We start from the raw sequence: 72,089 nt of genomic DNA, 5'->3' as shown, positions 1-72,089 counted from the left end.
AATCAAAGCTTCACGAGTTGTTTCTCTTCTCATAGACTACTTGTCAATTATCCCCTGGTCTCACTGTAAAAGAGACCAGGACAGAACACACACCTTAAAGCCACTGTATCGTCACATCCACAAGCTCCAAATAGAATGCCCACCTCATAATTGACAAAACCCAATTTTGTGCAGCAAGATCTGGACAACAGGTTTCGGCTAATAAGTGGCAAGTGACGTACAAGCCACACAAATGACACAAAAGAGAATCTCATTAACACTCATTGACATTCAATGGGATAATCATCACTGAATCACCCCATATCAACATCCTAGGGGTTACCGCTGACCAGGAATTTAACTGGACCAAACAAATAAATACTCAGGCAGCAAAGAGGGTCAGAAGTTATAAATTGTGTGGAGAACAGCTTAACCCATAACTCTACAAGGCAGATCTGCCATCTACAAAGATAGTTGGGAGTGGGTTTGAATACTTGCCTTGAACGAGTCTAGCTCTAACAACATTCAACAAGATTGACAGTGACCTAAGAAAGATTTTGCACTTGGTCAGCATTCTATCCACCAATTAAAGAATTCCCTCATTGACCATACTCTGTGGCAGCAATGTACCATGTACAAGATTCAGGGTATAAGTTTACCAAGGTTCCTTGAGCAACAGCTTCCAAACTCATGACTTCTACCATCCCGAAAACCAAAAGCAGCAGATACATGCAAACACCATGGACTGCAGGTTAGCCTTTGAGCCATTCATCATCCTGACCTGGAAATATTTTATTATCCCCTGTCTACATTCTGAAAGCTCTTCCAAACTGCACATGGACTCCACAGGTGGAGGAACAGGTAGTGTTGAGGCTGCAGAAGGACTTGAACTGACTAGGAGAGTAGGCAATGAGGTGGTAGTTGGAAGACATATGGAAAAGTATTCAAATCTCATCAGTGTGAAAGCAGGTTGCTTGGCCCATTGAATCCGCACTGACTCTCTGAAGAACATCCCACCCAGACCCAGACCCTTTCCCTATAAACCTGCATTTCCTATGGCTAACCCACCTAACCTGCACATCCTTGGACACTATGGGGCAATTTAACATGGCTAATCCACCTAACCGGCACACCTTTGGACAATGAGAGCACTCAGAGCATGCAGACACAAAAGAATGTGCAAATTCCACACAGTTGCCCAAAGGTGGAATTGAATGTTGGTCCCTGATGCTGTGAGGTAGCAGTGCTGATCACTGTGCCACCATGCCACCCCTGGCTATATGCTTTGGTCGGAAGCTACTGGTGTAGACTATTTACTATACAGGAAAAGCTTCAGAAACCTGAAGCAGAAAGGCAATTAGGAGTCCTAAGTCATGATTCTGTTAAGGTTAACATGTAGGTTCATTTAGCAGTTAGGAAGCCAAACACACTGTTAGCATTCATTTCAAGAGGGACAGAATACAAGTGCAGAGATGTACTGCTGAGGTTATCTAAGACTCTGGTCAGACCGCATTTGGGATGTTGTGGGCCCTGTATCTAAGGAATGATATATTGGTGTTGGACGGGGCCCATTAGAGGTTTACAAGAATGATGCCATGGATGAAGGACTTGTCCTATGAGGAACAGTTGAATATTCTGGGACTATACATGATGGACTTTAAATGAATGGGGGTGAGGGGATCTGATTAAAATTTACAGAATACAGAGAGGCCTGAGTAAAGTGGGCATGGAGAAGATATTTCCAGTAGTAGGAGAGACTAGAGCCCAAGGGAATAGTCTCAGAGTGAAGAGAAAACCCTTTAGAACTGAGATGAAGAGGAATTTCTTCAGCCAGAGGGTGGTGACTCTGTAGAACTCATTGCTGCAGAGGGCTGTGGAGGCCAAGTCATTGAGTGTATTTAAGACAGAGATGGATAGGTTCTTGATTGGTAAGGGGATCAAAGGTTTTCAAGAGAAGGCAGGAGAATGATGGAGCAGACATAAAAGGTGAATGGCCTAATCCTGTTCCTATATCTTATGGTCTTACAGACTGCAACAGTTTAAAAAATCAACTCACTACCACCACATTCCCAAGAGCAATTAGCAATGGGTAATAAATGCTGGCCTATCCGGTAATGCTTAAATTCTTTGAAAAGCATTAGAAAACTGATAAATCATTGACAACTTCATCCAGTTTAGTACCAACTCTGTGTTGAGGACAAAGGTTTGATATGCAATGTATGTTCAGTTGGCTCTTCTTAGTCACAATTCTCAGTCTACAAATGGAGAAATGGGGGGTAAAATCAGATAGGTATTTCAGTGAGTGATTAACATTTGGGCTGGAATGTACACATATAACACCCCACTTTCCTGAATGGGTGCAGCTCCAGCAACATTCAAGAAGCTTGACATCACCCAGGACAAAGCAACCCACTGAACTGGCATCAGCTCTGCCCACCTCAGTAGCAGCAGTATGTACTTTCTACAAGATGCACTGCAGAAATTCACCAAAGATCCTGAGACAGGACCTTCCAAAACCACACCCACTTCCATCTAGAAGGATGAGGGCAGCAGATACATTGGAACATTATCTCCTGCAAGTTTCGCTTCAAGCCACTCAATATTCTGACGGTTCCTTCACTGTCACTGGGTCAAAATCCTGGAATTCCCTCCTGAAGGGTATTGTGGATCTACCTACAGCAGGTCAACTGCAGCAGTTCAGGAAGGCAGCTCACCAACACCTTCTTGAGGGCTACAAGGGACAGGCAATAAACCAACGACACCCATTTCCTATGGATGACGAAACATTTGTTGAGAAAATCCATTTGAGATAGCCTTCCCCATGAAATGATCTGCCAGAATCTATTGTCTGCATGATACATCATTCTGTGGCTCAGGAAGAGAGGGGCTGGCAATTCTGGCAGAGTCTGGAAGCTACCAGACAAGACAGCACTGAAGAGGAAGAAGGGATCTCATCTTTGGCAATAAGACCACTTACATTTCTCCTCCTTGAAAGCTATAAATTGAATAAATGAATTGGTAATATAGAATGAGCCAGCACTTGCATGAATACATTAAAGCTTCTATTTGTATAAAAATATTAAGACGCAGTTATCAAAAATTCTGATCTGGAACATTCTGGTAAACGATTCCTTTTGCTACTTGATTTAATGTACAAAAGAAGTGTCAGCATAAATAAGCTGCCATGAGCAGATGTTTCTGTATGTGAAAAGAAGGTCAAGGATTTTATTGGGATTATAATCACATGGATTTAAGTGTGAGTGACAGCAGGCAGAACCACACAATGTGTACACTTCTAGCAATGCCTGCTTTACAGCAACCTTGCACAGTGATCTTAGCTGTCATGGTACAGTAGAGTTATGACATGGTACATTTGTGGATATGCCAAAGGCTTGCCCCAGGAATTAATTTGCATGCTGCATTATCCGTTTAACCAGCAAGGACTCAGGAAGAACAGTATGAGTTTATACAGTCCTCCAAGATTGAATTGTCAGGATTGAAAGAGAGACAGTTTATCTGATCGTTCACCTATTTATGTTAATATCAAGCGTATTGAATTTGCTCAATACAACAAATAATCAAGCACAAAGCAATATAAACAGACACTGGAAATCTCGAGCAAAAGAGAAAATACTGGAATTACCCAGCACAGCAGGCAAAATGTGGAGAGAGAAATGGAATCTAGAAAAATCTCCATCCAGCTAAAACTCTATTTAACTCAATTTCTTTACACTTTCTGCTAACTAAATACAGTAGATGCAAAAAGGTTGTTTCGACTTGTGTGAGTACCAGAAGGCACAATCTTAGAATAAGGGATTATATATTTAAAACAGACATAAGGAGAAACTCCTTCTCTCAGTGGGTAGTGAATCTGTGGAATTCTTTACCACAGAGAGGAGGAGAGAGATTTAAAAAAGACATGAGGGGCAATTTGTTTACACGGAGGGTGGTTCGCGTGTGGAATGAATTTCCAGAGGAATTGGTGGATTACAATGTTTAAAAGACATTTGGATAAGTACATAATAGGGAAGGTTTGGAGGGATATGTGCCAGGAGCAGGCAGGTGGGACTAGTTTAGTTTGGAGTTATGATCGGCATGGACTGGTTGGGCCGAAGAGTCTGTTTCTGTGCTGTATGACTCTATGACTGACAAAGATGGGTCATCGATTATATTCAAGGCTGGCAGAGATCAATATTTAATCAATAAGGGAATCAAGGGTGATGGAAATTAGAGTTGAGGGTCAACAGATTAGCCATGACCTTATTGAATGGCGAAGCAGACTTGATGGACTGAATGGCCTCCTTCTACAGCTATTTCTTATGGTCTTGTGGACTATTTTCATCAACTGATTTCTTTCTTTCAAATAACTGAACACCTTATGTTGAATGATGTTGAAGCTAAGCTTGTCGTTGATGTTTCTTTTCACAGAACAAACAAGAACAGAAAAAGCCTGACAGCTCTCCCTTTCACAAGCCATCTCAAACTTTACTAAAGCCATGAAGGAAATGTTGAACTGAATACCTGCTGATTCACAAAAGAAAATGCTCAAATGTTTCTCCATCCTTGGGTCTCTACTGTAAAATTATGTTTTGTTCCTTTTCTGCCCCATTCTATCTGCACAAGCACTATTACAAGCCAAGAAATATCTTGCCAAGTTGTTTGTTGCTAACAATTATTGCCTCATTTTGTGACCCTCATCTCCTTACATTCCCCCACAAAAAAGCACACTTTCCATTTAAGTTGTCGCAAAAGCTTCTTAAGAGCCACAGTGTCCAACATCCTTTCTTTAATTATTTCACAGAATCGCTGCAATGTCGAAACAGGCCATTCAGCCCATCAAATACACAATGACCCTCCAAACAGCATCCCACCCTAACTCATCCCCCTCCCTAGCCCTGTTACACTGCATATCCTATAGCTAATCCACCGAGCCTGGACACTATGGGCAATTTAACATGGCCAATTCAGCTAACCTGCACATCTTTGAACTCATGTCTGCATGAGTTTTCTCCGGGTGTTCCATTTTCCTCCCACAGTCAAAAATGTGCAAGTTAGGTGGATTTGCCATACTAAATTGCCATAGTGTGCAGGTTATTTGGGTTAGCCATGGAAATTGCAGGGTTACAGATAGGTGGAATGGGTCTGGGTGGGATGCTCTTCAGATGGTTGGTGTGGACTTGATGGGCTGAATGGCCTGCTTCCACACTAAAGGGATTCTATGATTTTACTCCAAAGCATGAGATGTTGCCCTGATTAAATTAAAATGATAGGAAAACTAGGGATTGGATAAAAAAGACAGAATTTATATCCCATCAAAGTGAATCTGTTTCATGTCCAAATGGGATGGAAAAATATTCTTCTCAACTAATGATTTTTGAGAAAATTTGTAGCTCAGGTTGATAAGTATGTAAGTTAGCTCACTGAGCTGGAAGGTTTGTTTTTGGACGTTTCATCACCATATTAGGTAACATCATCAGTGAGAGTCTCCGATGAAGTACTGGTGATATGTCTCACCTCTCGATTTATATGTCCTGGTTTCTTAAGGTGGGGGTGATGTCATTCCCAGTTCTTTTTTTCAAGGCAAGGTAGATTGGGTCTAAATCAATGTGTTTATTGAGGGAGTTCTGGTTAGATTAGATTCCCTACAGTATGGAAACAGGCCCTTCGGCCCAACAAATCCACACCGACCTGCCGAAGAGCAAACCACCCAGATCCATTCCCCTACATTCACCCCTGACTAATGCACCTAACACTATGGGCAATTTAGCATGGCCAATTCACCTGCACATCTTTGGATTATGGGAGGAAACCGGAGCACCCAGAGGAAACCCAAACAGACATGGGGAGAACGTGCAAACTCCACACAGATAGCTACCCAAGGCTGGAATTGAACCCGGGTCCCTGGTGCTGTGAGGCAGCAGTGCTAACCACTGAGCCACCATGCCACCCTGGTTAGAATGCCAAGAAATGAGTGATAGTGTATAGAAATGTAAAAAAAAACTACATTGTGCAAACTAGCAGGAAACTTGCCACCAGGATACATGAACACCAACTGGCCACAAAAGACATGACCCACTATCGCTCATTTCTATACATTTCTATACATTTCTATACAAACAGATAAAGGAGGACACCACTTTGACTGGGACATCACACACATCCTAGGACAGGCGAAACAAAGACACGCATGAGAATTCTTAGAAGCATGGCACTCTAACCAGAACTCCATCAATAAGCACATCAATTTAGACCCTATCTACCTTCCCTTGAAAAAAAGAACCGGAAATGACATCAACCACCTTAAGAAAGACCTAAAATAGAGAGGTGAAACTTATCACTAGTGCTTCACCAGAGACTCTCGCTGATGATGTTACCTAACATGGTGACAAAATGTCTGAAATCAAACCTTCAAGCTCAGCAAGATAACCTATATACTTATTCTTCTCAACTCTAAACTTGCATGAGGCTTGCTAATTTAATTCCATAACTTTTAGTCTTGCATTGGAATAGACTTGTCACATCCACATCACATACAGTTCTCACCATTTGGAGTGACCAATCATCCTTGGAACTGATGTTTTCATGTGGAAACAGGCCATTTGGCCCAACAAATCCACACCAACCCTCTGAGGAGTAACCCACCCAGACCCATTCCCCTAACCAATGCGCTTAATATCCCTGGACACTATGAGGTAATTTAACATGGTCAATTCATCCAACCTGCACAGCTTTGGATTGTGGGAGGAAGCCAGAGCATCTGGAGGAAACCCACACGGACACAGGGAGAAGGTGTAAACTCTACACAGACAGTCACCCTGGGCTGGAATTGAACTCAGGTTCCGGTGCGTAAGTCAGCAGTGCTAACCACTTAGTCACTGTGCCACCCTTGAATATGAATTCTAATGAGCTCAACATTATGAATATCTGAATCCTCCCAGAAACACAAAATCCCTGTCAGTCAATGCATCAATCTCCCTTGGAAGAATGGTATCCACATCACATTCTATTATTTCGCCAATTGTTTGTGTGGGATCAGAATAAGCTGCATCAGTTTACTGTTAGTTGTCCTTGAGATATATTGAAGGCTGCACCAAATTGGCTGAGAAAATATTAAGTGATGATCAAAGTCACACCTAAATCCTGTGCTGTCTTCAACTCAATGACTACCATTCATTCTGTGCACGTCAGAGTTTTCTTATTAAATATATAATACCTTACATTTATCTGCACTTCAGCAGTGGTGGAATGAATAAACATGTAAGTTGTGACATCTGTATGAATCTGCAAGCAGCTGGACTTGATTACTAAAATATGTAGAATTGATGATTTACTCCAGAGGGTCAGGTGGTGAAGGATAAAATTGGAGTTTAGCCTTTTCCTTTATAAGATTTTATTTACAGCCTTACAAATCCCAAATATGCACCTCCAAAACCCAGCCATCAGAGTTTCAATCTGTTCCTATTTCTCTCTCATTTGTAAACACATTAGCAATTAATTGCCCCATTTGAAAGGGGCAATATTGGCCCATTGTAACAAAACAGAGCAACCATATCATACACACAATGCTGAGTGAATTTTTAAAGGGTATTTAATAACCTCGATTTAGTTGACCTTCCAAGGGCTGGTGATGGATTTTATATTCCCTCCTGCCCATGGACATGGAGCTGAAGAAGAGAGGTGTGGCAGTGAAGCGAAAACATCTTCTGTACCAGTGTTGCCTCGGCCCATTACAGGATACCTTTAGAGAGAGCTGAGCAACACTGGGATAGAGTGGTTTATCACTCCTTCCAACTCTCTTTTGATTTAGCCCTTCCCTCTCTCCTCACCTCTCCCTCACCTTTGATTGTCTGCATCTTTACAAAGAGCTTTACATATTAAAAAAATCAATCGGAGCAACAGGATTATTTACTGGTGGTGGTTAACGGATGATGTGGTAATGGGGTAAAAAAGACACAAACAGTTGTGTGTAAAAGCAGTTTTTAATATTCAAAAATCAAATAGCAATGCAGAGGGCCAGGGGAGCGGGGTGTGCAGTGTGGTAGTAATGGGGTTCTTGTTCAAGCCTCACCTGCTCCAGAAGGGTGTCAAGATGGATGCAGAGAGGTGTGGCAGTGAAGCGAAACCATCTCCTGTACTAGTGTCACTAACAAGTTGGTTATAAAATATACTTCCTCAGGAGGCGAGGGAAATTCAGCATGCTCGTAAAGACTCTTACAAATTTTTACAGGTGCACCATAGAAAGCATCCTATCTGGATGCATCACAGCATGGTATGCCAACTGCTCAGCTCAAGACCAAAAGAAGCTAGACAGAGATGTGAACACAGCCCAGTCCATCACCAGCTTTCCTTCCATTGACTTCATCTACACTTCCCACTGCCTCGAGAAAGCAACCAACATGATCAAAGACCCCTCCCAGCCTGGTTACCCTCCCTTCCACCCACTTGCATAAGGCACAAGTTTGTGTACACATATGAACAGAATATGAGAAAACAGAATATGTGTACACAAGGAATACATGTATACAGATTAAGTGTATACAAGGAATACTTGTATACAGAATACATGTATAAAAGAAATACGTGTACACAAGCAATACATGTGTACAGAATACGTGTATACAAGGAAAACGTGTACACAAGGAATACGTGTATACAGAATATGTGTATACAGAATACACATACACAAGGAATATGTGTACACAGAATATGTGTATACAAGGAATATGTGCATAAAGAATACATGCATAAAAGGAATATGTGTATACAGAAGACATATATATAAGGAATACGTACACACAAGGAATATGTGTATACAGAATACATGTATACAAGGAATACATGTATACAGAATACGTGTATACAAAGTTTGTATAAGTGCATGAACAGATTCAAGAACAGTTTCTTCCCCACGGCTATCAGAGTTTTGAATAGAACTCTTTAATATTAATATTGATCTCTCTCTGCACCATCCCAGCAGTTGTAACACTATTTGCACTCTGTTTTGTTATCCTGATGCACTTTGTATGGTATGATTTGCCATTAAAGCACATAAGACCATACTTTTCACTGTATCTCAGTACACATGACAGTAATGAATCAAACCAAATCAAATCAAGACATCATAATGGAAATGGAAATCCTAGACTCTGACAAAGCCTTTGGGTTTGGGTTTCAGTAGTATTAATGGATTTCCACTTGTAAATTAACCAGTCACTGTTCAACTGAAGTCTAGGGCATTTAGTGAAAGTGACATTAGTCAGAGGCCTTAGTCAAATTAGATAAAGTCACAAAGGCAGATTAGAGACAAGTGATTCATGTCTCCAGCTTGTTTAAATGTTTTGCCTACATTGCTTGGGTAATATGTTTCATCACAGCACGAGTGCCACAACAAAGTTTGCAGGTTCATAGGGAGGGTGCCCAATTTGTACGAGGCTAGCAAATGTGTGCACAGTGATGGTTACATCCCTAGTACTCAATCCACTCCATGCCACCAGAATATATGATGAGAAGCCACCAGCTGGAGTGGGTTACCAGGACTGGTAAATGAAGTCAGAACAGTGGACTAATTTAAGAAGCAAATGTGGAATAATTGGAAGATGACAGAAATAGGAGATTAAATGAGCAGGAGCACCACTCACATCCTGATCAATCTTATGAATTTCCCCTTCGAATTCTAGCATTGTTTTCACTTTTTCTTAGCCTACTCCATTTGGCTTGTGCTAAATCTAACTAATTCATATCATGGAGTCAACCAGGGAGCAGGCTATCTTGAATCTGGTACTGGGTAATGAGGCAGGTCATAAATGACCTCAGAGTAAATGATCCCCTAAGATGCAGTGATCATAACGTATAATTTATTATTCAGTTGTGAGTGAGAAACTTGATTCAGACGCAACTGTGTTTAACTTAAATAAAGGGAATTATAATGAAATAAGGTCAGAGTTAGTTAAAATGAACTGGGTAAATAGATTAGCAGTAATGATAGTAAGTAAGGAGTGGCAGACATTTAGAGAGGTAATTCATGACTCTCAGCAAAAATACAGTTCAGTAAGAGGGCAAGATTCTAAGAGAGGGATAAACCAAGCACAGATAACCAAGAAAGTTAAGGAGAGTGTTCAGTTGAAAAAAAAGCATAAAAGGAGGTCAAAGTCAGTAATAGCCTTGAAGACTGGAATGAATTCAGAATCCAGCAAAGAAGGACAAAAAAGATAATAACGTAAGAAAATAAATTATGTAGGTTAACTGTAAAAACTGACAGCAAGAGATTTTTTAAATATATAAAAATGAGGAGAGAAATGAACAGAAAATGCACGTGCACAATATGTCAGAAAGTATCTGAGATGAGGAGTGTTGGGTCAAGATTTGAAGTCAATAGCAAAATGTCAATGATCCCCAAATGCTAATTTTGTCAGGGATCAATGCTGGGACCACAACTGTTTACAATATATGTTAATGACTTGAAGGAAGGAAGCAAATGCACTGTAGTTAAATGACATAAAAGTAGGTGGAAAAGTAGGATGTGAGAGGGATACAAACAGATTACGGAGAGATATTGACAGGATAAGTAGGTCGGCAAATAGTTGACAAAAGGATTTTGTTAATTTTCGAAGGAGAGCAAAAGAAAAGCATTGTTTACATGCAGAAAACTGCAAAATGATACAACACAAAGGGAGCTGAAAATGTGTTGCTGGAAAAGCGCAGCAGGTCAGGCAGCATCCAAGGAACAGGAGAATCGACGTTTCGGGCATAAGCCCTTTTTCAGGAATGAGGAAAGTGTGTCCAGCAGACTAAGATAAAAGGTAGGGAGGAGGGACTTGGGGGAGGGGCGGTGGAAATGCGATAGGTGGAAGGAGGTCAAGGTGAGGGTGATAGGCAGGAGTGGGATGGGGGCGGAGAGGTCAGGAAGAAGATTGCAAGTTAGGAAGGCGGTGCTGAGTTCGAGGGATTTGACTGAGACAAGGTGGGGGGGAGGGCAAATGAGGAAACTGGAGAAATCTGAGTTCATCCCTTGTGGTTGGAGGGTTCCTAGGCGGAAGATGAGGCGCTCTTCCTCCAACCGTCATGTTGCTATGGTCTGGCGATGGAGGAGTCCAAGGACCTGCATGTCCTTGGTGGAATGGGAGGGGGAGTTGAAGTGTTGAGCTACGGGGTGGTTGGGTTGGTTGGTCCGGGTGTCCCAGAGGCGCTCTCTGAAACGTTCCGCAAGTAGGCGGCCTGTCTCCCCAATATAGAGGAGGCCACATCGGGTGCAGCGGATGCAATAGATGATGTGTGTGGAGGTGCAGGTGAATTTGTGGCAGATATGGAAGTATCCCTTGGGGCCTTGGAGGGAAGTAAGGGGGGAGGTGTGGGCACAAGTTTTGCATTTCTTGTGGTTGCAGGGGAAGGTGCCGGGAGTGGAGGTTGGGTTGGTGGGGGTGTGGACTGACGAGGGAGTCACAGAGGGAGTGGTCTTTTCGGAATGCTGATAGGGGAGGGGAGGGAAATATATCCCTGGTGGTGGGGTCCGTTTGGAGGTGGCGGAAATGAGGGCGGATGATACGCTGTACATGGAGGTTGGTGGGGTGGTAGGTGAGGACCACTGGGGTTCTGTCCTGGTGGCGGTTGGAGGGGCGGGGCTCAAGGGCGGAGGAGCGGGAAGTGGAGGAGATGCGGTGTAGAGCCTCGTCGACCACGTCAGAGGGTGAAATTTGCGGTCCTTGAAGAAGGAGGTCATCTGGGTTGTATGGATTTGGAACTGGTCCTCCTGGGAGCAGATGCGGCGGAGACGAAGGAATTGGGAATATGGGATGGCGTTTTTACAGGGGGCAGGGTGAAAGGAGGTGTAGTCTAGGTAGCTGTGGTTTATAGTAAATGTCCGTGTTGATTCGGTTGCCCGAGATAGAAATGGAAAGGTGTAGGAAGGAGAGGGAGGAGTCTGAGATGGTCCAGGTGAATTTGAGGTTGGGGTGGAAGGTGTTGGTAAAGTGGATGAACTGTTCAACCTCCTCGTGGGAGCACGAGGACTTGGGGGTACTTGTACACAAAAGACAGAAAGCTCACACACAGGTGCAGTGGGCTATCAAAGAGGCTTTATTTCAGGGTTGTTGGTGTATAAGAGTAGGGAAGTCTTACTGCAACTGTTCAAGGTGCTGGTGAGACTAGGTCAAGAATATCGTGAGCGGTTTTGGCCCCTTTGTCAAAGGAATGATATTATTTCAATGAAGGAAGTTCAGACAATGCTTGGTATGGAGGAGCAATGGGCATAGTTTGAATTAAGAGTTGCCCAATTAAAAATAAGATGAGCAGGAATTGCTTCTCTCAGAGGGTTATGAACCTTTGGAAATCATTGACACTGAGAGTGATAGATGTAGAGTCATTGTATATATTTAGCGCTCGGATAGATAGATTGTTAAGCAGGAGGGGAATCAAGAGTTACAAGGAAAGGGCAGGAAAATGGATGTTGGGAAATGTCAAATCAGCCATGATCTTATTGAATGGTGGGCCAGGCTGGAGGAGCCAAATGACCTAATCTCGTTCTAGGTCTTATAATCTTATAGTCTATCTGGGGTGTCCCAATGAAGCTCATTCTGTACAGCTAGATTTGTTTCGAATTAACATGTTCAGAGATATTATAGCAGGTCTCTGGAGCAAGTAAAACTTGAAACCAGACCTCCTGGGTCAGGGGTAGGGAAGCTACCATTGTGCCACAAAAGTTCTCTCTGTTAAATTGGAAATTTTGTAATCAACCTATTCAGAGATGCTGTTACACACCTCTGCTCACCTGGTCCAATAGAAGGGGCAGTACCACTGCTCCACAACAACCCTCCTCTCTGTTAGGTACGAAAAAGGCTAGGGATGTCCAGAACCCCTGACCCATATCAAATCTGTCCTGCTTAATGCAGTGTAAAGGGTTAAATATAACTTCACTCCAGGAATATCGACTGAGCTCATACCTAAGGTGCCTCAATGATATCAACCCACATGGAAATGGGCCCTTCTGGGTAGGATTCCATAGATTGCTCCTCTTGCCATCTCCTGGACAGAAAAACAAACAAATGGACAGTAGACTCAATATAAGGGCAGGTTCAGTAAAGGCCCAGTTCCTGTGTTGCATCACACAAGGAGGAGGGCAGAAAACAGAGTAAGACACCATAGTTCCTATATCTAATTTGTGACTTTGAAGTGCTGTCTATAGAATATAGACAAAGATCTTGTACTCCTGTTGAATGTGGCAGTGTGAAATGGATCTAACTTTGTTGAATTTACCTTAATCCCTATGACTCTGCCAAAAGCTTGATCTGAGAGAAAGTGAGGACTGCAGATGCTGTAGAGTCAGAGTTGAAAAGTGTGGCACTGGAAAAGCGCTGCAGGTCAGGCGGCATCCGAGGAGCAGGAGAGTCGATGTTTTGGACTTATGCTCAAAGCTTCAACTCTCCTGCTCCTCAGATGCTGCCTGACCTGCTGTGTTTTTCCAGCACCACACTTTTCCACAAAAGCTTGATCTCCAAATCCAAATGGTTGTGTTTTCAGAGGAGATTGTTCCTGCCGAGACAACAAATTGAGCTTTCCAAATCTTCCCCATTCATGTTTGACTCAGGTGACTTATACAGCATAGAGTCAGGCTGATGACATCTCTGGACTAGTCATCCAAGATTGTAGGGTAACATCCTGTCAAATTTCGCCATGGCAGATGGTGAAATTTGAATTCAATAAAAATCTAGAATTAGACAGTTTCTCTAATGGTGACCATGCAACCCACAGTCATTGTCATAAAGCCCATCTGCTTCACTAGTGTCCTTTAGGGATGGAAATCTGCAGTCCTTACCTGATCTGGCCTATGTGAGACTCCAGCAATGTGGTTGGTTGTGGGTAATCAGAGATAGGCAATAAATGCTGTCCTAGCCAGCCATGCTCATGTGCCATGAACAAATAATAGCTATTTATAACTATTAATATAAATATTCAGCTCTTTATAACAGAGAATTTAGCTGCTAAATAAATAATATGCAGGTTTTGAAAATGTGTCTGTGAAAAATTATGAAGAATCTGCCGCAAAGCATAACTGTTGTAGCTTGAAGGGAAACAGACAAAAAGATCAAAGAAATTAGATTAAATCACTTGGCCTTTGAATCAAGTCTAGACTCTTCTTTCACTCATCCTCAATGATACTATACAGGGCCAGATAATTTTGCAACATTATTATTACAATTTCTTTAATTTCTTTACAATTTCTTCTATCACATTGAGCAGATATGAACAAAAAAAATCAAAAGGGTACGTGAACTGGTTATAAATCTTGAGCGTCAAAAATCTTTAACTCTTTAAAGACTATTTTGGTTTTATAAAATAAAATAGAGCACAAATAAAAGATAAAAATAAAATGTTTTGCCAAACTGAGCAGAAATCTGTGTGAAAATTAATTCTATTTTGTTACAATTGACTTTCTGCTTGTGAGATTCTGCTTGAATGTCATAGGATCAGAATAGCAATAAGTTAAATAATGTACAATGCTTTTTCCAAAGATGTGTATTGTCGAGAATGTGAGACTACATACTTTATGGCTGGAATGAGTGAAGCACACAGTGTGTGCTGGCCATCAAAGAATCTTTAAAGGTCAGTCAGAGACTTCACAGGGCATGTTGACTTTGGATCTCCAAGACCTAGTTTCATGTGTATGAAAACTTTAAAAGCATTACTCATGAAGTTTAATCAATAATGCCCACAGCACTTTATTTTATCTATTTTGCTACCATATCACGTGTGAGGGAAGAGGTTCTGATCTTGTGGGAAGCTGAATGTTGTAGCAGAATTCACCTACTCTCCATTTTCCACTTTCCCAACAATTTCTAATCAAGTAGAACGAAGGGCCTGTAATTATAATTAGGCTGAGGAACATGGAAATTCCAACTTGCAATCTATGACACTGGGTTTGCCCTGTGCCATAGTCACACTCATATAAAACACACCTCAGAGTCACTAGTTTACAAGATAAGAAAACTGAAGTTTTTGAGCTTCTTAGATATTTTTCATTGCCCAGCATTTGAGCTATAGGATGTAAAGCAAATAACTTGTATTTAAGTAGAGTTTCCATGAGATTCGCTGTCACAAGAGACTTTACAGACAGTATTTTGTTTTCATACCATAATTACCCTTGAGAAGGTGGTGGTGAGCTGGCTTCTTGCACCGCTGCAGTCCATGTGCTGTAGGTTGATCCACAATGTCCCTTAGGGAGGAAATTCCTGGATATTGACCCAGCAACACTGAAACAATGGCAATATACTTCCATGTCAGGATGGCGAGTGGCTTGGAGGGGAACTTGCAGGAGGTTGGTGTTACCGTATATTCATTGCCCTTGTCTTTCGAGATGCTAGTGTCTGTTGGTTTGGAAGATGCTATATAAGGAACCTTGGTTAATGATTATGGCATTGAGATAGTGATGTAATTTATAATCTAACAGGGACATTAGCATCATTTGCAAAAGTTTGAGAAGGGAGATGGAATATACTGTGTGAGAGAGAGGTGTACTTGTCTAGGAGCGTAGAAAGTACTATAGAATCCTTATAGCGCAGACAAATACCACTAAGTCTGCACTGACTCTTTGAAGAGTATCCCACTCTCCCATTCCCATAACTAACCCACCTAGCCTGCATAACACTGAACAGTATGAAACATTTCAACATGGCCAATCTGTTTAACCTGCACAGTTTTGGATTGTGGGAGGAAACCTGCGCACCCAGAGCAAACCCACGCAAACACAGGGAGAATATACAAACTCCACAGATAGCTACCCAAGGCTGGAATTGAACCCAGGTCCCTGGAGTTGTTAGGCAGCAGTGCTAACCACTGAGCCACCTTGAGTAACTAAAGGAATTTTAGACAAACATACCAGAGTTAAACATAAGTTGTTTCTAAGTAGAGGGTGGCATTTCCAATCCAGAACAGACCTCACTTACCTGAAGAGAAATCCAAGTAATATTTAATGTGGAACCAAACCACAAATAAACAGTTGCCATCTTAATTGTCACGGTTTAAGACACTATTCAAAGTGAATACCCGCAACATAATGTATATGAACAACCATACAAACAAATACAGTATAATGGCATATGTAGCATGCGATTCTTCAGAGGAAAACTTTAAGGTAATCTAATGAGTCTTCTGATATCAGTGTAGTTGGTTTCCATGTTTATTAAATTGGTTGCAATGGCCAACTTCAATGCAACAAACATTTATGGTAAATTTTATTAAAGACAATAGATAATAGACAATAGGTGCAATTCTGCCCTTCAAGCCTGCACCACCATTCATCATGACCATGGCTGATCATCCTCAATCAGTATCCTGTTCCTGCCTTATCCCCATAACCCTTGATTCAACGATCCTTAAGAGCTCTATCCAAATCTTTCTTGAAAGTATCCAGAGACTTGGCCTCCACACCTTCTGGGCAGAGCATTCCATTCACCCACCACTCTCTGGGTCAAGTAGCTTCTCCTCAACTCTGTTCTAAGTGACCTACAATGTGTTGCTGGAACAGCGCAGCAGGAATGAAGAAGGGCTTATGTCCGAAACGTCGATTCTCCTGTTCCCTGGATGCTGCCTGACCTGCTGCGCTGTTCCAGCAACACATTTTCAGCTCTGATCTCCAGCATCTGCAGACCTCACTTTCTCCTCTAAGTGACCTACCCCTTATTTTTAAACTATGTCCTCTGGTTCGGGATTCATCCATCAGCGAAACATGCTTCCTGCCTCCAGAATGTCCAATCCTTTAGTAATCTAATACATCTCAATCAGATCCCCTCTCAGTCTTCTAAACTCAAGCATATACAAGCCCAGTCACTCCAATCTTTTAGCATAGGATAGTCCCACCATTCCAGGGTGTTTTTCAGTCACATTGAACCGTCTAAAAAATGACTACCACTTTTTGTTAATCAACGCCATTATTTTCTTTTATTAAAGAAGGTTACAGCCCTTTCATGTGAAATAACAGCACAGAGACTGGTATCCTCTCACTGAGTCACCCTTGTATTTGCACGTGAATGGTACATGGACTCTGAGCAGCCAACTCAGGCTCAGTCCCTGGAGGGAGGAGAATCCCTGAGACTCCTGTTTCTATCTGTCAGCCAGGACTCACTGATTGACCTAGGTTAACAGCCCCATTCAGGGATGTCACACTCAACATGATCCACCTGACCAATTGCATTTCAATCACTACAAATGACGACTCTGTTATCTAAGTTTACCTTCTTCAGCCAAAAGGAAAGGTTTCTCTGAGAAAACTTTAGATAAAAGCAAATTACTGCGGATGCTGGAATCTAAAACTAAAAGAAAAAATGCTGGAAAATCTCAGCAGGTCTGGCAGCATCTGTAAGGAGAGAAAAGAGCTGACGTTTCAAGTCTAACTGACCCTTTGTCAAAGCTGTTTTGACAAAGGGTCAGTTAGACTCGAAATGTCAGCTCTTTTCTCTCCTTACAGATGCTGCCAGACCTGCTGAGATTTTCCAGCATTTTCTCTTTTGGTCTGAGAAAACTTTCTCTGTCTATATTCAAAATAGGGAACATTAAAGTCCAAGAGTCACACATGTCCACTTCTGCCATGTTGCTTCATTTTTGCATTTGAGTCCATACCTTGAAACGGTGAGGAGAAAGTGAGGTCTGCAGATGCTGGAGATCAGAGCTGAAAATGTGTTGCTGGAAAAGGGCTGAAGAAGGGCTTTCTAAAGAAGGGCTTCTGCCCGAAACGTCGATTCTCCTGTTCCCTGGATGCCACCTGACCTGCTGCGCTTTTCCAGCAACACATTTTCAGCTCATACCTTGAAACGTTAATGATAGCTTGTGTCCGTCAATCTATTAAAGCTAAATGCAGTCCTCGCCTATTCGGTGATTCAGGATCATAAATCATCTCCAATAAGTGGCTAAATGCAAATCATTAGGTAAATTTGCAAAACTAATAAAAACAAAGCTTTTTAAAATTACTACACATGTCATTACAGGGACAGCTATGGAAAAAGGTTGACCAGACTGGAGCTGTAATCCTCAGAGCAGTGGACATTGAGAGAGGGCATAATCATGATAGTTAAAATATGAGAGACGTAGATAGGGTAGGAAGGAAAAAAATCTTGCCCCTTGATGGAGAGTTCAATGACCAGGGGCATAGGTTGAAGGTAAAGGGCAGGAGGTTTTGAGGAGATGTGAGGAAAAGCTTTTCCAACCAGAGGGCGGTGGGAATCTGGAACACACTGCCTATTGGGCTAGGAGAGGCAGAAACCCTCAGCACATTGAAGTAGGCTTTAAATGCCCAAGGCATACAAGGCTATGGGCCAAGTGCTGGAAAAATGGGATTCAAATGGGAAACCGAAGGGCCTGTTTCCATGCTATATGACTGTATGTCTCAATAAAGCAGTTCAATGTTTGTTTTTGACCAGCACAGACTCAATGGGCCTAAGGGCCTTTTTTTGTGCAGCAAATCACTATGACTCTGTGAGTCAAACAACTGGCATCCATGTAGCACCTTAATGTCGTCAATTGTGCGATGTCACATTACAGCAAGATTATCAAACAAAACCTGACACTGAATCATTTGTGGAGATACTGTGTACCAATAGCTTGGTTAGAGAAGTAGGTTTAATGGGATTGTAAGAGAAGGAAGGTATAGCGGTAAAGAGGTGGAGAGGTTAAGATAGGGGATTTCAGAGCTTATTGTTCAAACAGCTGAAGGCATGTCTGCCAATGGTAGAGTAATTAAAAATCAGCTAGATTTGGTCAAGAGGCTAGAATTGGAGGAATGTCGACACCTCAGAGAGTTAAAGGGCTAGAGGAATTCACACGAATAAGGAGAATGAGAGCATGAAGGGAGGGATTGAGAAAACAAGCAATTGAAAATGTAAGTGTTGCCAGATTGGAAGCCAGTGACGATGAATGAATAAGACTTAATGTGGGACTTGAGCAGCAGAGTGTTGGAAGAGGTCAAGTTCATGTGGATGCAGTCAATTGCTTGGATCTAATTGACAGATGGCAGAATCACATAGCAAATCACTAAAAAAAAACTAACAGACAAGTAAAGAGAATACTTAAAGTCTGAAGCGTTTCAAGTTGAAACATTCCAAATTCATTATGATTTCTGACAGGACAGCCTGAACTGCTAAACTCCTGGGTCCCATTCTTTATTCACTCATTCTCTTGGTTGGTTGTAACAGGGTTAATTTTTTAAAAAGCCTCTTCGCAAAACTAAATGAACTTATGTTTTAAAGCCAGCCAATTTAGTCAGGTTTTCTTTAATTAACGAGAGTGCATTAATAATCACATGTGAGAAGAACTGCCAACGTAACACACATACACAAATCAGATGCACGCAGAAATAAGAGGTAAGTCCAAGAAGTTAAAAGTGAAAAAAATTATTCATATTAGTCTTTGGATTTTTCATGAAGAGCAGCTAAGATGATATTGCTGTCCTTATTGGTTTACATTAGCTTTGTTGACATTAGCAAGGAGAAAGTGAGGACTGCAGATGCTGGAGATCAGAGTTGAGAGTGTGGTGCTGGAAAAGCACAGCAGATCTGGCAGCATTCGAGGAGCAGGAAAATCCGCGGTTCAGGCATAAGCCCTTCATCATCATGGCATCATTCCTGATGAAGGGCTTATGCCCAAAATGTCGATTTTCCTGCTCCTCGGATGCTGCCTGACCTGCTGTACTTTTCCAGTGCCACATTCTCAACAATTGTTGACATTAAAAGGTGATTTTTAACTTCTTTTACTTTGCAATGCAGGGGTGACTCGTCTTCAACTTCCACCTTCACAACACATTAGTGCTTGAATGCAGGCTGTTACACACAAATATATTCAATCCCATTAGTCCACTCCAGTAGAATTGAAACCCCTTTCTTTGTGTATCTTTCTAGGATAAAACAGACAGGTCTTTAAAAGGTGGCTTTCTGTTCCAAGATGAAAAATAATCAGTCTTCGTCATTATCTCTGCTTGTTATGTTTCTGCCTATTTGAAGTTTCCTTGACAATTTAGATGTGACATTCTAAGGGCTTCACACAGGACTTTGCCAGATAGTCACTGAATTTATGTTCATAGCTTTTCCCCAGCAGTCTTCCTTTTAAAAACAGTACGTGTTTGAATTAAAGGTTTAAAAATTTCTAAATACATTACAATCTTGATCCATCAACACAATACTATTTGTGAGGAAAACCTAATCTGGTCTATGTTGAACATGCACATCCTTGCAAAATAAATGTAATTAGAAAGAATAAATTGTAAGAAGCTTATGTTTAGGAGTGAAATTCACAAGTACATCATTTATATCTTCTCTGGTAGTCCTCTCTTCTGCATCACCTCACCCACCAGGGCCCCCAGGTTCCAGTCTGCAAAGTGGAACACCACCATCCTCTTATCTGCCATGTGTGGGGCAGGGAGCTCTGGGCTGTCAATGTTTGGAAAGGTACACAATAGTCTTTTAAAGCCGGTGCCCACACCAGGCATCCTCATACATCCTGCAATATCTGGGTATTGGCAAGAGGGAGAATTGAACAAGCCTCAGACAAGAAGGGAGACATGGTGATGTCACAGGACATTAAAGAGCTGGACGAGAGGTTGTGAGATAACTCATTTGCCTCATGGAGAGAATCCTTCCATGATGCATAGTAAAACTGCCTCTTAGCCAATATTTCCTTGAGTTTTAACGTGCAGTATATTGCATTATAGCAATAGGTACAACCAGCATTAGCTGGTCATGTATAATAACTAAGACATATGACACATATACATTCCTTTGTTTCTCAAACTAGACTTCTCAGTCCCCCAGCCAAGGTGTAGGAATTAATGCATAATGTAGTCTCCAACATAAATCCATTCAGAACTAACCTGTACCCACTTTCCACAAGTTGGATAAAGAGAACTTTGTTGACTGAGTTGAGAAATTGGTCCAATGTTACGGCAACATTTATGTAGCCTTAATGTTGAATCTCTTCTGTGGGCTAATCTAAAGGGGGATTGGGGACTTACCAGTCACTGTCTCCAGAAGGAAGCTCAGCCTCAACAAATGCACTCAAAGCAGTTGTAATGAGGTGAGGTTCAAATTTTCTTCCACAGCCCACCCCACAGCCGCACCGGTCCCTCGGTGACAGCTAGTGCCAGCCTTGAAAACTCCCAGCCAATCTGATTGGTTATTAATCCTGGGCCTCCTCCATTGCCAAACCCAAGCCACCCACCAACTGGAGGAAGAATGCCTCATCTTCCGCTTCGGGACGCTGCAACCACACGGCATCAACATCGACTTCACCAGTTCCCTCATCTTCCTTCCCCCTAGCCTTTCCCAGATACAACCTTTCAACTCAGCACCGTCCTCTTAACCTGGCCTACCTGTCCATCTTCCTTCCCACCTATCCACTCCACCCTCCCAACTGACCTATCACAATCAACTTCCACTTGCATTCACCTATCGCCATCCCAGCTACCGTCCCCTCAGACCCAACCGCAACCCCCCAATTATCTCTCAGCCCCCTTCCTCCTCCACATTCCTAGTGAAGGCCTTATGTCCAAAATGTCAACTCTCCTGCTTCTCGGTTGCTGCCTGACCTACTTTGCTTTTCCATCTCCACCCTACTTGACTCATTAGCTCTAGCAGTCTCAGCAATGCCACTGCTCAGTCATGGTCAATGCTGGGCCTGCAGACATCTCCACAGAGAAGATCATGGTACCCAGACTCAGGTAAGTCTTGTGTTTTTAGATCAGGAAAGGACTGGGCTCCTTAAGGAGGCACCAGGGAGCTGGTTTCAGTGGCCAGGTGACAATGAACAGAGGGGTGTAAACATCTTCCAAGCATGCCCCTGGGGTCCAGAAGATTTCCCCAGAAAACCTCTCTTTCTCCTGCAGTCTGCACCAAAACGCACTCGTCCAAACACTTTGACTAGTATGTCATTCCAACACGTTCACCCATATATCAAGAACAACAAACAGATGTCAGTTGGATAACTGGTTAAACATTCGCAACTTTTATGAAATAAATTGCTAAACTGAGCAAGCCCCTCAACATTTAATTCTCAGATCGTCTGAGAATCCCCAGATTTAATTCCCCTGGGTATTTGAACTTTGGGATGGGCTGATGAAGCTCGCATGGTCCAATAGTTTCTCTGTCTCTGCCTGCCTGTGTAGAAGTGGATCTCACAGCGCAGCCAAGCTCTCCAGTAAAGGGTACTTCACCAACAGAGGGTCTCTGTTGGTGAAATTTCTGCTGTTGTCTCAAGGCCAAATCCCCTTTGGAACACACTTCCAGAAAGCCCTCCAATGAGAGTGCAGTCCTTCAATGTTGGAGATAATTTTGTTGTTCCATTCCAAGGGTAACAATTGTGTCTACGATATTTTGCATTCCAGAAGCTAGAAGCTCTTCTGTCCAGGGCAAGGTTCAATATAAATATGTCCTTTGTCTCTATCAAGACCCTGTATCCATTAGCGCTCGCTTGAGTTAGGAATCCTAATTAGCACACTTGTGTTGTGGTTTGATCAGAGCCTGCACCCTGTCTGAGTTCTGCAGAGCTTGTATTTGACAGATTCTTATCCAACTTCGCTTCCACCCCATCATTCAGTTCAGTTGGCCAATTCCCCACCAAGTACCCCAAAAGTCATCTGGCTACCCTTTCCTATCTTTTAATCAATTGCAATGAAAAAAATGGAATTCTGAAACTTATCTGCCTATCACTGTCCAATGTATAATGGTTTTGGAGAGAGATCAAGAGATCTTCCACCTCAGAACCCTTCAACGCCAAGGCATCAATGTGGACTTCACCAGTTTCCTCATTTCCCCTCCCCCAACCTTACCCCAGTTCCAAACTTCCAGCTTAGCGTCATTCTCATGACCTGTCCCACCTGTCAATCTTCCTTCCCACCTATCCGCTCCACCCTCCTCGCCGACCTATCACTTTTACCCCTTCCTCTATCCACCTCTTGCATTCTTAACTACCTTCTCTCCAGCCACCCCCTCCCACTTATCTCTCCACCTCCTGAGGCTTCCAGATTCATTCCTGATTAAGGGATCCTGCCCCAAATGTCGATTTTCCTGTTCCTCAGATGCTACCTGACCTGCTGTGCTTTTCCAGCACCACTCTAATCTTGACTCAACATATTATACATGTGACTCCTAGCACTGAGAATAAGCCTGGTAGGGGGGGAGGTAGGCTGTCGAATCCAGCCCTTTATTTCCACATTTTCCCACGACAAGTTCCAAACAGAGAAAGGTCATGCGTTGATAAAAACAAATTGGTCACTCAAACCAATCCCACACATTCATGATTCTCGGCACGTAATGATTAGATGTTTACAACTCCTCCTCACCATCACATTTACATGCCGCCCAACCCTTCCCCTCTGCCAATGACAGCGGACCGGTGGCCCGGACACAGTGGGTATTTTTGCAGGTGGCTTTGAAGAATTGAACATTGCTCACTAACTCCCTCAACTGACTGAAACAAATCTAAGATATCGTATTGACAGTGAGGCTGTTAATGAATTTCAAATGTTTAAAGACCCTTATTTTAATTTACACTAGCAAGGGAAAACTCACTGATACATAGAAACATTAAAACATCTAAACTAGGAGCAGGAGTGGACCATTCGGCCCTTCAAGCCTGTTCCACCATTCAAAATGATGATGGTTGAACATCCAACTCAGTCCCCGTTCCCACTTTCTCCCCCATACCCTATGATCCCTTTAGCCCTCAGAACAATTTCTAACTCTTTGAAAACATTCAATGTTTTGACCTTAGCTGCTTTCTATGTCATAGAATTCCCCAGGCTCACTACACTCTGGATGAAGAGATTTCTCCTCATCTCAGTCCTAAATGGCCTATCCTGTATCCTTCTACTGTTACCCCTGATTCCGGACCCTACCAGAGTCACTGAGAACATCCCTAATTTAAATACCCTGTCTAGCCTCGTTAGAATGGGCTTTTTTCTTTTCAACTTCAGCAAATGTAGTCCTGGTGGCTGACTTGATGGTCATTTCTGTCCTGGTGTGCAGGATAAACAGACAGGTCCACATGTAGTGTGTTGGCCCATTGCTTGCCTGCTATATACAGTCTGCATGGGAAGCCCGTGAGTGAAAGCAGCAGTTAAGTAAAGCCAGCTGAATAAATGCAGTCTTTGTTAGAGAAATGCTAATGACCTAGGGTCCTTTGTGCATTCTGAATACAACACCTTGGTGTGCACATTGTACAGACTGATCACTCATCCTTCCCATTTCCTTTCAACGCACTGCCAGGATTGTCCTTACTGATTATTTCATTCTCTGCTGATTATCCCAGTGACAAATGTTGCGATCTAATATTTATGCAATAGCTGATTGAAATAAAGCTTCTTCAGAACTTGCCTGCTTTAATTTGACCTATTTAGACAAAAATAGCAGCGATGCAAGGATCAGTTTCCCCTCCATCCTTTTTAACAGCAAGTTAAAACAGCATATTGTTTCCAACAATATTTTCACAAAGGACAGGCTGTCGAAAAAGAGTATTGAACGGCTGTAGCCTGGGATAATTCCAAGAAAAAGGCATATGTCTTTCTAATTGCAGCTTAGCACTTCTTTCCTCTTGTAGCGACACATGCATAAACTATTAAAGGTCATTTTGTGCTGTTAAATGTTAGCAACATCTATCTTGCGCTCTAAGTAAAATATCGTTATGAATTAATTATAGGACGTTTTGAATATTAGATTTTGAAGTTTGTGTGGCTGTTCCCTGGTTGGTTCATTGTTGTTAAGGTGTCTGTTATTTTCCTTTTCTTGATTAACCTCCTTACCTAGAAGAAACAGGATATGGTTTTCACTTGGCCTCTTGGCCCCTCTCTTTAATTTTAGAAGTTGCTGTTCTGTTACGTTGGGCTGAAATGGCTTTTGTTGAGATCAAGCTGAGAGCTGCGGTCATTGAGAGGTCAGCTGTTTTCAAAACAGTTGGATTGTAACTCTCCGTTGCTTTTCCGAGCAACTGACTAATGAGACCACATTAGTCTCTGAACATTTTAATGGAAAAAGAATGTGATAACGGTGTGAAAACAATGAACGAGGTGAAAATTACATTGTGCGTTCTTCAGCGTCCAAAAAATATTGTTAAAATGAGAAAGGTTTTTGTTAAAAGTCTCAATGCCGATTAAGTAATGTAAATTTCATATGTTATTTACAGAAAAAAACACTCCAAAATTCATTTTATTATATCCAATAATTTAACGGATTCAGTTTACTTGAAAATCAGAAATAATCAAGTCAGTCACCCTTTGACGAGACTAAGTTATAGGGCTATTTTGTATTCTACTCACTCAGAACATGGGTGTCACTGGCTGGGCCAGCATTTATTGCCCGTCCCTAGTTCTCCCTTCAGAAGCTGGTAGTGAGCTGTCTTCTTGAATTTCTGCAGTCCACATGCTGTAGGTACATTCATATTCGGGAGAGAATTCCAGGATTTTGACCCAATGACAGTGAAGGCACAGCAATATATTGCCACTTCTAAATGGTTAGTGGCTTGAAGGGGAACTTGCAGGTGGTGGTGATGATCTCATGTCCCTGGCGCCCTTGTCCTTCCAGATGGTATTGGTCGTGGGTTTGGAAGGTGCTATCTAAGAATCTTTGATGAATTTCTGCAGTGCATCTTGTTGATGGTATACACTGCTACTGAGCATCGAAAAGCATGAAGCTGGAAAAGCACAGCAGGTCAGGCAGCATCCGAGGACCAGGAGAGTAAATGTTTCGGGCATAAGCCCTTCATCAGGAATATTGAGCGTCAGAGGTGGAGGGAGTGGATGTTTGTGGATGCGGACTGCTTTGTCATGGATAGTGTCAAGCTTCTTGAGTGTTGTTGGAGCTGAACCTATCCAGGCAAGTGGGGAATATTTCATCACCCTCCTGACTTGTACCTTGTAGATGGTGGATAAGTAGGGATGTTTGAAATAATTGATAGGCAAGAGAGTAGATCAGAGCGAAGTATTTTCAATGACTGAGTGATCAAGAAGAAAGGGATATAGATAAAAGGTTGAATATAAAGGAGTTAGAACAGAAAAAATTTACAACTTGGGTTGTGATGTTGTTGACTGTGTAACTAACATTTGTGATAGAAGCAGAGACTGTGGACCAGAATTTTGTGACGAAAAATTTCCTGACTCAGCAGACCTGCCTCAATATCAGTGAGTTTGTGAGCATTATGTGTTATTGTCACTCTTGGGAGGTGAGGGCACAATAGAGTCAGTCTCAACCCCCCCCCAGGATGCTGTCTGACCTGCTGCGCTTTTCCAGCAACACATTTTCAGCATATATATACATAATCTTTTTATATGAGACTAGGCTCTGAACTAAGCATGAGAGTTTAGGGCATTTCTGTATCACTAAGAATGAGGACAGACATGAGTAGTATCAGAGCTATATGACCATAAGTCATAGGAATGGAGGTAAGGCCATTCAGCCCATTGAGTCCACTCCGCCATTTAATCATGGCAGATGGGCATTTCAACTCCACTTACCTGCACTCTGCCCGTAGCCCTTAATTTCTTGCGAGATCAGGAATTTATCAATCTCTACCTTGAAGACATTTAATATCCTGGTCTCCACTGCTCTTCATGGCAATGAATTCCACAGGCCTACCACACTCTTGCTGAAGAAATGTCTCCTCGTTTCCATTCTAAATTGACTCCCTCTAATTCCAAGGCTGTGCCCACGGGTCTTAGTCTCCTCGACTAACGGAGACAACTCCCCAGCATCCACCCTTTCTAAGCCATGAATTATCTTGTAAGTTTCTATTAGATCTCCCCTCAATCTTCTAAACTCTAATGAAATGCAATGCTCAGCCGTTCATCATATGTTAGGCCTACCATTCCAGGGGTCATCCATGTGAATCTCTGCTGGACACGGTCCAGTGCCAGTATATCCTTCCTGAGGTTTGGGGCCCAAATTGGATACAGTATTCTAAATGGGGCCGAACCAGAGCTTTATAAAGTCTCAGAAACACTTCGCTGCCTTTCTATTCCAACCCTCTTGAGATAAATGACAACATTACATTTGCTTTCTTAATTTCATGGACTCATCCTGCAAATTAATATTTACAGAATCCTGGACTAGCGCTCCCAGATCCCTTTGTACTTTGGCTTTATAAGAGCTATGTTCGAGTGTGTCATGAGTTATGGTCAGGAGTCTAATATCGGCTGCACCCATACGGGCTCTGTCCATCCTGACATAAGCTGTTTGAGTTTCACAGGAATGGTGTGAAGGAAGATGGAGCTGGAATTGGACATGAGGGACATGATAGGGTTGGTGAACTTGGTAGGATACAGAAAGCAAAGCTGCTTGGCTTGTGGCAGAATTCCCTCCAAAAGACTTGCATATCGCCATAAATGAAGAACTGTCAGCCCTGCTTTTCATGGGATTTCAGTTGGTCATGAAGACTCCAAGGGTCTGAAAGGTGATAAATAAGTGCAAGTCTTTGTTTCTTTCTTCCACAACTAACACTTGTTCTGTCACCCCACTGTTAATGTGGTAGCTGCTTTTGTCTGAAGCAATGCTAACTGCTGAGCCACTGTGCCACCCTAAACTATATGATTGATGAGGAATACAAATCACTGTAACTATGTCACGCTGATTTGAACTAGAGCCATCTCTACTTGAAATTTCTTTTATTTTCTAATCAACTCATTTGGAGATGGTTCAGTGGGTGGCATGGTGGCTCAGTGGTTAACACTGCTGCCTCACAGCGACAGGAACTTGGGTTCAATTCCAGCCGAGGGCAACTGTCTGTTTGCACATTCTCCTCATGTCTGCATGGGTTTCCTCCAGGTGTTCCAGTTTCCTCTCGCAATCCAAAAGATGTGTAGGTAAGATGAATTGGCCAAGTTAAATTACCCATCGTGTTCAGGGATGTGTAGGTTAGGTGCATTAATCAGGGTATATGTAAAGTAATAGGGTAGGGGAGTGGATCTGGATGGGTTACTCTCTGGAGGGTTTGTGTGGACTTACAGAGTCATAGAGATGTACAGCATGGAAACAGATCCTTCAGTCCAACTTGTCCATGCCGACCAGATATCCCAACCTAATCTAGTCCCACCTGCCAGCACCTGCCTCAGATCCCTCCAAACCCTTCCTATTCATATACTCATCCAGATGCCTTTTAAATTTGCAATTGTACAAGCCTTCACCACTTCCCCGGCAGATCATTCCATACACATACCACACTCTGCTTGAAAAAGTTGCTCCTTAGGCCTCTTTCATAACTTTCCCCTCTCACCTTAAACCTATGCCCTCTAATTCTGGACTCAACCACCCCCGGGAAAAGGCTTTGTTTATTTGTCCTATCAATGCCTCTCATGATTTTATAAGGTCACCCCTAACCCTCCGACGCTCCAGGGAAAGCAGCCCTAGCCTGTTCAGCCTCTCCCTACAACTCAAATCTTCCAACCTTGGCAACATCCTTGTAAATCTTTTCTGAACTCTCTCAAGTTTCATAACATCCTTCCGATAGGAAAAAGACCAGAATTGCACGCAATATTCCAACAGTGGCCTAACCAATGTCCTGTACAGCCGCAACATGACCTCCCAACTCCTGTACTCAATACTCTGACCAATAAAGGAAAGCATACTAAACACTTTCTTCACTATCCTATCTACCTGCAACTCCACTTTCAAGGAATGATGAACCTGCACTCCAAGGTCTCTTTGTTCGGCAACACTCCCTAGGACCTTACCATTAAGTGTATAAGTCCTGCTAAGATTTACTTTCCCAAAATGCAGCACCTCACAATTATCTAAATTAAATTCCCTTCTCAGCCCATTGACCCATCTGATCAAGATCCTGTTGTAATTTGAGGTAACCTTCTTCGCTGTCCACTACACCTCCAATTTTGGTGTCATCTGCAAACTTACTAACTGTACCTCTTATGCTCACATCCGAATCATTTATGTAAATGATGAAAAGCAGTGGACCCAGCACCGAACCTTGTGGCACTCCACTGGTCATAGGCCTCCAATCTGAAAGACAACCCTCCACCACCACCCTCTGTCTTCTACTATCCAAATGGCTAGTTCTCCCTGTACTCCATGAGAGAAGGGCATGTTTCTACACTGGAGGGATTGTTTGATGCAATGGTTCTATAATTACACACCTCTGGAGAAGCTGACACTTGAACCTGGGTCTCCTAGCTCAAAGGCAGGTAACCTACCACTGGACCAGAGAGACCTTACGGTTTATGTACCTGATTCCACCTCCCAGTTTTTAAAATCACCTCAAAATCTTTATTCCATCAATATCTTTAGTTCCAACTGAGCTCTATTTCTTTCTAAATTGCCTTCCTACCTTAAATCTAATATCTTTAATTTCCTCTTCTTGTAACTATTTTTAGCTGTTTGCCTGTTCATAGGAAGCACGAATTGTTGTTTTATTGGGAACTAAATATTCATTAGACAACCACACACACAGATTCTTTTCTGGTGCAGTGGTGTTTTGATAAGTGTTCAGAGGAGTTTGCAACACCTATTTGCGTTTAGCGATGAGTCATTGGAAAGAGCCAAATCTGGTGCAGGCAAATGTAGTGAGAAGTGAGTACATGCAGCAATTCATTGTGATAGCTGCGAATGAACAGTGGATAAAGCCAACAAAGAATAAGGCACCACCAAAGAAGGATTGGCATTTATATCGTGTCTTTACCATCCTCTGGGCATCACAAAGTGCTTTCCAACCAAAAAAGTGTAGACACTGCTGCTGGGCAGAGAAAGCTGCAGCCAATTGTGCACAGCAAGACTTCGCAAACAGCGAAGTGATAATTACCAGACACTCTGTTTTTCCGGGTGGTTGCTGAGTGATCAAATTTGGCCAGAACACCAAGAAGGCCTCAGTAAAATGGCTCTTGCATGAGACAGTACCTCCAAAGTGGTAGCACTCCTTCAATTCTGCACTGAAGGATAATTTTGTCCTCAAGTCTGTGAAGGGGAACATGAATCCAGAATCTTCTGGTTCAGGCAAGAGTGCTAACTATTGCTGCAACCCATGCCATACCACCAGTCAGGAAGTACACAATATTCAGTTCTTTCATTTCCATGAAACAACCCAGGTATCATTTGCCCTGTAATAGCAAGTCCATGTTAATATTCTTATGACAGCTGAGACATTGAGCATAGTTAATTGTTCCTGGATGGCTCAATTAGATCTAGTCTAACATTCAAACACACAGATAACAGGATGGTGATGGGCAAGAGAGCCCTTTTCACTTTGCTGGTCCAGAAATGCTGAGATCTCTGTGTCCCTAACATTAGAGAAAATCAGCATCCATTGTCGATTGAACCTGGGATCTCTTGAATCTACCAGTGTCCTGGTGAGCTGCCTTTACCTGCCCACCAACTCGATCATGTCTGAGGCCAATTCAAATCATGTTTTTTTCCATGAATTGGAGTTGCATCACTATGATTCCTTGTAAAAATGAGAAGATACTAGTAGATTAGACAATGAAAGCGAGCATCGCATAATCAGGCGAAAGATACTGGCAAGTTCCTTCTTATATTAAATGGGGTTTCCCTGTGTTTTCAATTATCCTACACACTGACACATCTCCTGGTGAATTTGGAGAACATTAATTTAGATATTTTCCTAATCAACCTGTTCAGACATGAATTGCATAACTGTGGAACAGGTAGGACTTGAATCTAGGTTTCCTGGCTCAGACACAGGCACACTAGTATAGCACCACAAGAACCCCTGAAATTGAATGTCTCAGAAATGACCAGTTAAAGAGATTGACATGGCTGTAATTTTGGAGCAATCTGCAGTACAAAGTTATCTTTAACATGGGGAAGCAGTGAGTTATTTTTAAGATCAATCGCAAGATGTGGGTGTTGTTGGCTGGCCCAGCATTTATTGCCCATCCCTCGATGCCCAGAGGGCAGTTAAGAGTCAACCACATTATGTGGGTCTGGAGTCACATGTAGATCAGACCAGGTAAGGACAGCTTTCCTTCCTTAAAGGCCATTAGTAAAACAGACGGGTTTCTCCCTAAGAATCAACAATGTTTTCATCTTAGACTCTTAATTCCAGATTTTTTAAATTGGATTCAAATTCAGTTGTGTGCCGCCACGTCTCTGGATTAACAGGAATAATACCACTCAGCCATCACTTCTCCAAAGTAGTGTCAGATTCCTACCTGATTGCATCTTTGTGCATGGGGGACTTTCAAATCTCTTAAACGTGTTACAAACCAAGGCAACAGCACCCTTTAAACCAGGAGAATTTCATACATCTGATGGGTGACAAAGAGAATGACTTTTCAGTGAACATCTCATCTCTGTTTCCAGGTACCACGCTCAAAAAGGACAAAGTCAGAAGTCACACAACACCAAGTAATAGTCCAATATATTTATTTGAAATCACAGGCTTTTAGAATCGCCCCTTCATCAAATGAGTGGAGAGAAGTGCACAGGCACACAGTTTATAGGCAGAGAGATCATTACAAAATAATTCCAGGTAATTAAGAGCATCAAAACATAATATACCTCTTATGCTCGCATCCGAATCATTTACATAAATGATAAAAAGTAGTGGACCCAGGACCAATCTTTGTGACACTCCACTGGTCACAGGCCTCCAGTCTGAAAAACAACCCTCCACCACCACCCTCTGTCTTCTACCTTTGAGCCAACTCTGTATCCAAATGGCTAGTTCTCCCTATATTCCATGAGATCTAACCTTGCTAACCAGTTTCCCATGGGGAATCTTGTCGAAAGCCTTACTGAAGTCCATATAGATCATGTCTACTGCTTTGCCCTCATCAATCCTCTTTGTTACTTCTTCAAAAAACTCAATCAAGTTTGTGAGACATGATTTCCCACGCACAAAGCCATGTTGACTATCCCTAATAATCCCTTGCCTTTCCAAATACATGTACATCCTGTCCCTCAGGATTCCCTTCAACAACTTGCCCACCACCGACGTCAGGCTCACCGGTCTATAGTTCCCCGGCTTGTCCTTACCGCCCTTCTTAAACAGTGGCACCACATTTGCCAACCTCCGGTCTTCCAGCACCTCATCTGTGACTATTGATGATACAAATATCTCAGCAAGGGACCCAGCAATCACTTCTCTAGCTTCCCACAGAATCAGGTCCTGGGGATCTATTCACTTTTATGCATTTCAAGACATCCAGCACGTTCTCCTCTATAATATAGACATTTTTTAAGCTGTCACCATCTATTTCCCTACATTCTATATCTTACATGTCCTTTTCCACAGTAAATATTGATGCAAAATACTTGTTTAGTATCTCCCCAATCTCCTGCGGCTCCACACAAATGCCGCCTTGCTGATCTTTCCCTAGTTACCCTTTTGTCTTTAATGTATTTGTAGAAACCCTTTGGATTCTCCTTAACTATTTGCCAAAACTATCTCATGTCCCCTTCTTGCCCTCCTGATTTCTCTCTGAAGTATACTCTTACTGCCTTTATACTCCTCTGAGGATTCACTCGATCTATCCTGTCTATACCTGACATATGATTCTTTCTTTTTCTTAACCAAACACAATTTCTTTAGTCATCCAGCATTCCCTATTCTTACCAGCCTTTCCTTTCACCCTAACAGGAATATACTTTCGCTGGACTCTTGTTATCTCAGTTCTGAAAGCTTCCCATTTTCTAGCTGTCCTTTTTCCTGCGAACATTTGCCCCCAATCAGTAAGTTTGCAGATGACACCAGAATTGGAGGTGTAGTGGACAGCGAAGAAGTTTAGCTCAGGTTACAACAGGATCTTGACCAGATGGGCCAATGGGCTGAGAAGTGGCAGATGGAGTTTAATTCAGATAAATGTGAGGTGCTGCATTTTGGGAAAGCAAATCTTAGCAAGACTTATACACTTAATGGTAAGGTCCTAGGGAGTATTGCTGAACAAAGAGACCTTGGAGTGCAGGTTCATAGCTCCTTGAAAGTGGATTCACAGGTAGATAGTGAAGAAGGCATTTGGTATGCTTTCCTTTATTGGTCAGAGTATTGAGTACAGGGTAGGGAGGCTATATTGCGGCTGTACAGGACATTGGTTAGGCCACTAGTGGAATATTGCGTGCAATTCTGGTCTCCTTCTTATCGGAAAGATGTTGCGAATCTTGAAAAGATTCAGAAAAGATTTACAAGGATGTTTCCAGGGTTGGAGGATTTCAGCTGTAGGGAGAGGTTGAATAGGCTCGGGCTGTTTTCCCTGGTGTGTCGGAAGCAGAGGGGTGACCTTGTAGAGGTTTATAAAATCATGAGGGGCATGTAAAGGATAAATAGACAAAGTTCTTTCCCTGGGGTCGGGGAGTCTGGAACTAGAGGGTTTAGGGTGAGAGGGGAAAGATAAAAAAAGAGGCCTAAGGGGGAACCTTTTCACATAGAGTGTGGTACGTTTATGGAATGATCTACCAGAGGAAGTGGTGGAGGCTAGTACAATTGCAACATTTAAAAGGTATCTGGATGGGTATATTAATAGGAAGGGTTTGGAGAAATATGGGCCAGGTGCTGGCAGGTGGGACTAGATTGGGTTGGGATATCTAGTCGGCATGGACGAGCTGGTCTGTTTCCATGCTGTACATCTCTATGACTATGACTCTATAATACAAATGGTGCAAGTGGAATATCGACAGGGAGAATAACAAGCCTTTGCATGTGATCAAGAGTGTCGGATGGTGTGAGTAAAGTGTAAACACCTGAATAACAAGTGAAAGGATGACCCATGACCTGGTTAATTGAGACAGAGAGATAATTACAAATAATTAAAAATAAGAAATTATTGGAGATGAACTAAATGATTGGTATAAGAGTCTCATGATGAGGGTTTATCCAAAATAACAAGTAATCCAAAACTGTAACCCAGTCCCATACCAGTACCTCCACATCAGAGAGGACAAGGCAAGGCCTTCCTTTTCATTAATGAGTTAAGCTTAGATTCTAACATATCAATGAGCAGCAGGAATAGACCATTCAGCCCCCACAAGCCTGTTCTGCCATTCAATAAGACTGGACATACCTGCCTCTGGCCCATATCCCTTCATGCTTTTGCTGAACAAAAATCCATCTCTCCCAGATTTAAAATTAACAACTGATCCAGTATCAGTAGTGATTTTAACAGTGGCAGCCAAATGAATCTCATAGAATATGAGTTCCCTGATTGGAGCTGTTAATCTAGTCCAATCAGGGAGCCCTGGCCGATGGATATAAATCATAAGAATTCTCTGGTACAGTGGTAGGTTAACCTGCCTTTGAGCTAGGAGGCCCTGGTTCAAGTGACAGCTGCTCCAGAGGTGTGTAATCATAGAATCCCTACAGTGTGGAAACAGGCCCTACGAACCAACAAATCCACACTAACCCTCTGGAGAGTAACCCTCCCAGACCATTCCCTACCTTATTATCCTATATTTACCCCTGACTAATGCACCTGGAGGAAACCAACACAGATACAGGGAGAATGTGCAAAATCCACACAATCACCTTCGGCTGGAATCGAACACAGGTCCTTGTCGCTGTGAAGCAACAGTGCTAATCACTGAGCCACCGTGCTGCCCGCTATGCCATCCCAAAATGGGTTGATTAGAACATTAAAGTAATTTCAAGTAGAGGTGACTCTAGTTCAAGTCAGCATCACCATACTTACAGTGATTTGGATTCCTCATCAATCATATAGTTTGGGGTGGCACAGTGACTCAGTCATTAGCATTGCTGCCTCGCAGCACCAGGGACTTGGGTTCGATTCTAGCCTCGGGCAACTGTCTGTGTGGAGTTTGGACGTTCTCCCCGTGTCTGTGTGGGTTTCCTCTGGGTGCTCTGGTTTCCTCACACAGTCTAAAGATGTGCATGTTAGATGGATTGGACATACTTAAATGCAAGGTTACAAGGATAAAGTATTCAGGGTGTAAGTCTGGGTGGGATGCTCTTCAGAGAACCAGTGTGGACTTGTTGGGCCTCTGTAGAGATGGGGTACTGGCCTCTGTGGAGATATCCCAGTATCCACTGCTATTTGTGAAAGAGAGTTCCAAGGTCTCTCACCCTTTGTGTGTAGAAGTGCTTCCAAACATCTCTCCCGAATGGCCTGGCCCTAATTCTCAGACTATTTCCCCTGGTTTGAGAATCCCCAACCAGTGGAAATCGTTTATCTTTACCTACCTTTCTTTTCCTTTCAGTCCCTTCCTTATGAAGAATTTATCTAACTGTGTCTTACAAATATTCAAAGACTCTGTTTCCATCACCTCTTGAGGAAGATTGTTCCACATTCTCACAAATCCATGTGAGGATAAATAAATCTTCCTTGTCTCTGTTTTAAACAGCTAACCCCTTATTTTTAAGCCGTGATGACTAGATTTTCACAAAAGCAACCATCTTTTCCGTCTCTATCCTGTCAAATCCCCCTTAGGCTCATCTATGTTTCAATCAAGTCAGCTCTTACTGTTTGAAACAACATTGGCAAATACAAGTCTAGCTTGTCCAACCTTTCCTCAGGTGAAAACTTGCTCATGTTGGGCAAGGCGTAGCAATGATTTGCTGTTGTTTGTTATAGGATAGCTGTTCAAGAGACTCTGCCATTCTTACCCTGTATCGCCAGGTGTATTGGAAGGATTCACTGGCTGTTCCACAATCTGAATGGTCAGCACAGGAATGCACCTTCTATGGCCATCAAGTCCCGGAGTGGAACTTGAAACCAGAACTTCTTGTTTTGAGACAGGATGGTGCATCTCAAGAGCTCCCTGTGATACCATTATACGCAAGAAACAGGGAGCAAAACTTTATCAAGACTGCACTTTATGGAGTGAAAATAAATAAAATCAGGAAAATCCCAAAGAAATTTCTTGTGGTTTTCCAGGTGGGGATAACCCAAGTTTTTTTTTTCCCAGTGTCATCATTTTCCAGTGTCTCACATCCTTCCTGAAACAATGAGTTCATGAACAAACTATGACACATTGATATGGCAACAGTGCCTTTAGTTTTATACAGAAATTGTTGCATGTCTGTTTAATGTAAACTGTTTCAAAAGTGTTATAACAGACTACAAAAAGCTGACTGGCATTCCTGCCTATGAATTGATGACATGCAGATACAAGTCGTTACACATGTTCTGTAGGGATTTCCAACATTTCTTCACAATATGTATCTGTAAAGTGAAAACAACTGGTGCATTCCCAGAAGGAGTTCATGAAGATTTGCAAGTTTTCTTTTGAAGTAACTTTCAATTGTATAATTGATAGTCTTTTAATCCATAAAAATGGCAATGTCACCCCATACATTTTTGGCAGACAATCCAGACCTAAACAGTCACTATTACACCCAACCCCCACATCAAATGTCAGTTTATGAAGATGCTTTTGTTTGAGTTTTCAGCTTTTAACCAAATGGTTGATGGTTCAAAACCCAGGGACAGAATCTGTGATGGTAGTGGCATACTCATTCTGGCCGCTGACCAGTCCACTGACTCCAAGCAATCACATAGGAGCTCATCCACTACCTCACAGCGGCACTGTCTGACTTTCTGGACTGGATCCTCATGCTCCCATCTCTACTGGTAAGCCGGGAGAAGGAGCTACATTATGGCCTGATTTTCCAAATTATGGGTGGGGATAGAGCGGCAGGTGTCCTGGATGGTTATGTAGCAACGGTCCAGGGTACTTGGGCCTTCAGTGGGACATGAGAGGTGTTGATGGTCTCTTGGTAGCACATTCTTGAGGTTGGCCTGGTTGAAGCCACCAGCTATGATGAACAAGGCCTCAGGGTATTCCGTCTCATGGCTACTTGTAACAATGCATATTTCATCAAGTGGACCCTTCACGTCCACATGGGATGGGATATGAATTACTGTCAGGATAGCAGTAGTGAACTCCTGCGGCAGATAGTAGGGATGGCACATCACTGTAAGATATTTCAGGTCCAGGAGCAGTAACTCACCAGGGTCGCCACGCCTGAGCACCAGGAGATATTGATTAGGAGGCAGAGCCTTCTGACCCTGGCCTTGCCTCAGGATACTGTATCTGGAGAACTGAGAAGCCCTCAAGTTGTAAGGCACTGTCAGGTGATGCTCCTCATGTTGTCCATTCCATATAGACTTTCCAAATCATTGATACAAGAAGGTTTTGTTGAGTGATTTCCCTCAACCCAACTTGCTGTCCTTCTCTTTATGTTATGTTGGGGTATGTTATGTGTTATGTTGGGGTATATGGATTCTGGTGAGTAGCTAGACTCTTTGTCAATTGATCATTGTTTATGAGTGTGCATGCACTGAGGGATAATCACCCTGTTTTTGTTTTAAACTGTGGAAATATCAAAACTGAACTCAGTTGCTTAATATTGAAATGCAAATATTTCACAGCAGTCATCATCACGATGTTGTAAACAGTTTCTCTTCGGTACATCATTGGGAAGTACCTTAATGAATTCACATGTTTTTTGTCTTCATTATTTGGCATCTAAAGATGAGATAATGATAGTGGAAAATTGAGTCAACTGTCCCTTCACTTCACTGAGATTATATTGGAAAGTTTCATACTGAGTCACTCTCAAATATTTACCATTTTGTGACATAAACTAGCACATCAACAAGGCATAAAGGTCAGTACCTTCAAAAAGTGACAACTGGCTTATTGACTTTGCACTGTTGATCTCTGAATTCACAAAAAAGAGCCGAGAGCATTTGCACTAGGACCAAGATGCGACCCTGGAAACTTCTCACGACCTACTCATGCCTAAAGCAACTCACAGTCAGCAGGCAACATCACAGTTCAACCTTTATGTATGCAAGATCATGCTCCAGAGATGACACTGACTTGGAAATCACATAACACCAGGTTATAGTCCAACAAGTACTTCCAATTAAACCTGTTGGACTATAAACTGGAGTTGTGTGATTTTGATTTTGCTGATTTGCCTGAATTGCTGTGCTCTTCCAGCACCATTGATCCAGAATCTGGTTTCCAGCATCTGCAGTCATTGTTTTTACCTTGATTTTTAACTTTGTCCACCCCAGTCCAACACTGGCACCTCCACATCATGACTGACTTGGAAAGCATTGTGTGGGTAACGGGAATGCTTTGAGAAGTCTCACACTGACACGGCCCATGGATTCCTTGGACTGAAAGAGAATATTGAAGTGAAGGAACACTTCTCGAATTCCTCGGATGAACGTCTTGGAGACTTGTCTCAACTGTTGGCAGTTCTTATGATGCTACTTTGATCTCAGCTTTGTACAAACTTCGACAGCATGACCACATTCACTGTGGTTCTTAAAATCTCTTAAAATAACTCACACTGTGACTGAGGTTTACAAATTCCAGTTTGATTCCTGGCCTGTGCAGAGTTTGTTATTATCAGTGTGGATGCTATTAATGATTCCAGAATAGATATGATTGGGCAATAAATGTTGGCCTAGTCAGGGATGCCTGCACCTCATGAGTTAACAATTAACTCTATGCCAACGACTTAACATACATGGGTTAGGATAGCAGGTTAAAAAAATGGCCAGGTGAAGAGCTGTGTTGACATCCAGTGCCCATGTCAGAAGAGGACAGGAAATTAGATGAGAAAAAAAGAGAATGAGCTAAATGCATAGATATAGCTTAAAAATTAGTCCTAATTCTTTGCTTTTTTTCTCTCTCAACTGTATGACCATGGAAAAAGGGCGAAGCAATGAGATTAATTCTTCAAGTGAACAATCAACCAAATGGTTTCCGACAGTGCTTTGTTACTGATTAATGTCAATACGTAATGCCAGCAATGTCTTGGTGATAGCACTCTTCACTCTGAATAAAATTATTCGATCAAGTCCCATTCCAGACATTTGAGCACGTAACACAGGCTGACACTTCACTGCAGTACTGAAGGTGCATTACACTGTCAGAGAGGCCAGCCTTTGAATAAGATATGAAACTGAGGTCCTGCCAGATGGACATATGAGATCCCTCAGTATCATTTTGAAGAAGAACATGGTTGGTCAATTCATGACTACCCTGGTGCCCTTGACAACAGTTAGCCCTTAGCCAACAGGAGAGAGTGTTTGGTCCTTATCTCACCATTTTGGAACTTTGCTGTGTCAAGATTAGTGGCTGACTTCCTTCCACCACAATGGGATAATGCAACTCAGCTAAATCATGATGATCACCAATTGACGTGAGTCTTCTCTCAGTAGGAGAGGAGACACTGATCTTGTATGAGCAGGTGAATAGAGGTCTTGGATACCACAAAAGAGATCAGTGTTGGATGTGTACAGGTTAAAATGAAAGAACATTAAAGAGTTGAAGAAGCTTACCAAATGAAAAGGAGCAAGGAACTTCAGGGTCAGCCCATGATTCTTCTGACTGATAGCCTGATATACAGCTGAGTGAGGAAAGGTTGCCTTGGTCCATGGAGCTGCTCTCTTGATCAGAAAGAGAGATGACTGGTGCTGTTTTAATCTGAGGTTTCTCCATGTGTCAGGAAAGGGGTAAATCAAGAAGGTGAGACCTGCATTGTAGCCTCAGCCAGTGCAGGAATTGAACCCACATTGGTAATGTCACTCTGGAATACCAGCTGTCCAACCAACTGATCTAAGCAGACCACTTTGACATTCAGATAGCAGTATTATTCTAAAGCACAAGATGAAGCAGTAGTGAGTACATTTCATTGGCTGTAAAGCAGTTTGGGATCTATTGTGGATGGTCATGATTGAATGCTGCATCAAAGCAAATCTTCCTTTTTCCCCAGTCCATGCCATTGATTATTAGAGAAAGCATTGGAGTGGAGATGAGGAGTTTCCTTCCTTGGGAAGAAAATGGGAAAAATAAAATCAAGTTTGTGCATCTTCCAACAGTTAGTTTGAGAATAATAAAGATACAGGTTTGGGAACAGAGAGAAGGAGAAAATATTGCACAAGGTGATTGCTAGCTTGGAATCTAATTCTGTTGAATTCCCTTATTCCCGTTTTCTTGCTTGATGTGTCGGTTGAAGAATCTTCAGGAGTGGGGGGTTCTCAACTAAGTCAAAGTGTGTAGTACTGGAAAAGCATAGCTGGTCAGGCAGCATCTGAGGAACAGGAGAATCAATGTTTTGAGCATAAGCTTTTCATTAGGAATAAGGGAATGGCCCAAGAGGGCTGAGAGATAAATGGGAGGTGAATGGGGCTGGGGGAAGGAAGCTAGCAATGCAATACTCAGACAAAGTTGGAGGTGATGGTGATAAGTTGGAGAAGAGAGTGGAGCGGATAAATACAAAGGAAAATGGACAGATGGGACGCTGGTGCCGAGCTGGAAAGATGGATCTGGGAGAAGGTAGAGGAAGGGAAAATCAGGAAACTGGTGAAATCCACATTGATCTCGTGTGGTTGGAGAGTCCCAAGGCAGAAGATGAGGCGTCCCTCCTCCAGACGTCGTGTGGTTAAGGTTTGACAGTGGAGGAGGTCGAGGAGTTGCATGTCCTTGGCGGAGCGGAAGGGGGAGTTAAAATGTTTGACTACAGGGTGGTGGGGTCGTTTCGTGCGTGTGTCCCGGAGATGTTCTCTGAAGCAACTAATGGCTACCACAAGCCTACTTTCACTGGGCATTGTACATACTGGAATTCAACAATTTCAACAGTTGAGCTTCCCTGCTGCATCAAGAACAGCACAGATTCATGGAGCCAATGGCGGAGGTGAGATTGGGTCCAGCAGGAGACCTGGCAGCATCAGCAGCAGCTCTCGGCGAGGTGGGCCTGAAGGGGACTGATGGCGATGGCGGAGTCGAGTTTGGACTGGTGCGGTACCCAGCTACATTGGTGGCATCTACATTGGCAAGGTCCATGCAAAGACCCATAGTGGTGAGGGTATCAATGGAGGTGAGATGTCGGGGAAGCTGATGACTTGCATTCCAGTGGCAGCGGTGCGACCAAGGGGACTGGTGACTGCCCATCATGTCCATGGCGAAGCACGGAACAAGAAGCACTGTAAAACTGAACACCTTTTCTTTATTTCTTTATTTTTCTGCCTTTGCATTCTATGTTTTGGTTTATTTTTCAGTGTTTTAAAATTGTGCTGGAGATTTGCGACACTATACAACAGTTTTCACTGTATATTGTAACAAAATACACATGACAATAAATCAAATCAAATCATATACTATAAGACTAGCCTCCTCGGCAATCATTTGTTCATTGTGCAAGCTTGCTGCTGGGGTAAGGTACTTCAAAGCCATTCAGGGAGATGATGGCTACCCTGATTAGATCATTTCTTTGTGTATATCATGCAGAATCCTGAGCCTAAGGCTACCATTTCTATTTCTGAAAACCAGCAATCTATCCCATATTATCGAGGCAGGATAAGATAGCTCAAAATCCTGAGCAATAGGTGTAGCTAGCTGTTTTACTTTTAACCAGCATAATAGCAACACAAGTAGTGTTCACCACTTTCAGAATACTGCCATGAAGCAAAAAGAAATTGTCTATAAGTTAAAAGAGTCATGTGATATATGAACTTCTGTGTCTGTGTATTGGTAAGTACGTAGCCCATCTGTTCCACGTGTATCAAATTAGATCATGCTTAGAGTACTCTTAACCCAGTGTTCAGCATTATAGATGACTCTGCCATTGAATAATGTTTGCTAAATAATTACAAGTGTACTAAGAATTGTGTAAATGATCAATTTAAAATTGTCAGCACTTAATGTGAAGCATTTGGTATTACTGAAAGCCAGATGCATTGGTACACAGGGTCACGTTCTTTGTAGTGTTAGGGTTAGGGTTCACATACAGTCCACTGTTCTAACTGAATAAAATCGGTGACAGCCTTTCTGAAATTCATTCCCCAGGGCAAAGCTTTGACCAATCAGATTCAACCTGTATGGTTTAAATTTAAACAAACCTTGACAGTCAGCTTTCAGTCATTATCTATTTGGTGCAATCTCCGTTCCGGTGCCTCAGTACTGTCCACATGCCAGCCAGTCAGAACTCTATCCTTGTATAGTGTAAATGGATTGGCCCTTTTATGTTGGGATTCTTGCAACTTGTCCTGGTGAATGCAAGACAAATACCTTCAACAAAAATGCATCTTTTCCTGATATTCTCTTATTACCTCCTTCATATTAAATTTGTCTCATTCATGAGGTGCACGGTTACATTAAATTGTGCATTTTTTTCTTTAGTTATTAGATGCAACACTTCTAGATGTAGGTTTTCTCGCTGAGCTAGAAAGTTTGTTTTCAGATGTTTCATCACCATACTAGGTAACATCATCAGTGAGCCTCCAGATGAAGCACTGTTGGCATGGCCTATTTTCTGTTTATGTGTTTAGGTTTCCTTGAGTTGGTGATGTTATTTCCTGTTCTTTTTCTCAGGTGGTAAATGGGATCCAAGTCAATGTGTTTGTTGATAGAGTTCTGGTTGGAATGCCATGTTTCTAGGAATTCTCGTGCATGTCTCTGTTTGGCTTGTCCTCAGATGGATGCGTTGCCCCAGTCAAAATGATGTCCTTCCTCATCTATATGTAAGGATACTAGTGAGAGTGAGTCATGTCTTTTTGTGGCTAGTTGAAGTTCATGAATCCTGGTGGTTAGTTTTCTGCCTGTTTGTCCAATGCAGTGTTTGTTACAGTTCTTGCAAGGTATTTTGTAAATTACATTAGTTTTGCTTATCCACAATCATCCACTTCCTTCACCACTGATGCTCAGTAGCAGCAGTGCATACTATCTCCAAAATACATTGCAGAAATTTACCAAGGATCCTTAGATAGCAACTCCTAATCCTACAGTCACTCCTGTCTAGAAGGACAACGACAGTAGATACACGGAAACACCACCATCTGCCAGTGCCTCTCCAAGCCACTCACCAGCCTGACTTGGAAATGTATCACCATCCATTCGACTTCACCAGGTCAAAATCCTGGAGCTCTTTCCTAAGAGCATTCTGGGTGTACCTACAGCATATGGACCACAGTGGGTCAAGAAGGCAGCTCACCAACACCTTCTCCAGGGCAACTAGATTGTTTCTGGTCAACATCCAGAAGAAGTTGATCTGGAAGATGGTGGGCAATAAATCTTCATCCAGCCAGAGTTGTCCACCTCCTGTGAATGAATGAAAAATAGGCAAAATCTGTTACTTCTCACCCTATAAGATGCCTGGCTCTAACACAGTCAAGGTCAGACCACCAGACCAGTTCAGTTACTTTACGGTCAATGTGATGTGCTTTCCAATATTTGGAGTGTTGTAAAGGGGAAATAAGTGTCCCACTTATCTTCAAGACTTTGCCATGAACTCTCTTTCCATATCGTGGCCTTATGGGTTTTATGCCATGTAGTTTTTTAATACATAATCTGACAAGTTTCATGCATTTATTTACTTGCTTTATAATTTCCTTTCAGTGTTTCTTACCTTGATTTTATCCTTTGGATGGGCTGCTGGGTGCATCTGATGTCAATTGATGTCAACCAAATGAGCCTTTGAGAGTTTCCTTGAGAGGTTTATTTCAATAGCATTGAGAGCTCTGCTACTTTGACAGAAATAACAGTTTATTCAATACCTAAGACACCTATTGTCTCTTTGAAATCTGTGAGAGCTATTCACTCAATCCAAATGATAGCATTTGATAACTCTGTCATTTGTGTGCAATGAAAGCAAAGTCAATGTCAAAGTTTTCTGGTGGGGATACAAATCTAATGTTGTTGCAGTTGTTGGTGTTTCAAAACCTTTCAAGAGTACAGCTGTTTACCAGCCTTCTCTCCCTGAACTCCCATCAACATTTTTCCATTCTCCTGCTGTAACCTCACTTCTGATGACCCTCAAATACAGTATGCTCTTTGCCAGAACATGACACATTGTGTTCTTAGTGTTCTGAAGTTGGCCAATGTCAGAGGTGCTCAGATTGAAAATAGTGAATTAGAGGGTGACCTCCTTGAAGAGATGTAGGAACGCATTTGAAATGAGATGCTCAAATGCTTCTCTGTAATTAGTCTATATTATACCGCAGTGAAACCTGTTTCAATCTTGTTCTCTACACACCCCTGCAGATGGTGAAGCTAACAGTGTTGGTTATCTCGTAATGTTCTGAAACTGACAATGTAGTAGCAGCATGTGCATTAAATTGAATTCCAAAAGGCTTGCTGATTGATTCACGTACAGCTCACTGATTAGTTGAGGTTATGTAAATAGTCATAGAAATGTCAGTGGTCCTCGGATATATTTATTTAGACAGCAAGTCTAACAAATGGCACTGTGTCACAACAAGGATTCTTCAATTTTGGATCTGCATTTTGGAGGAAAACTGTATCCAAACAAGCTTACTGTTGGTGCAATAGACTTACAAATGATACATGAAATATTGCAAAATTTAAAGTAAATTGATTTTAGTTATTAATTTTGGTGAACTGTTGGGATTCAAACATTATTTGTGAAAGTCTAAGTAGTTTGGAACAAAAGAATATTGGATGACTGCTCTTCTTTTGTGAGGTTGCTATGGTAGCAGTGTGGAGTAGTGTGTAGTGATTCTTTACTCTAGTAGCATCTAAAAACCTAAAGTGTATTTTAAAGCTGCCTCAGGAATTTAGTCCAAGCAAAATAGATGTATCCTCAACATCTGCAGCAGTGTGACCCACAATATAAAACCTCAATGCAGTAACCAATCTGCCATTAAAAGCAGATACACTAATCATTAACATGTCATGAACAACCACAGAAAGCAACCAAAAGGCTAATGGAACATTGGCCTTGTTTCCAGAGGATTAGCACGGAAGGGTGGAGCAGCCATGCCTCACTGATACAAAGTCCTGATCGACCACACCTGCAGTACTGTGAGTAAAGAACAAAGAGCAAAGAAACTTTACAGCCCAGGAACAGGCCCTTTGGCCCTCCAAGCCTGAGCCAATCCAAATGTACTGTCTAAACCTGTAGCTCCATGCCGAAGCATTTGTATCCTCTGCTCCCTACCTACTCATGCATCTGTCCAGACGCATCTTAAATGAATCTGCTGGCAACACATTCCAAACGCCCACCACCACCCTCTGTGTGAAGTAAGTACTTGCTGCGTGCATCCCCCTTAAACTTTCCACCTCTCACCTTGAAAGCATGACCTCTCATTATTGAATCCTTCACCCTGGGAAAAAGCTTGTCTCTATCCACCCTGTCTCTACCCTTCATGATTTTGCAAACCTCAATCAGGTCCCCCCTCAATCTCCTTTTTTCTAGTGAAAATAAACCTAACCTACTCAACCTCTCTTCATAGCTAGCACCTTCCATACCAGGCAACATCCTCGTAAACCTTCTCTGCACCCTCTCCAAAGCGTCCACGTCCTTTTGGTAATGTGGCGTCCAGAACTGTACACAGTAGTCTAAATACGGCCGAACCAATGTCTTGTACAATTTTAACATGACTTGCCAGCTCTTATACTTAGTACCCCGTCCAAGCATACTATATGCCTTCTTGACCACTCTATCCACCTGTGCAGCAACCTTCAGGGTACAATAGATCTGCACTCCCAGATCTCTCTGCCCATAAACTTTTCCCAAGACTCTTCCATTCATTGTATAATTTGCTCTAGAATTAGACTTGCCTAAATGTATCACCTCACATTTGTCTAGATTGAAAGCCATCTGCCACTTTTCTGCCCAACTCTAGTCTATCTATATCCTCCTGTATTCTCTGACATTTCTAGGTGCCACAGTTTGTGAAGGTTATATTAGCTTTAACTGGACCGCAGAGTAGATCTAGCAAAATAATCTCTGGCTTCTTAGAGTTGACCTACAGAAAAGATTAAGTAATCTAGCATTGTGCTTCCTGTAATTTAAATGGTGGAAGTGTAAATTAGTTGTGGTATTTGAGATATTAAGGTGAACAGCTATGGAAGAGAAGGGCTCTTTCCACTGGTTAGAGATTCTAAGACTATGGGCATAGTCAAAAAATTGAGCCTGGCCTTTCAAGAATTACAAATATTTGCAGGTATTTGGAATTCTCTACTGCAAACAGGCTAGATGGTAACTCAAATTGATATTGGTTGATTCTGTTTTTAGCCAATTCTTTCAAGAAAGTTGTAGCGATTGGGATCAGGTTGACGAGGTTGTTGATTGGGTTTGTTAACCTGGGCCAATCAGAAAGCTTGGTTGACCGTTATAACCAGGCGACAGGGGCGTGAGGGCGGGCTGCCTCGTCCCGAAGGTGGGAAGGGCAGGTGGGTTGCTGTGTTGCCCGGGGTGTCTCTGTCCCATGCACTGGTTTATAGTTTGCTTGAATGGACTGTCTTGTATGAGTTTGTGTTACTGCTTCCTTTTTGATAAGGTAAGGTGGGATTTGAGATTCATCCTCATTTCCCTGTGAACTGGTTGTACGGTGGGGTTTGGGGTTTGGCCTTGCCGCACCTTTCTCCTGTAAATTGCTGTTTCTTGTAAACTGCTGCTTATTGTTCATTGTTAACTGTTTGTACTTTGTACCGTTTGATAAAATATATTAAAAAATAACCAGGAGATTAGAATCACTTCAGTTGAGAATTGACTCCAAGCTGGCTGGCCACAGCCAGTGTACTGTGCACATATAAATAAAAGGTGACCTGGTGATGGGACCCAGCCTCTGTGTAATTATTTCAAAAGGCAATAGGAATATGGACTACATCCTCAGGAGAATCCATACTCTCAACAAACAGTATTTCAATTCCATCTCAAACATCAAAAACTGTAAGTACAACAAACTTTTATCTACCCACCTCCATAACCAGCACTCCTCAAACATTCCAGAAGATTCCCCTGGCCTCCAATCCGCTCGGCTCGGCTCTACACACAAGCAGGTGTATGTTCAACATGGCGTTTGCAATGCCTAGCGCTGTTGCTGCTGCTCCTACTACTCAGCATCTCCTCACCCTCGCTGTCTGGGCACTTCTCATCGGGAAAGGGGCTGATGCGGCTGATGCAGCTACCATCCCCACGCTGATTGATGATGTCACTTCTGCCCCCATCATGGCCACTCCCACAGCCACTTCCGCCCCTCACATCATCGCCGATGCCACACGCTCAGTGACTTCCACCACCTCTACTGCAGTGTCTGTCACCACTTCCTCCCCCACCAGCGCCACTCACCTGCATTCCGCTGACACACCCCCCACAGACCCCACTGTCACTATCCCCATCCCCCAGAATCTCGAGGGGAACACTACCCCTGCTCATGACTCTACCCCCATTCCCCCACCATCACACCCACTCCAGGTACTGGCTCCGACCCCACTCCCAGCTCTACACCCACACCAGCTCCCAGCTCCCAGCCCTGCCGAGTTTTCACCATCCCTCCAGACCTCCCCCTCACCTTCATCCCCCTCCGTCCACGCATCAATGAATTTAATACACGCCGTGACATTGAACAATTCTTCCGTCGCCTCCGCCTCCGAGCTTACTTTCACAATCAGGACTCCCGCCCACCTTCCGAGGACCCCTTCGCCCACCTCCAACACACTGCATCCACCTGGACACCCCGCGCTGGCCTAATACCTGCCCTCGACCTCTTCATTTCCAACTGCCGCCGGGACATTAACCGCCTTAACCTGTCGACCCCCCTCCCCCACTCCAACCTCTCACCCTCACAACGCGCAGCCCTCCAATCCCTCTGCTCCAATCCCAACTTCACCATCAAGCCAGCGGATAAAGGGGGCGCAGTGGTAGTGGCGCACTGACCTCTACACCGCTGAAGCCAAACGCCAACTCGAGGACACCTCTTCCTACAGCCCCCTAAACCATGACCCCACCCCCCATCACCAAACCATCATCTCCCAGACCATACAGAACCTCATCACCTCAGGAGATCTCCCACCCACAGCTTCCAACCTCATAGTCCGGGAACCCCGCACTGCCCGGTTCTACCTCCTTCCCAAGATCCACAAGCCTGACCACCCTGACCGACCCATTGTCTCAGCATGCTCCTGCCCCATTGAACTCATCTCCACCTACCTCGACACTGTCCTATTCCCCCCCTAGTCCAGGAACTCCCCACATACGTTCAAGACACCACCCACGCCCTCCACCTCCTCCAAGACTTCCGTTTCCCCGGCCCCCAACGCCTCATCTTCACCATGGATATCCAATCCCTCGACACCTCCATCCGCCATGACCAGGGCCTCCAAGCCCTCCGTTTTTTCCTCTCCAGACGTCCCCAACAGTACCCTTCCACCGACACTCTCATTCGTTTGGCCGAACTGGTCCTCACCCTTAACAATTTCTCCTTTGAATCCTCCCACTTCCTCCAGACCAAAGGGGTAGCCATGGGCACACATATGGGCCCCAGCTATGCCTGTCTCTTTGTTGGCTACGTAGAGCAGTTGATCTTCCGTAATTACACCGGCACCACTCCCCACCTCTTCCTCCGCTACTTTGATGACTGCATTGGCGCCACCTCGTGCTGCCGTGAGGAGGTTGAGCAATTCATCAACTTCACCAACACATTCCACCCTGACCTTAAATTTACCTGGACCATCTCTGACACCTCCCTCCCCTTCCTGGACCTCTCCATCTCCATCAGTGACGACCGACTTGACACTGACATTTTTTACAAACCCACCGACTCCCACAGCTACCTGGATTGCACCTCTTCCCACCCTATCTCTTGCAAACATGCCATCCCGTATTTCCAATTCCTCCGCCTCCGCCGTATCTGCTCCCAGGAGGAGCAGTTCCACCATAGAACACACCAGATGGCCTCCTTCTTTAGAGACCGCAATTTCCCTTCCCACGTGGTTAAAGATGCCCTCCAACGCATCTCGTCCACATCCCGCACCTCTGCCCTCAGACCCAACCCCTCCAACCGCAACAAGGACAGAACGCCCCTGGTGCTCACCTTCCACCCTACCAACCTTCGCATAAACCAAATCATCCGCTGACATTTCCGCCACCTCCAAACAGACCCCACCACCAGGGATATATTTCCCTCCCCACCCCTCTCCGCCTTCCGCAAAGACCGTTCCCTCCGTGACTACCTGGTCAGGTCCACGCCCCCCTACGACCCACCCTCCCATCCTGGCACTTTCCCCTGCCACCGCAGGAACTGTAAAACCTGTGCCCACACCTCCTCCCTCACCTCTATCCAAGGCCCTAAAGGAGCCTTCCACATCCATCAAAGTTTTACCTGCAAATCCACTAACATCATTTATTGTATCCGTTGCTCCCGATGCGGTCTCCTCTTCATTGGGGAGACTGGGCGCCTCCTAGCAGAGCGCTTTAGGGAACATCTCCAAGACACCCGCACCAATCAACCAAACCGCCCCGTGGCCCAACATTTCAACTCCCCCTCCCACTCTGCTGAGGACATGGAGGTCCTGGGCCTCCTCCACCGCCGCTCCCTCACCACCAGACGCATGGAAGAAGAACGCCTCATCTTCCGCCTCGAAACACTTCAACCCCAGGGCATCAATGTGGACTTCAACAGCTTCCTCATTTCCCCTTCCCCCACCTCATCCTAGTTTCTAACCTCCAGTTCAACACTGTCCCCTTGACTTGTCCGGATTTGTCCGACCTGCCCAGCTCCTTTTCCACCTATCCACTCCACCCTCTCCTCCCTGACCTATCACCTTCATCTCCTCCCCACTCACCTATTGTACTCTATGCTACTCTATCCCCCACCCCCCCACCCTCCTCTAGCTTATCTCTCCACGCTTCAGACTCTCTGCCTTTATTCCTGATGAAGGGCTTTTGCCCGAAACGTCAATTTTTGCCTGTCCTCGGATGCTGCCTGAATTGCTGTGCGCTTCCAGCACCACTGATCCAGAATCTGGTTTCCAGCATCTGCAGTCATTGTTTTTACCCAATAGGAATATGGAGTTAGGTTGCAGTGCAGCCAAGATCTCAATGAATAGTGGATCAGCTTAGAGGAAAATTAATTATCTCCTTCTGTTCTGATGTTTCAATATTTCATTTATACATGGCCCTCACAAAGCCAGGAACTAAAGAAGGCCTGCAGTATCTGAATTCTAGAATGAGACTGATTCCAGAGTGGCCTGTTTGCTAACCATGAAACAACAATGTAAATACACTTATTGAACTGCCTGACTGCAACCTGGTTAATGAAGCTTCAGTTGTAGATCTTGACAGGGCAGTGATAAATGCCTGCGTCCTTATTAACAAATTAACGCTCTCAGATAATTGGCCAGGGAACTAGAAAGATACATTTTGTTTCAGTCTTTGGGTTTTGTGATTTCATAACTTCAATCGGAAAAACAATTGACTTCAAAAATTCAACTGTAATTTAAAAAGAGTGTCTTGAGCTTTTTTGGCATTGATTCTCTTCTGAAGGATGTCCTTCCCACCAGGCTTGTTAATTCGAGGTGTTGGTGCTTTGCCAAGCTTGCCTTCCTGCTGGAGAGGACATCTATGAATCTAAGTTCTTTAGATAATTTACTCTATGTAATTAATTTAATTTAGATATTCACACAGTCTACCTACTGCCCATTCCAATGGAATGTTTTATAATAATCTGCATTTTTAAAAATTTTCCTGTCATCTCTATTTTGCAGAATAAAATAGATAGTTCTTAAAGACAGAAAAGGAAACTGTGAGCTCCTGATCTGCAATTGTTTGACACACACACATACTCATGCTCTGATGTTCTGTCAGTTGAATGATTGGCGTTTTCTGATACTTACACTGATGGCTGCCAGACCTCAGGTCACTCATTGTCCCATTTACTGATGGAGTTTATACAAAGACAAAGCAGATCAGATTGTTTTGTACATTTTCAACTGGCGAAGAATGAGAGCTGAATTATCCTGAATCCAACGTCAATCCTTAGGGCATTCTTTGCAATTCTAGAGTCTGAAATCACAATTCTTTAAACACACCCAAATATCAAAGTTGCTCAGTATTAATTTAACATCTAACCTCACTGTGGCCCCTTAATAAATGTTGATTGTTCAACAAGGCTTGTTTAAAATTGTAAGAATCTTGATGGAATTATTTCCAAAATGCTCAAAAAATGTCTGGTATTTTTAATATTTTACTCTGATGTCAATATTTTAATAGGTTTCCTACCAAAAATCAAAATTCAATTTAAATAAACCTGTCTCATAAGGTCTGGTCTGTTGCAGCATGTCACAATAGAATGTGTTTATGATTGGTTTCCAGTTGGTAAATTGTCTTACCTGAAGGAGAGAGAGTCAAATATAGTGATCATTAATATAAAACATCAAATTTAACTTAAACCTGTTCATCAAAATTGTATTAATTTGTGTTCCCTGCCGAGGCAGACTTTGGACACAAAGCCAAACCATATTAGCGGCTGGCATGTAGTCTATGAAATGCCAAGAGATTGAATCGAATTGCAAACCTACAAAGAAGAACAAACACAAAGGAAAGGACGACAAAACCATTTTATACACGTTAGCTTCAATTGGAAGGAAGGAGCATAATCACTGTTGATAGTGCTGGAGTGGTAATGTTGCTGGTTTAGTAATCCTGAGACATAAGTGAATGCCCTGGGGCAAGGGTTCAAATCTCATCATGGGAGTTGGTGAAATAAATCTGATCTCAAAAGCCAGTCTCAGTGACAATGATTATGAATTTATCAGTTGTAATTAAAACTAATCTGGCTTGATAATATGTTTTAGGGGAGGAAGTCTTCAATTCGCATTTACATGTAACTCCAAAACACAGCCTTTGTGGTTGGCTGTTAATTTCCCCGCTGATCAAGTGAACCAAGTGTTCAAGTGCAGTTAGGGATGAGTAACACAGCTGGTCTGCTGCTCACTTCCCATGATGGGCTGCATTCTTAAAAAAGGCCGTTCTGCCTCTAGTGCCTGCAGTGCCATAGAAGATCATGGTTCAATCATACCATCCTTCACTATGATTTGGAGATGCCAGCATTGGACTGGGGCTGACAATGTTAAAAATCACACAACACTAGGTTATAGTCCAACAGGTTTAATAAGAAGTGCTGGCTTTTGGAGCACCATTTCTTCATCAGGTTAACCTCCACAATCACCTGAAGAAGGAGCAATACTCTGAAAGCTAGTGCTTCTAAATAAACCTGTTGGACTATAACCTAGTGCTGTGTAATTTTTACCTTATCCTCCACTATCTATCGCTGCCCTTAACATATGTCAGAAAGTGTGGCACTGGAAAAGCACAGCAGGTCAGGCAGCATCCATTCCTGATGAAGGGCTTATGCCCGAAACATCGACTCTCTTGCTCCTTGGATGCTGCCTGACCTGCTGTGCTTTTCCAGCACCACACTTTTCGACTCTGATCTCCAGCATCTGCTGTCCTCACTTTCTCCTGGTCGCTGTGCCCTTAACATGTGTCAACTTTTCTGTCAGTCCATGTCTTGAATATGCCCAATGACAGAATATACACAATTCCAAAGATTTGGTAAGTCTCTGAATGAAGAGATTTTTGTTCATCTAAGTTTGAAATAGCCAATGCCTGCTTTCTGTCACTGGGACTTAGACTTTGATTTCCACACATTCTAACCAGGGGCAAACATTTTCCCAGTATCCACCCTTTCAAACCCTGGAAACACATGACCCACTGACATGACACCAACTTCTACAAAGTTCCACCTGGTCCAACCTTCAAGTCTACTCCCATGGGATCAAGGCAATTTAATCTGCAAAGTCAGTACAATATAGAGAAACATTCAACATTGATTACTTGCTCCTGTTTGTTGCCTGAATAATATAGTGCCCAAATATCCTTTTTGACTTTCCTGGTGATTCCCAGGAAGTTGAGCAACATTTAATTCACGTCAAAGTTTTCACCTAAATGTCCTGTAATGGCGCCGGGTACAGATCAAGCACAGAATATTTTCAGATAAACCTGGTGCTCCTACCTCCAGAGTTGCATTGTACAAGCTTTCATTACTTTGGTGCAGAAATGCCACTGAATTACAAAATACAGAAGAGTTTAGCATCTGAGCAGTTGCCCACTGCTTTTTTCCTCATAAAAACAACTAATAGTAACTGAGAGAAATCTACTGCCAACTGGCAACCTTTCCAATAAATATTTCAGAATCATTACCTGCACAGGATTCCAGAGTTTAGAATAATTTGAAATAGTTCTGAGCCCTGCTTGGAGCTTCAGTTTGACTATTACCTGAAACATCACAGAAGGCTTTAGAGTCCCCTTCAGCTGAGCTTCTGCCCATTAAGGTATTACCTCTCACAAGGGCTCCTCAATACTCAGTGCCTGACTGCACTATTTAAATTAGGATCAATGGGAAATTTAGATGCTGACTTCATTATTCTAATGCACTCTTGCCAAATGGCCCCAGGATATAATTGAGAATCTGAGCTTTTATATATTCATTGATTAATTATTTTTTGCTCTGTTAAAATAGTTAATATGTGTTTGCCTCCAGCAGAATGATTTACGTAATGTGGCAATGATTATGTTATCTCTTGTATCATAATCTGTAAGCGGGCATATGAGATTACAACAAAGTAGCATGCTTCTGGTAGAGTGGCATGCTACAAGTGATCCGAAGTAAGATGAAGTAAGAACTTTACACCCTCAAGCCACATGTTAGGGTACAGTAATGCTATGATGACCACGTCTCTTCAAGATACATTAACATACTGGCCATGAGACATAATATCCCCATTTATCAAAAGACTAAAAGCGCATCAAACAGATCAACATTGTTATACATAGACACCGGTTATCAATTCAATAAGGTAAAGATGATTTTTTTTAACTTTAATTGTGGACTGAAAGGAGAAAAGAATTGTTTTAAAAATGAAGGATTGCTGTATTTTTAAAAGATAGTGACCTGACACTCACTAAATACATTTTACATAATTGCTTGCTCAAGCATAAGTCGAAGCCTAGGAGAAAGTGAGGCCTGCAGCTGCTGGAGATCAGAGTCAAAAAGTGTGGTGCTGGAAAAGCACAGCAACAACCGAGGAACAGGAGAGTCGACGTTTCGGGCATAAACCCTTCACTAGGAATGTTGTGGGGGGGGCGTGGTATGGAGGGGTTGGGGGGACGTGGTATGGAGGGGTTGGGGGATTTGGTACAGGGGGGTTGGGGGAGCGTGGTACGGGGGGTTGGGGGCGTGGTATGGGGGTTTGGGGGGGCGTGGTATGGGGGGATTGGGGGGGCGTGGTATGGGGGTTGGGAGTGGTGTGGAACGGGGGGGTGCCCTATGGGGATGAGAGATAAACGGGAGGGATGGTTGGGGCTGGGGGAAAGGTAGCTGGGAATGCGATAGGGTGGTGAAGGTGAGAGGTGATGGTGATAAGTCAGAATGGAGGGTGGAGTGGATACGTGGGAAGGAAGATGCGCAAGTAGGACAGTTCAAGAGGGCGGTGCTGCATTGGGGGGTTGGATCTGGGATAAGGTGTGGGGAGGGGAGTTCAGGAATCCTGTGAAATCGACGTTGATCCTGTGGGGTTGGAGGGATCCCAAGGTGAAAGATGAGGTGTTCTTCCTGCACATGTCAGGTGGCTAGAAGTTTGTGATGGTCATTAGTTGAAGCTTGATTTGCAGATGAACTAGAGCCAAGAGTTATGCGTGAATAGAAGTTTGACCAGTAACTGTTAGCTGGTTAGCCTGTGAATAGGTGGCCAGTTGTCAATGACAAAAGCCTTCTGCCGATTAACAACACTGTGATTGACTCCCAGATAGCTGAACAGCCTGGGGTGTGAATGTTTTGGCTGTAACTATTAGACTTCTAGAGGAGAAGGAGCTGATTTTACTCTGCAGTAAGGAGCATCTCAGACCTGAAATTGGCCATTTTATTTCCCCTTTCCAGTTGCTGTTGGCTGTGACCAGTAATTGATAAGTCAGGATCTTTATAAGTGGAACCAGTCACCTTGTTCTTCCAGTAAACGGGCGAAAGTATTTGGAGAAGGAAGATTGAGAAGGAGCATTCTGAGCAGCACAAGAATTGTTTCAGTAAGCCCTGTGACCAGGGACCACTGAACTGCTTTCCCAGTCTTTTCCTCCATCCATAACACCCATTTTCTTTACTGTGTCAGTCTTCATGTGTGTTTAGAGGGGAGATGCATAACAGGTTGGAGTTTTAAGTAGTAGCGATGATTCACAATTGTTTACCTGTAGTTAAAATCTATTCACTTGTGATAATTAGTAATTATTGTTCAGTACAGGAATCTGGTCCCTGCTTTCTAAGAACCTGTGGGCCGCACAGTGGCACAGTGGTTAGCACTGCTGCCTCTCAGCGCCAGAGACCCGGGTTCAATTCCCGCCTCAGGCGACTGACTGTGTGGAGTTTGCACATTCTCCCCGTGTCTGCGTGGGTTTACTCCCACAGTCCAAAGATGTGCAGGTCAGGTGAATTGGCCATGCTAAATTGTCCGTAGTGTTAGGTAAGGGGTAAATGTAGGAGTATGGGTGGTTTGCGCTTCGGTGGGTCGGTGTGGACTTGTTGGGCCTGTTTCCACACTGTAAAGTAATCTAAAAAAAAACCTGGTTCCAAAAGAAAGGGAAATTAGGGCATTCTGAGTACTTTTAAAAATCTTAAACTTTTTTGATGATGCCAGGGATATTGAGCCTGGATTTTCAGCATGCTGCCCTAGTGAGGCATGGAAATATTATCAAAATAGTTTAAAAGGAGTTGACAAGACTAACACTTCAAACTTCAGTGCAATCCTTTAGAAGCCTGACAAGTTTTCTTGATCTGCTGATTGTATACCCATCTGGAAAGGTACACATTTTCCTTAGTTGCATTTGCTTGACAATTTAGTTGTCTTGCTGCTGCTTGCTGTCACTCAACTTCACCAATCATCATTGCCAGATTATTCATCTTGGTTCTCTTGGTGAGTGATTGATGTGTTCTGAACTGATTTCTGTTCCTTCGCAATGTACCACCATGATTTCTTTTCATTCATTCACGTGATATTGGTATCGCTGGTCAGGCTTTCATTTGTTGTCCATCCCTTTTTGACCAGAGAGCGGTTAAGAGTCAATCACACTGCTGTCACATATAGGCCAGATCAGGTAAGAATAACAGCTTCCTTCCCTAAAGGATATTCATGACCCAGATGGGTTCTTCCAACAATCGACAATGGAGTCATGGTCATCATTAGACTCTTAGTTCCAGATTTTTAATGGAGTCCAAATTCCACCATCTGCCATGGCAGGATTCAAACCGAGCTCCCCAGATCATTGTTGATCTGGATTATTGTCTTGTAATAATGCCAGCAGACCACTTCCCCAGTAATGACTTGGGCTGGGTCCATATTCTATAAACCTTTGCTGCTTTTCAAGTATTTGCCTTTATATATTCAAACTTGCCCTCTCCGCTTAGTGCAGGTTTGCTAATTCTCTGTCTGAATGGTTATTGCATATCTCTTTCATTTTCAACTGTTTTAAGAAATAGGAACAAGTTGGGGCCACTTGGTCCTTTGAATTAACTTTGCCATTCCATAAAATCAGGGCTGATCTAACATTCCCCACAGCTAGTTTCCTGCCCTTTCCCCATAACCCTGGATTCCCCTAATGATGAAGAACTTATCGTCTCAACCTTAAATAAACACAAGGATTCTGTCCCCATAGCTGTCTGTGGCAAGGAGTTCCAAAGACTCATGACCCTCTGAGAAAAGAAATTCCTCCTCATCCCAGTCTTAGGTCTGTGCTGTCTGACACTATATTCTTCCATGAGGGGAAACATCCTCTCAGCATTTGTCCTAACAAGCCCCGTAAAAATCATATACGTTTCAATGAGATCACATCTCATTCTTTTAAGCTTCACTGTATAGAGTCCAAACCTGCTTAATCTTTTCCCTGAGAAGGCAATCCCTTCAGACTGGGGATTATCCTAGTGAACCTCCTCTGAACAGCTTCCAATGTAATAATATCTTTTCTTAAATAATGGGACCAGAACTACTCAGAGTACTGCACAGCATGGCTTTATGCATGGGAAATCGTGTCACAGATGACCAAGAGAATAGATGAGGGCAGAGCAGTCAACATTGTCTACACGGACTTTAGCAAGATTTTCAACAGGATTCTACCTAGTAGACTGGTTGATAAAGTTAGATCACATAGGATCCAGGGAGAACTAGCCAATAGGATACAAGATTGGCCTGATGATAGGAGACAGAGGATGGTAGCAGAGGATTTCTTTTTGGACTGGAGACCTTTGACCAGCAAGGATCAGTGCTAGGTGCATTGTTGCTTGTCATTTATATACATGATTTGGATGAGAATATAGGAAGCATGGTTCGTACATTTGCAGGTGACACCAAAATTTTCAATATCATGGACAGTGAAGAACGTTATCTAAGAGTATAACGGATCTTGGTCAGCTGGGCCAATTGGTCAAGGAGTGGCAGATGGAGTTCAATTTAGATAAATGCTAGGTGTTACATTTTGGTAAGGCAAACCAGGGCAGGATTTGCACAGTTAATGCTTTGTCTTGGGGAGTATTGTTGAACAGAGACACCTAAGGGTTCAGGTGAATAGTTAGTTGAAAATAGCATCACAGGTAGACAGGGTGGTGAAGAAAGCATTTGGTATGCTTACCTACATTGGTCAGAGCATTAGGATGGGAGTTGGGACATCATGTTGAGGTTGTACAAGACATTGATGAGGCCACTTTTGGAGTACTGTGTCCAATTCTGGTCAACCTGCTATAGGGAGGATGTTATTAAATTGGAAAGGGTGCAGAAAAGATTTACAAGGAAGTTGCCAGGACTGAAGATTTTGAGTTATAAGGAGAGGCTGGATAGGCTGCAACTTTTTTTCCCTGGAGCATAGGAAACTGAGGGGTGACCTTATAGTGGTTTATAAAATCATGTGGGGCATGGATAAGTTGAAAAGATCTTTTCCCTAAAGTAGGAGAGTTCAAAATGAGAGAGTATAGGTTTAAGATGAGAGGAGAAGCATTTAGAAGGGACCTAATGAGCAACTTTTCCATACTGTTGTGGTGTATATATGGAATGAACTGCTAGAGGAGGTGATAGATGCAGGTACAGTTACAACATTTAAAGACATTTGGAAAGATACATAGGCAGAAAAGGTTTAAAGGGAAATGGGCTGAACACAGGCAAATGGGACTAATTTAGTTTGGGAAACTGGGTCATCATGGATGAATTGGATGAAATGGTCTGTTTCCATGTTGTATGACTTTATGACTGCATGTGTTCTCACCAGCACCTTCTACAGTTACAATAAGACTTTCTGACACTTAGTCTCCAACCCCTTTGTAATAAGGGCCAACATTCCATTAGCCTTCCTGATTACTTGCTGCACCTGTGTGCTAGCTTTCTGTGTTTGTGTACAAGAACCCCCAAGTCCTTTAGTGTTGCAGCATTCTGCTGTTATTCTCCATTCAAATAGTACTTTGTCCTTCTGTTCTCCCTTCCAAAATGAACAGCTTCATATTTTCCTACATTAGACTCCACTTGCCAACTTTATTTAACCTATCAATATCTCTCAGTAAACTGTTTATATCCCTCTTGCAAACCACTGTTCCATCTATTTTCATATGATCTACAAATTTGGCTTTGATACATTTGCTTCCTTCCTCCCAGTCATTGAGATCCCAGCACTGATATCTATGGAACCCCTTATTCCCATTTGCTGTTTCCTTCCTATGAGACAATTTGCTATCCACGCGATATACTGCCTCCAACACCCTGAGTTCTTTTCTTATGACTTAATCTTTTATGAAGTACCTTTCAAACCCCTTCTAGATGTTGAAATACAACACAGGAACTCTCCCTGAGTCTGAATTTTCTAAAAGTTGGCCAAAGCTGTTGTCCATTTGGTCTTAATTAGTTGTCCCAATATCTACTACCAAAATGTAGATTTTTGTAGATGGCCACTGCTGCTACCTTAATGAAAGTTTGCATCCAACAAGCTATTTCATCTGATGTGGTAATGCTTATGTTATCTTCCATAAAATAATAAAATGGGGGTTTTCTAAAGTGCTATTGAAGAATCCAACAGATGTTCATGACAAGAAACTATTAAACACAAACATTAAATTCAATGTGACAGAGCTTCATAGAATCCCTACAGATTGGAAACAGGCCAAGAAGTCCTCACTGATCCTCTGAAGAGTAACTCACACAGACTCATTACCCCTGACTAAAGTACCGAACCTAATGAACACTATAGGCAATTTAGCATGGCCAATTCACCTAACCTGCACAGGTTTGGGTTGTGGAAGGAAACCCACACAGACCACAGGGAGAATGTGCCAACTCCACACAGTCACCCGAGGCTGGATGTGAACTCAGGTCCATGACACTGTGAGGCAACAGTGCTAACCACTGAGCCACCATGCCACAGGTTATCACAAGAAGTTATATAAAAGAATACTGGCAGATATAACACAACATATATGTCACCAAGGGGACCAGGAAGATCACCGATTCGATTCCAAATTTCTTCTAATTCCATTGATTAGGGATTTTGGTTTCCTCCAGGGACCATAAAATGATTCAGGATTATCATTGACTCTCCTTTTTATCCCATTGTACACAGCAATGGCCGTTTTACATCACAGAATTGAGATTTCCATGTCATAGAACATAGAACATAGAACATTACAGCACAGTACAGGCTCTTCGGCCCTCGATGTTGCGCCAACCTGTCATACCAATCTGTAGCCCATCCCACCTACACTATTCCATGTACATCCATATGCTTGTCCAATGACGACTTAAATGTACTTAAAGTTGGTGAATCTACTACCGTTGCAGGCAAAGCATTCCATACCCTTACTACACTCTGAGTAAAGAAACTACTTCTGACATCTGTCCTATATCTATCACCCCTCAATTTAAAGCCATGCCCCCTCATGCTCACCATCACCATACTTGGAAAAAGGCTCTCCCTGTCCACCCTATCCAACACTCTGATTATTTTATATGTCTCTATTAAGTCATTTCTCAACCTGCTTCTCTCCAACGAAAACAGCCTCAAGTCCCTCAGCCATTCCTCATAAGACCTTCCCTCCATACCAGGCAACATCCTAGTAAATCTCCTCTGCACCCTTTCCAAAGCTTCCACTTCCTTCTTATAATACGATGACCAGAACTGTGCACAATACTCCAAGTGTGGCTGCACCAGACTTTTGTACAGCTGTAGCATAACCTCATGGTTCCAGAACTCGATCCCTCTATTAATAAAAGCTAAAACACTGTATGCCTTCTTAACAACCCTGTCAATCTGGGTGGCAACTTTCAGGGATCTGTGTACCTGGACACCAAGATCTCTCTGCTTATCTACACTACCAAGAATCTTACCATTAGCCCAGTACTTTGCATTCCGGTTACTCCGACCAAAGTGAATCACCTCACACTTGCCCGCATTAAACTCCATTTGCCACCTCTCAGCCCAGCTCTGCAGTTTATCTATGTCTCTCTGTAACCTACAACATCCTTCGTCACTATCCACAATTTCACTGACCTTAGTGTCGTCTGCAAATTTACTAACCCACCCTTCTACGCCCACATTCAGCTCGTTTATAAAAATGACGAACAGCTGTGGACCCAACACCGACCCTTGCGGTACACCACTAGTAACTGGACTCCAGGATGAACATTTCCCATCAACCACCACCCTCTGTCTTCTTTCAGCAAGCCAATTACTGATCCAAATTTCTATATCTCCCACAATCCCATTCTTCCGCATTTTGTACAATAGCTGACTGTGGGGAACCTTATCAAACGCCTTGCTGAAATCCATATACACCACATCAACCGGTTTACTCTCATCTACCTGTTTGGTCATCTTCTCAAAGAACTCAATAAGGTTTGTGAGGCACGACCTACCCTTCACAAAACCGTGCTGACTATCCCTAATCAAATTATTCTTTTCTAGATGATTATAAATCCTATCTCTTATAACCTTTTCCAACACTTTACCAACAACTGAAGTAAGGCTCACTGGTCTATAATTACCAGGATTGTCTCTACTCCCCTTCTTGAACAGGGGAACCACGTTTACTATCCTCCAGTCTTCTGGCACTATTCCTGTAGACAATGACGATTTAAAGATCAATAAGGCTCGGCAATCTCCTCCCTGGCTTCCCAGAGGATCCTAGGATAAATCCCATCCAGCCCAGGGGCCTTATCTATTTTCACACTCTGCAGGATTTCTAATACCTCTTCCTTGTGAACCTCAATCCCACCTAATCTAGGAGCCTGTATCTCAGTACTCTCCTCTTAAACATTGTCATTTTCTAGAGTGAATACTGTTGAAAAATATTCATTTAGTGCTTCCCCTATCTCCTCTGACTCCACACACAACTTCCCACTACTATCCTTGATTGGCCCTAATCTTACTCTCGTCATTCTTTTATTCCTTAATTACCTATAGAAAGCCTTAGGGTTTACCCTGATCCTATCCACCAACAACTTCTCATTCTCCTCCTGGCGCTTCTGAGCTCTCTCTTTAGGTCTTTCCTGGTGACCTTGTAACCCTCAAGTGCCCTAACTGAGCCTTCACTCTCACCCTAACATAAGCCTTCTTCTTCCTCTTGACCAGAGCTTCCACTTCCTTCGTAAACCATGGCTCCCACGCTCTACAGCTTCCTCCCTGCCTGACAGGTACATACTTATCTAGGACACTCAGGAGCTTTTCTTTGAATAAGCTCCACATTTCTAATGTGCCCATCCCCTGCAGTTTCCTTCCCCATCCTATGCTTCCTAAATCTTGCCTAATCGCATTGTAATTGCCTTTCCCCCAGCTGTAACTCTTGCCCAGTGGTATACACCTATCCCTTTCTATCACTAAAGTAAACATAACAGAATTGTGATCGCTATCACCAAAGTGCTCCCCTACCTCCAAGTCTAACACCTGGCCAGGCTCATTACCCAGTACCAAATCTAATGTGGCTTTGCCCCTTGTTGGCCTGTCTACATACTGTGTCAGGAAGCCCTCCTGCACACACTGGACCTATCTGACCCATCATACTATAGTGTTCCCAGTCAATATTTGGAAAGTTGAAGTCCCCCATGACAACTATCCTGTCTCTCTCACTCCTATCGAGATCATCTTTGCTATCCTTTCCTCTACATCTCTGGAACTATTTGGAGGCCTACAGACAACTCCCAACAGGGTGACCTCTCCTTTCCTGTTTCTAACCTCAGCCCATACTACCTCAGTTGATGAGTCTCCAAACATCCTTTCTGCAACTAGAATACTGTCCTTGACCAACAATGCCACACCTCCCCCTCTTTTACCATCTTCTCTGTTCTTACCGAAACATCTAAATCCTGGAACCTGCAACAACCATTCCTGTCCCTGTTCCATCCATGTCTCCGAAATGGCCACAACATCGAAATCCCAGGTACCAACCCATGCTGCAAGTTCACCCACCTTATTCCGGATGCTCCTGGCGTTGAAGTAGACACACTTCAAACCAACTTCTTGCTTGCTGGTGCCATCTTGCGTCCCTGAAACATGATTTTGGACCTCCCTACTCTCAACCTTTTCTACAATTTTGGTTCCCATCCCTCTGCTGGATTGGTTGAAACCCACCCCAATAGCTTAGTGAATTTCCCACCCAGGATATTGGTACCCCTCTGGTTCAGATGAAGACCATCTTGCTTGTAGAGGTCCCACCTACCCCAGAAAGAGCCCCAATTATCCAAGAATCCAAAACCCTCCCTCCTGCACCATCCCTGTAGCCACGTGTCCAACTCCTCTCTCTCCCTATTCCTCACCTCACTAACACGTGGCACGGGCAGCAGACCAGAGACAACAACTCTGTACGTCCTAGCTCTAAGCTTCCATCCTAGCTCCCTGAACTTTTGCCTTAAATCCCCATCTGTCTTCCTACCTATGTCGTTGGTGCCTATGTGCACCACGACTTGGGGCTGCTCCCCCTCCCCCTTAAGGATCCCAAAAACACGATCAGAGACATCATGAACCCTGGCACCTGGGAAGCAACATGCCAACCGTGAGTCTCTCTCATCCCCGCAGAACGTCCTATCTGTCCCCCTAACTATGGAGTCCCCGATGACTACTGCTCTGCTCCTCTTCCCCCTTCCCTTCTAAGCAGCAGGGACAGACTCTGTGCCAGAGCCCAGTGCCCCACTGCTTTCCCCTGGTAAGATCCCCCCCCCCCCCCCCCCAGCAATAGTATCCAAAATGGTATACTTATTGTTGAGGGGAATGGCCGCAGGGGATCCCTGCACTGCCTGCTGGTTCCCTTTCCGTCCCCTGACTGTAACCCATCTGCCTTTTTCTTGTACCTTAGGAGTGACTACCTCCCTGTAACTCCTCTCAATAACTCCCTCTGCCTCCCGAATGATCCGAAGTTCATCTAGCTCTAGCTCCACTTCCCTAACGTGGTTTTCGAGGAACTGGAGTTGGGTGCACTTTCCGCAGATGTAGTCAGCAGGGACACTAGTGGTGACCCTTACCTCCCACATTCTGCAGGAGGAACATTCAACTGTCCTCACCTCCATTTCCACGATTCTAAATTCCCCAAGAGGCTGTTGAAAAATAAGGAATAAAAAATAAACTTGTTACCTTACCAATCTGGTGCACAGAACCTTTTTTTGGTTAGAAGAGGAGGAGGAGGATGGGTGGGAAACACTACCCCGAGTAGTGTTTCGGGTAATGCAACCACACAAATATATGTCTTCCCAGAAGTCCTTCACTCCTCCCTCGTACCTCTCGGCAAATGGAGGCCCGATTCCCGAGGTAAGTCCCTTTGGATGCAGGAAAACTCATCCTTCCCGGCAGCCCTCGTTTCACCACTCCTTCTCTCCTCACACCTCTCAGTAAGCCATGAAAAAGGTTGAAGGAGGAAGTGGGAAACGAAAGAACATTTCTCAGTAACCTGGTGTGATTAATAAGTTAACAGTGCCGATAGACCTGGAGCTCCCTATATATTTGTCCAACTTTCCTGTTCAATAGAATTACTAAACCTTGGCCTTACATCAGTTATATGTACAATGCCAATGGGCTCCCAGTTGCCTCAGCTTTTTGGTTCAGTTCATCAGCTGTCCGTTCAGTCGATTCCTGACTGACAAAGCAGGTCACTCTCCTGATTCTCAAACGTGGATATCTTCCTTGTCAGGGAGTGAGATTGTCTCGCACCATTATAACCAACAGGAAACAGTAATTTTATCTTGCCTCTTAATTGCAACTGTTCATTAAGGGTTTTTAAAATATTTATCCTCACAGAGACTGCTCTGCATTTTTCGTTTTTATTTTAATGCATTTTTATGACTTAAGTATGGGCTGCATTAAAAATTAAGAAGCCTCCCTAATTGCAGGCTCTTAAATATGCCTCACCTGATGTGAATTAATGATGGTGAAGTGACATAGAGTCTATGTGTTAAGATTTTAAGAATATATACATCACTGTGTGAGAGTTCATATACTGTAGTGTTAGCTTCCCTACCTCTTGGCCAGAGTAAAAGCAAAATACTGTCAATGCTGGAATGGATGCCTGGCTTCAACTCTTACTGGCCTCAAACATGTGTCTGAGCATCTCCATTCCTGGATTTCAGTGTTTTCTTGCTCCTCACTTATTTTCTGCCAACTCATCTCCATTTCATATTCAAGCATATTCTAATAATATTGAGAGTGCCAACTACAGAATGCACAGCACAAATGCACCAAGACAGCTGATACAGCACCTTTCAAACTCACAAACATTTACATTGAGAATTTCGAGGGCAGCAGATACACGCGAAAACTATGGTTTTGAAGGTTTCCTCCAAGCCATTCACCATCCTGATTTGGAAATATATCACTGTTCCTTCAGACATATTGGATCAAATGTCTGGGACTCCCTCACGAACGATATTTTGGGTCTACCTACAACATGTGGACTGTAGTGGATCAACAATATGGCACACTACCACCTTCTCAAGGTCAACCTGGGAAGGGCATTTAATGATGGTCCAGCCAGTGACATGCACATCCCATGAACAAGTGAAAAAATATTTAATTTAACTTGACAAAATGAGCATAAGATTGGATGCATTTTTGGATCGAACATGCCAGGCACAAGTCATGATTTATTTTCTGTCAGTTTTTTTGCTATGCTTCTCTTTGTCTTACAACACTGGATATCTTAAGCTGAGTGAAGGCCTGCTTCAATGATATCCTTCAGTCAGAGCCCTACCAGGAAATTCTTCCATTCCAGGGGTGTTGTGACCATTGATGGCATCTTTAACCACAGATCAGCATGGGTGAAAGGAATTAACCCAAGGGTAAACTTCCCTTTATTTCTCTAGACCACAATGAACTTATAAGTTCACCCATTAGGCACCCAGGGAGCCATGATTGATTTTGAAACTGTCATTTTCACAGATTTAGTGTTGGCACTGGAAACGGTGAAAGAAACACTAGGTCAAGGGTCAGATCTGTTACAATTAACCTTTAAAGACACATTGGCATCATTGATTAGTAAATGCAATTTTGAGGTAGACCATCATCACAATGTACGTTTTCACAGATCAGAGGAAATCCATTACTTTGGAGAAGTCCAGTAACAAATTTTAGCAAATACATTAAATTTTTCAACATTATTTGCAGGACATGAAATAATACATCTTTAAGGCATTATCATTGAGAGTAATTAATCATCAATATACATCAATAAAAAACATTATATTCCTTTATCCCTGATTAAATAATCTTCATTAATCTTCAGTAACCTTCCACCAGTTACTTCATAAGTGAACTGGAATCTGCATATCAAGTTGTCAACACCAATTGACTTCTATTGATCTGGTGCATTGATTTTTTTAGGTGCTTGCTTTGAAACTGATGACCTATTTTGTGGCCTCTTTAGTGCTGACCAGCCATCTTGGGTCCTGACCAAAAGATTTATTGGAAATCCTTTTTAATTTGGCCTGAAGTTCCTTTATTTGTTTCCTTCTGTTTTGCTACCGTACATGGTTCGATTTTCCCTTTGCGCGACAGACCTACCATCACTTTTGACACATATTGGATACATGACATGGAAACCTCACTCATAATTGGGACTTTCAGGCACTCGATTTCTCAGTGTGTTTGACGTCACTGGAGGAAATGTTACAGGCAGTAATCATCAGCATGTCCTTAGAATCCTGACACTTACTTTCCTGTTTCTCTAAACGTTTTCACTGAGCTAAGGCCCTGCACTCTCACTCTGTGTCAAATGGTTATGGATTCAAGTGCCATTCCAGAAACCTGAGTATGAATAGCAGCAGGCTCAAAGGGCTGAAGAGCCTACTCCTATTCCCACTTTTCTATCTACACTCAACTTCAGTTATCAATCACTATCAGATGTGCTGTTCTTCAAATGAATGTAGAAACATTGAAAACAGGAGCAGGAGTATGCCATTCGGCCCTTCAATCCTGCTCCGCCTTCAATACAATCATGACTGATCATCCAACTCAGTCCCCTGTTCCCATTTTCTCCCCACACCCTTTGATCCCTTTAGTCCACAGAACTATATCTAACTCCTTTTTGAAAGCATTAAATGTTTGGTCCTCAACTGCTTTCTGTGGCAGAGAAGACCACGGGCTCACCACTGTTTGAGTGAAGACAATTATTTGCTTCACAACTTCAGACTATGATCCCTGTTCTTGACTCCAGTCACCCAGCTGCAATGACTTGGTCTTAAACTGAGACACTGTCTGCCTTTTCAGTTGGATGCCAGAGACCATGAGATGCTATTATGAAGATTAGCATTCCTGCCTGAAGGAATCAACATCAGAATTTTTTTTTAAAAATTGCTGGTTGCTATCACACTGCTATTTTTGGGAGGTTTGTTGTGTTTCCTATATTAGTTAAAAATCACACAACACCAGGTTATAGTCCAACAGGTTTATTTGGAAGCACTAGCTTTCAAGGCGCTGCCTTTTGTGACAACCTGGGGTAAATCCTCCTGCTTAATTTAAAACCAGCAACACAGAAAAGATTTATCCTGTGCAGTAATCTGTAAAAATTGAGTGGCCAAGAAATATTTAAAGTAAAAGTTAACAATTTTATTTCTTAAAGTATAACAAAGAATACGTAACTAACCGCTACTTACAATTTCTTTCTCCAATTGATCTTTTACCTTCCCTTCTATAATACTACTCCGATAAAACTCCCAATTAAAATTTACAAAACAACACTTCTTATCTCAAAACCAGGCAGCTGTAGGTTCTTGTCTTTGGATCCTCCTGTGTCTTCTTTTCTCCTTGATAGGAATTTCTGTGTTACAGGTTATTGATCAAAAATGTACTTCTAAGAGAGATTTTTTTCCAAGCTGTCTGTTACATGCTAAGACTTGGAAGTTCTCCTCTCAACTGTTCAATTCCCTACCCCACCCCAGTTTTATACCACAGAGCATTGCATTATGTCACTGGCTTTTAAGATTGTCAATACACTCAGTTCAAACTGGATTGGAGTTTGATATTTTTCAGGATATAACAAACTGACAGACCGAATTTGAATTTGCTTTTGTCTCCAGGCAACAAGCTAATGGAATTTTTTGACTGAGTTGCCTTATTGAGAACACTTGGTGCTATGTGCAGTAATTCGGCTGCATTTCACTCTCTTAAAGGTACAACCACATCTTTATAACACTCTTCATCATGTGGCTGAAGACCAGCACCTCCAAATCACATCCTATACTAGTGTAATATCAACACTTCAGAGGTACTTTCTGTAAAGCACTTTGGGACTTTGTTCTTTTATGGGAGGTGAGCATCATGGGCAAGGCTAACATTTCTTGTCCATCCTTAGTGGACCTTGAACTGTGCGTCTCACTGGACCATTTCAGTGAGTAGTTAAGAATCAGCCATTTTACTGTGGATCCAGAGCCTCACGTAGGTTAGAACAGGATGGCATGTTTCCTTCAGTACAGAATCAGATAGCTTTTTACAATTCATGGTCACCATTGCTGAGACTAGTTTTCACATTCAGATTTATTATTTGAATTGAAATTCCACCACCTGCTACTGACCATGGAGAGATTTGAACCCAATGTCCCAGAGAACCAGCTTGGATCTATTACATTACTAGCCCAGTGACATTACCACTATGCTACCATCTTACATCCTGAAACTCTGAAAGGTGCTTTCTTTTATTGATCTGATTAGGACGTGATCTAATCATTGTTCTATTTGTCTTTAGAGTTTGAAGCTGTATTTTGGTTTAAGAACATCCAGTTGGTTGGCATCTCATTCGCATAGCTATCCATCACTTGTTCTGGCATTACAAAGTCAGCAGAGGAAACTGGAATAAATATGTGTATGACTTGTTTGATCAAATTCAGAGCTGTTTGGTTTCTGCTCTTCAAAGATGTAAAGCTCTTTAGTGTTAGCGGGTTCTGCGTTGCAATTATGAACGCTGCCTAATTGAAATCCTGATGTTCAAACTGGGTCTGTTCCAGTTTACTCAGTTCCAGTGCCATCTGATATAGTGTTTTCTAATCAACCTGGGTCTTGTGGCTCGGAGGTAGGGACACTGCCACTGTACTACAATAGCTCACTCTCCTTTCCATCACATTGTTGGATTATGGAATCTATGCAGTCAGTCTCTACAATTATTTTGTCAGTATTCACTAAAATAAAACCATCAATAAACTTATGTACAAATTATGGAAGAACATTAAAACTAATAATTAAAGTTCTTGTTTAATTGATCTTTGAAATGAATTCTAATGGTAGTCTTCCCTCTGCAATGATTATCTGGCATGTGCAACCATGGAAACATCTTCACTTTATCGTGCTGATAGTGCTATTAAATGAATCTCCATCTGTTAATATTAATCTTCAGAATTAATCAAATATCTGTGAATGATAGCAGATAAGCCAATGCTAACAAATCTTCCTTAATTGCAGAAACCCATTTAGAGCAAATTAATTATTTTTTATCCTTTGCTCTCCTGAAGTTTATGTTTTAAACATTCGTGGGATGTGGGTGATGCTGGTGAGGCGATAATTGTCCCTCAGAAGATGTGGTGAGCTGCCTTCTTATACCACCATAATCCACATGGGGCAGGTATACCCTGAGCACTGTTAGTGAGGAGGTTCCAAGACTTTGATCTAGTAACAGTGAAGGAATGGGATTGGACTGCCAAATCAGAATGTTTGTGACTTGGAAGTGAATTTTGTCTGCCTAATTTCTTTGTTCTTTCACGTGGTAGAGTCCACAATGAGTCGCTACCCGGAAGAAAAGTACAATAAAAATTGTGAATGTCACATACTTGTATGACTTGCCTCATAGATATTTTTAATCAATCTGTTTAGAATCATAGAATAGATTCATAGAATTTCCACAGTGCAGATAAAGACTATTCGACCCATTGAGTCCCCACCAACACTTCGAAGAGCATCTCACTCTATCCCCGTAACCCCACCTTTCCCACAGGTAATCCACCTAACCTGCATATTCCTGGACACTATAGACAATTTAGCATGGCTAGTCCACCTGATCTGCACATCGTTGGACTGTGGGAGGAAACCCATGCAGACACAGGGAGAACATACAAACCCTACACAGACAATCACCCAAGACTGGAATAAAACTTTGATCCCTCACGCTGTGAGGCAGCAGTGCTAACCACCATGTTCAGAAATGTTATGGTATATCTCTAGAGCAGATGGGATTTGAACCTCAGAGAGGAAGACACTACCACTGTACAACATGAGTATTCCCAGTCCCTGTATCCTTCACAATGGAGGGACCTGCAGTACCTTCATTTCCAAAGAGTCTTGCTTTCTCTTACTGATTTTCTTTCCCTCTGGTTATGTCCCAGTTCTGAAAGTGCGAGGAAGCTTCCAATATCTAATAGGTCTGTGTGTGTGTGTGTGCGCAAAACTTTCAGTGACCGTGGGTAACTTATTTTATTATCGATCACCACCACCACCTTATTCAATTCTTCCTCACCCAATGCTTCAACTGACAACAGAATATCACGTTTTTGCTGATTTTAGGAAAAGGACAGAAAAGACATTAAGGAGTAAAGGGAAACAGTGGGTATAAAATCCAAACTTTGCCAAATCAACTCAACATGGCTTGAACATGGCTTGAATTTTCAGCCATTCTCAAACCAATATATGATAGTAAGATGAATGCAGTGAAATAGCACTGACTCTAATGCTTCTATAGTATTGGTCAGGATGAACATTCAGATACATCCATCTAGGGTCATATATTGTCCGTTTGTAGTTCCTGCATTGCAAAAACGATTCAAAAGCTCCAACAGTATTTCATTGGCAGTAAGGCATTTCAGATGTTGCAAAAGGCGTGGTATAAATCCAAGAGCAGTTTTAAAACTATTTCCAGTTGTAAAGGACATTAAGGAATTTTAGGTCACAACATCACACTCACAACATTGACTGAGATGGATAATTGCTTCAGGCAGATCCATGAAGGGCAGACGGGTGCTGCTCCACTTTGTTTGTTTCCTCGTCTCCTCGCTTACAGAATTTCAGCTCCTCACTGTGACAGATGCCAATGCCCGGGAATTGTAAACATTGTGAACTCCAAGTGTACAGACAGCCTGGGCCAGGTTCTGAATAAAGCTATCTTTTCTCCCGTTGGCCCAACAATGTGGCTGGACCTCTAACCACATGACATTTTGTGCCTTGCGGCCTTTCCTGGTGAACCTGCCAATTTTTATGCCAATTAGTGACGAATTAAAAGCAGTGTGGTGTTGTGACCCTATGTCCACAAGGAATTTGGGTTGGACTCTTTTTTAAACTCACTTTACATAGAGCCTTTTCAGCTAGCAAAAAGGAAACTTTCTAGTCAGACTGGCTCAGCCTCAAACCTCAGGCCAGCTCGTGAAAAAAAAGAGTATCTATTTTATGATGCATCTAGCTTGAATCTGCTTTCAGGATAAACTAAAAGGAATTGAAATAAGGCCCTGCTGTTTATGACACATCTTACTCCTTTATTAAACTCTATGAAGCCCAAGAGTTTTCAGAACTTGAATACATTTCCTAATTCTTGAAGACCTTTTCTGTGTTAAGCTCTGAAGACACTGGAAAGGATCAACACCTGATTTTCTATATCCCTTTTACCTCTTGTCTCCAACCTCTTTTTCACTCACTCTTGTTTCTCTACTTGGCTGGTAATGCTGTTGCTGATTCCTTTACTTCAAACTTCAGCCCACAGACACCTTCTCTTTGTGAATCTTTCAAACTCTTTGCCACAGAAAGCCGTGGGAGCAGAGTCCTTGTGTTTATTTAAAGCTGAGATTGATAGTTCTTAAACATTAGGAGAATTAAAGTTTGGGGGAAAGGATATGAAAGTAGACGCGAGGAATGGCAGAACAGTCATTGTCCTATTGAATGGTAGAGCAGGTTCGAGGGGCCGAATGGCCTACTCCTATTCCTATTCCCTAGTGGTCTCATGATCCTTTATACATTTGTGTCATTCCCAAATAAGACATAATCCCCTTACCCTAGACCTAGATTTCCATCCATGTGCCAGATGATCAGAGTCAGAATTCCTGGCTCTCTGAGCCCAATTTCTAAAAATGCCTACCTGACATCACGTTTTCATTCTGGAATGGTGGGATGCCCGGGAGTCCAGAGAGGGGGGGTAGGACACAAGAAGGTAATGCTGTGTGTAAGAAGGAGTAGGCCCAGCCCTGTGCACTAAGGTTTCAAAAGAGAGAAACAGCCATAAACCAGCCTCCTGACCTCTCTGCTTGCACATCTGCAAACCTCTGCACTCCCAATGCCCTAACCATTCCAACCTATGTCATCTCATGGCCCCACCCATTCACATAACACCTCATTTCCTCTCTGCCAACCTATTCCCGACTCCAAATTCATGCCAACTCCTGACATCATCCTTTCCCCATACTTACCATGTCAATTCACCAGGTGCCCATAATGGGAAAGCTTTAGTATACATGTAGACTTAAAATTAATTTCTATATATTTATTGCAGATCACAGTATTCCTTTTTTCATTTATTAAAAATTATGTACTGTATTTAAATTTCTTCACCTGCATAATGCCTTTTAACAACAAACATATGACTGAAAACACAAAATCAGAGCAGACAGAGACCATTGCTCTGCCATTCAATACTATGATGGCTGATCTGTTTGTGTTTCAAGCTCCACATTCCCATTTACCCCCAATGGCCTTTACTTTCCATACCTAACAAGAGTCTCTCTCCCTCTACCTTAGGTTTATTTAATGACTCACCTCCATTGCCTTCTCAGTCACTAAGTTCCAAAGTCACACAATTCTCTGAGAAAGAGATTTTCCTCAGCGTTGCCCTGAAAGGGTGACCCCTGATGTTAAAACAGTGTAATCTAATTCTCAATGATCCACAGGAGGAAACACCT

The 72,089-nt window shown here is 42.8% G+C and overlaps 1 long non-coding RNA gene across 1 annotated transcript; it reads left to right on the top strand.

The window, feature by feature from the left end:
* Positions 1-44,818: 44,818 nt before the first annotated feature.
* LOC148142130 (uncharacterized) lies at positions 44,819-68,858 on the top strand. The gene is made up of 3 exons (XR_015752199.1): positions 44,819-44,912; positions 67,245-67,337; positions 67,910-68,858. It is a non-coding gene; the product is annotated as an uncharacterized LOC148142130 (long non-coding RNA).
* The last annotated feature ends 3,231 nt before the right edge of the window (positions 68,859-72,089 follow it).

This window comes from Chiloscyllium plagiosum, unplaced genomic scaffold, assembly GCF_037043375.1.
Source record: "Chiloscyllium plagiosum isolate Xiang-an unplaced genomic scaffold, Cpla_swu_hap1 HiC_scaffold_30, whole genome shotgun sequence".
In the NCBI taxonomy this organism is placed as follows: Eukaryota; Metazoa; Chordata; class Chondrichthyes; order Orectolobiformes; family Hemiscylliidae; genus Chiloscyllium; species Chiloscyllium plagiosum.
Note: the sequence above shows the minus strand (reverse complement) of the source record. Positions and strands in the feature narration are given on the sequence as shown.